At 34.7% G+C, this 72,089-nt stretch overlaps 5 protein-coding genes across 8 annotated transcripts; 3 read left to right on the forward strand and 2 right to left on the reverse strand.

Moving 5' to 3' along the window:
* Positions 1 to 16,339: 16,339 nt before the first annotated feature.
* On the forward strand, positions 16,340 to 19,752 carry LOC109163993. Its single transcript, XM_019312728.1, has 3 exons — positions 16,340 to 17,884; positions 18,737 to 18,998; positions 19,303 to 19,752. The coding sequence occupies exons 1-3, from the start codon at positions 16,728 to 16,730 to the stop codon at positions 19,480 to 19,482; spliced, it is 1,599 nt and encodes a 532-aa protein (XP_019168273.1). The 5' UTR covers positions 16,340 to 16,727; the 3' UTR covers positions 19,483 to 19,752.
* Positions 19,753 to 19,842: 90 nt separating this feature from the next.
* On the reverse strand, positions 19,843 to 21,693 carry LOC109163995 (60S ribosomal protein L37a). Its single transcript, XM_019312733.1, has 5 exons — positions 21,596 to 21,693; positions 21,077 to 21,116; positions 20,316 to 20,404; positions 20,152 to 20,234; positions 19,843 to 20,058 (listed from the first exon to the last, which is right to left on the reverse strand). The coding sequence occupies exons 1-5, from the start codon at positions 21,596 to 21,598 to the stop codon at positions 19,995 to 19,997; spliced, it is 279 nt and encodes a 92-aa protein (XP_019168278.1). The 5' UTR covers positions 21,599 to 21,693; the 3' UTR covers positions 19,843 to 19,994.
* Positions 21,694 to 29,733: 8,040 nt separating this feature from the next.
* On the reverse strand, positions 29,734 to 38,147 carry LOC109163994 (actin-related protein 7-like). 4 transcript variants are annotated; one of them, XM_019312732.1, is made up of 9 exons: positions 37,959 to 38,147; positions 37,203 to 37,288; positions 35,732 to 35,890; positions 35,374 to 35,607; positions 34,472 to 34,613; positions 33,066 to 33,310; positions 31,097 to 31,280; positions 30,475 to 30,542; positions 29,734 to 30,131 (listed from the first exon to the last, which is right to left on the reverse strand). In XM_019312732.1, exons 3-9 carry the CDS (start codon positions 35,807 to 35,809, stop codon positions 29,979 to 29,981), a joined length of 1,104 nt encoding a protein of 367 aa, XP_019168277.1. In that variant the 5' UTR covers positions 35,810 to 35,890; positions 37,203 to 37,288; positions 37,959 to 38,147; the 3' UTR covers positions 29,734 to 29,978. The 4 variants fall into 4 exon arrangements, with proteins under 4 accessions (XP_019168277.1, XP_019168274.1, XP_019168275.1 ...); XM_019312729.1 differs by having other exon boundaries at positions 35,732 to 35,894; XM_019312730.1 differs by having other exon boundaries at positions 35,732 to 35,894; positions 37,203 to 37,268; positions 37,959 to 38,124.
* Positions 38,148 to 43,299: 5,152 nt separating this feature from the next.
* Positions 43,300 to 45,773, forward strand: LOC109163961. Its single transcript, XM_019312695.1, has 3 exons — positions 43,300 to 44,365; positions 44,518 to 44,567; positions 45,483 to 45,773. Exons 1-3 carry the CDS (start codon positions 43,300 to 43,302, stop codon positions 45,771 to 45,773), a joined length of 1,407 nt encoding a protein of 468 aa, XP_019168240.1.
* Positions 45,774 to 45,869: 96 nt separating this feature from the next.
* LOC109163962 (uncharacterized mitochondrial protein AtMg00820-like) lies at positions 45,870 to 46,310 on the forward strand. Its single transcript, XM_019312696.1, has one exon. It carries the CDS (start codon positions 45,870 to 45,872, stop codon positions 46,308 to 46,310), a length of 441 nt encoding a protein of 146 aa, XP_019168241.1.
* The last annotated feature ends 25,779 nt before the right edge of the window (positions 46,311 to 72,089 follow it).

Raw genomic sequence — 72,089 nt, forward strand, 5'->3', positions numbered from 1 at the left:
AATGCAATAAACAAATTTTTGTACAATAAAAATTCAAAATCATATATTGGTTTCTATATATTTTTGAAATAATATTATTTAAAACATTAAACGTGATTGCAACAAGTATGTTTTCTCTATGAGTCTTCAAACGAATCTGATTTAATTCTAGCGAAGATCTCTTGTCTTTTGCGACAATTTCAAATTTAGTCTCACACTATCATTTTTGTCATTTAACATCTCAAATTATCATTCTTTGGACACTTTTGGTCTTTACGGAGACTTTTATGACGAAACTCCATTTTAAGCAATTGTATTTTCATCTCATCACTTTTTAAAAAATAAATAAATAAATTTGGTTTTCCATGACGGTTTTATTCATTTCCTTCACCTGGTGGTTTTCTTAATCTATTTTCTTCTGCCCCAAATCCCTCATCTCAATGAATGAGAGCTTATCAAGTGTGAAATGTTAGGAAAACATTGAAAGGAAAGAAGGCTTTTTTTTTTAGCTTTACTTGTTGTCCCACATTGGTTTTAAAACCAATTTTTTCATTCCTTTTAAAGTCCAACACTTCCTACAAAGCTTGAAGCATTATGGAGGGGAAATAAAGGGGAACCACGCATGTTGCCGCCATCTGCCTGCCCGCTTGGTTCGTCACATTAATTTTAGCCCCTAAATTTTCGGATCCATTACCACCTTGTCCATAACCTTTTTGCGTGTCCACATTCAGAATTCTTACCGCTTCTTGCATGTAATTTTGTGGCTGAAACAGAGATGGCAGTTATGTGGAGCAGTATATAATTTGTCGTCTCCTCCCTCACAACACACACCAGAACTTCACGCTTATCTTCTTCTTCTCTGTCTGAGCATTCTAAAAGTCAGGTTCACATTCTGTGTTAACCCATCGAGAGCATGGAATATACAATCGCATAAATGCTTTTAAGGCAGTGTTTTCATTAACACGACACAAAAGTTCTTATCCTCATTTTCAAATCCTTTATATTTTAGCCTACAGTAAATACGTACGTTACAGCAAACTCGTACGTACGACATTTTTTTCACTCAGAGTTCTCAACAATTAAAAGCATTTAGTCGTGCACCATATGTCGTAGCCTGGAAAGAACATCGTCGACCTCTCCTCTGTCGAACCTCTCACTAGCCTGAACTTCCAAAGGTGGTTTATAAAAATATTAATGCACCTGGTGACACAAGACCTGGACTATGTGCTTACAGTACAAACGATCCTGCAAAAATACCAGGTACCTTTTGAAGTCACTCATGCACACCTACACAACCACAATCCCAGGTAACCATCCTAGAAGCTACACTTGATCCCAAAACTTGATAAGTGTCAAAGATGTTATCTTTTATGGGTCATTTAGGGGTTGTGTTGTGCATATTTGGAGCCCTTGTGGATGATTTATGTTGGTAATTCTTTGAAATGTGTTAATGTGTTGCAAATGCCCTATAATATGTCCACTTTAGTATTTGAAGGTTTTTGAGCTTAGAGGGAGGCATATGGGCTTGAAAGGGAACAACTGAGGAAAAATGCAATGGAGAAAAGCGCCAAAGACCTTGCCACGATCGTGGACCACTCGTGGATCGGGAACAGAAGGTTCCACGAGTGGATCCACGACTCGTGGCTGAGAAAAGCCGTAAATTGGGCTGTGTACGCACCCATGTACGTGCGTACGTGCGTCAGATTTCAGCTTTTAAAACTCAATGTTTGGCGGGATTAGGATAATTCTCTAATTCTCTCAATTTTTAGAGCTTTGTAGTTTAGATATTTCTCTCTCTAGGTTAGGTCATCTTCTAGATCAAGCTATCTTCAATTCTCCATTTCCTAGCAAGAAGATCTTCAAAGATTGTAGGAGGAATTGAGTCAGATCAATTGATAACTTCTCTTGTAATCTTGGATTGTCTTTTTCAATGATGATTGATTGCATTTGCTATTGAGTAGGTAACTTCATTGTATTCAATTCTTCTAATTTCCTCCATTGATTGCTCAATTGCTTTTGTATTTCAATCTAGATCAATGATGCTTGGCTAGAATCTTCATGTGAATTGGATCTTATTTCCTTGTGTTGTGTATGGATTGATCAAGGTTGTTGTGGCTATGTGTTACGTCTTGTTGTAAGAGGAATCTATATTGACTCTTGTGTTTGAAGTGCACCACGTGCATGAAGGTTTGAGTAGAATTATGCTTGCAAGAGATTGAGGCATAATCCTAGACTCTTTTCCCTTGCAATTCCCTCCCTAAGTCCGAGAGGAAAAGGGCCGGAATGAGATTACAACATGTTTGATGAAATGTTTCATAGGGAATGATCACTTAAAGGTGTTTCTATACCTTTGATAAACCTAGTAGACCGAGATATGAACGGCATTGGAAGTCATCTCACATAGACTCATTCACCACATAGTTTCACTCCTAGGTTGATTCATTTCACATACTCATAGGGTAGGTAATCCAATTCACCTCACGCCATCTTTGTTTACTTCATTTCTTTACTTGCTTTCATTTACTTTACCTTGCACTCTACTTCCTTGAAACAATGAACTCTCCTAGCTTTCTATTGCAAATGTGTTCTTGTGTTTGACCACACAATACTCAATTTCATGTGTCCATCCTTGAGAGATCGACATCCAGGAGAATCTTCATTCTCCTCCCACACTTTCCATCCACCGCTTACTACACCTTGTCAAAATGGCGTTGTTGCCGGGGATGACAATGGTCTTGGATGTTGTGTTGTTGGCATGAGTTGCACTTTTGCATAGAGAGTCTAGTTTTTACTTGTTCTTTCAATTACACTTGCTTATTCCATTGTATTCCATTATGCTATCTTGTGACTCTGCGAAATGTTCTTCATTTCACCATTCCATTGTGTTGACTTGTGATTCCATATTTGTTTTTAATCATTGCACATTGTGTTCCTTACTCCTCTTCTTGAACATTGAACTTGGAATTGCATTTGAGCTAACTTGCAACTACTTTTAGTTGCAAAATCTTTCTCTTGTCTTTGTGCTTGTGATTCTAGATTGATCTTTGAAGGATATATGTCAATGCTATGATTTCTATGATGAACCTTTCAATTTCCAACCTTCCCATTATCCCCACCAAAAACATACCCCACCACTACCCCAACCATATGCCTATTCCTACAATCCCCACAAGCAAAACCATCATTACACTCCACCACCACCTCAACAAAGATACACATACAATGAGCCCCCAAAGAACTAGCAAGAGCCTTCCTATGATCTTGATTTTGAGCATTCTTGTAATCGGGCCCAACCACTACAAAGAGAAATCCCTCATGATTATTCGGGTGGATACTAAGCATCAAGGTATTATCGGGATGATTGTGAGGAGATATATCATGATCAAGGAGGTTATCCTAATGTGTACCAAGGAGATAGAGGAAACCATTCTCATGAAGCCTACCATTATCAATCCTATCCTTCTAACCATTTTGAATAAGATGATGACTCCTTCCCACAAAGAGGCCCAAATAACTCTCAATCCTATACCTCTTACCCATACCAAGCCTACTCCCCACAATCTTACACTCAAAACACACCTTCCACCGAAAAGAAATCCATCGTGGAGCTTATGTGTGAAAATTGGTGGAACCCCAAGCCAAAAGATCCAAATGACTCCTTCAAAACCAGCATATGTGGGAGAAAATGAAGTGGCCACTTACTTGCTATGCTTGTGGAGAAGCTCACTTTCAATAGCAATGCCATGTTTTCCCCTATTGCAATACATGTGGGGGAGATTTTATTATGAGTGTGAGGATGAGCCACATGTGAATCATAGAAGCAAGCAAGGGGGAAATGTCAAGCCTCTAGGTAAGTATGGATTGAGTGGAGAAACTTGGGCCTTGGCTAAGCGTTATGGAGTTAACATTGCAGTTCCGGATGAAAACGTGGAAATGATACCAAAGGCCTTGAAGGAGGCGAATGAAGGAAAAGAGGAGAGTAGCCAAGAAACCCCCGTGCTAGAAGAAATCCCAACACATGAAGTAGAAATTCAAAAAGGGGTAGAAAAGGGAAGTGAAAGTAGTGAGGAAAACAAGGTGATATGTGAGGATGAGATACCAAGTGATGAACCCATTAAGTCCTGTGATAAGGATCCTCTTGATCCTTTTGATGATTTCTTTGATTGTGATGATTTTGATACTTCTACTCTTGGGGTTGGTGAGATTGTTGATTGTGTTGATGAGGGTACTATGAAAATTCTTAAGGTTGTCACTTTTGGCAACAATTTTTGTGTAGAGGGGTGGATGCTTGTGTTGAAGATGTTGTTGTTACCATGATTGGTAAGGAAGTTCTAAAAATGGTGGAGTTGAAAATGAATATGTTGAAATGAGAATGTTGTGGAAGAAAATATCCTTGAAAAAGAGAGTGTGAAAAAGAAAGTGAAAATAATGTGGTGCTTGTTGATGTCGGGAAGATGTTTGAGAAAAATGATGAGGGAGGAACAAAGAAGGAAATGCCTTGGTAGAACCCCGGATTCAGCCCATCTAGCCTTGAGGATTTATCCGGAAACATACCAAACAATGCCGCCTTTACTTCCTCCCTCGTAACCATCGCCATTAAGCTCTCATTTTGATCCCAAGTTACCCTCACACTAATAGTATCTAGAACCGGCTCACAACAGCCCCCCCTCGAATGAAACAACCCCTCAAAATACCTTATAGCCACATCTCCTATCCCCTGTTTATCCACCACTATTCCCCACAATCATTCCTAATCTGCTTAATAGCTATGCGGAAAAAAAAATCAGAAAAAGAATGGAAAATGAAAGAGTCACACTTGTGTGATTGGTGAGATGAGTCGAATCTATGATAGTTGTTTGTTACTTATTATGATAGAAATCATAATACTTATTACAAAAAATTTAATACCAATTTGAAATAAATAAACGGTTACTTATAATAGATATTGTAATATTTATATGTGAAATTGTGATACTACTTATGATAAAATGATCGTTACTAATGATAAATATTGTAATACTTATAACTGAAATTGTGATATTTACAAAGGGTAATTCTAATTTAAATATTGTAATACTTATATATGAAATGATACTTATGAAATAAATTGTAATACTTATTATAGAAAATTTAATGTCAATTTGAATTAAAAATAAATCATTATAATACTTTTTGGAAGTTACTGGCTCTATTACATTGTAATATCTATTCATATACTTTCTCAACCTACTGAAACACAAAGAACCAATAACGCCTCCACTAAGGCTCGAACTCATAATCTTCTAAATCTTCTAAATGAAAATCCAACCCGGGTACCATTAGACCACATAGTCCTGGTAGATATTATAATACTTATATGTGAAATTATGATACTATTTAGAGTATAGTTGATTGTTACTAGTGATAAATATTCTAATACTTATAATTGAAATTGTGATACTTACAAACCCAATTCTACAACCAAACCCGTCTCACAGATAAAGATCTGTGAGACACTGAGACGGTGTCAAGTTTTGGTTGAAATGAAAAACCTATTAAGATAGAAAATTTATAATAATAATAATAATAATAATAATAATAATAATAATAATAATAATAATAATAATAATAATAATAATAATTTTGAGTAAAGAAAATTGAAAAACTTATGAAAATTTTTATCTCTAGAAGTGGGAAAACGTAGATGGTACTGTTCACAAATGGAACCCATGCCTTTTTGGAAATAGAAATTTTAAAAAAAAAAAAAAATTAATGATGGAAAAAGTGAAAAAAAAAAATGGAGTTTTTCTTCCCAAACAAGTTAAGATAAAATATTACATTAATGAAAAACTAACCAATTTAATCATACATTTAAAATGAATTAATCAAGTACACAAATTTGATGAAATACCATTGTCCTTTTAATTATTGTTACAACAAATTAGAAGCAATCAGTTTGGGTTGGCTCTCCATTTGTTGATTCTAAAAAAAAAAAAAAAAAAAAAAAAGGTTTCTCGCAATGATAAAACACTATTTATATATTTATTTATTATTTGGTATACTAGTGCTCCCTTTTTCTTTGTTTTTTAACAATAAAACATAAAAACAATTAAAAAGGACAAACTAATAAAATAATTTATAACTTTGATTTACATAAAAGCTCGCAGATGTTACTCAAATATACGTTTTATGTGAAGTCAATATGTTATGATCACAATGAAATAAATTAATTTAAGATCATGTCAATGAAACTAATAGACAACTATCCCTATGACTCTATGAGTCAAACTGGATCACAAGGAGGTAAACAAACATAGGCTCAAACCAAGAAGGGTAATAGCTAGTCCCCCCTAGAGTCGAATTTGAGAAGTCCACCAAAGTTCAATTCAACAATGATTGAGAGTTTTACTGGAAAAAAAAAAGTCAATTTTATAATTATTGAAAATTTTAAAAGCGGGACTCATTTTATAATAATTGCAAACTTGAAAGTTTAATCATGGTAAGATCCTACTCTTTAATTTCTTAAGATGGAGTGTGTGGATGTATCTACACTTTTTCTTAGAGAAAGGTATTCTGACATGAATCTTCCTTATATACATACTAGTTTTTTTTACGCGCTTTGCGCGAATGGGATAATGCCCAATAATTATTTTTAAATAAGTATTTCAAAGTATATCAATGTAATATTATATAGGAGATGTTCATGCATAGGTAAATAAATGTTGTCAATAGAGGATGCTAATAAATAATTCAAAATATATGGTTACAATAGATATTGATATAATGATATAGTAAAAAATATTAATACCATAATGGCCTAAATCATTTCAATAATGCAAAAGCATAATTGAAATATTATGTTTTGTTCTAAATAATCATATGAAGATTAATTAAACCAAAAAAAAAAAAAAAAAAAAAAAAAAAAAAAAAAAAAACTTAACCTAAATTTGATTTTTTTTTAAATAAAAAATTCATGAAAATCAAATAATAATTTTAAAGTAGTTCCTGATTTATAATCTTTGATGCTCAACTTTGAATGTTATGTATTTAGTCGAGCTAATTATTTTATCAAAGTTTATTTTAAATTTTATATTATATTTTTTAATACATTTTAACATATTCATAATATATGTTTAACAATTATGCCAACTATACTTGGGATGAGGTTCGAACCTAAGACCTTATATAAATTAAGAGTATGTTAATAATAATAAATAGTTAACGGAATATTCCGTTACTAAAGTTTAAACTAACGGAATTTAGGGTTATTTAAGGGAAGAAAATAATATAATAGAGGGTAAAAAGGCAAATCATTAAAAGATACTAAAATCAAAATAATATGAATTTTAAGAAACAATTAGTACCGACATTTTTTTTTGTTCCAGTTAAGGGTCTAACATTATTCGCTCTTATTAGATTTGTTAGATTGTAGATATTGTATTAAATATTTATATGATCTTTTTTTTTCTTACAATAGTTATAAGATCGTGTAGTTTTATATTATTTTAATATTACTTTTGTTTATTCGACATTTTTTATCGTGCATTGCGCTTACTTAGAAGTAGTACTTTTTTTCTTTTTTTTTTTTGAATGCTACTAGCTCTATTACATTGTAGTATCTGTTCATATACTTTCTCAACCTACTAAAACACAAAGAGCTAATAACGCCTCCACGAAGGCTCAAACTCACAACCTTCCAAGTGGAAGTCCAACCCGAGTACCATTGGACCACATAGTCCTGGTTAGAAGTAGTACTTAAATACTAAAGTATCTGTAGTTTTTAACAAATGTAAATTTTGATAGGAGTGTTTTATCATTAATATATATATATATATATATATATATATATATATATATATATATATATATATAAAAGTTTGCTCAAATGCGGTCGCGCCCTCCCGTGCTGCCGTTTGAAGAATACACTAATAGTGTAGGGAAATACACAACAATGAAATGTAAAAATAAATCAAAAAATACATAACACATCTAAAAAATACACGATATAACTCTCCACCCTTAATGGCGCATTTCGGAACACTGTGTGGTGCTTTTATTCCTACCTAATGGTGTGTTTTTGGTGATGTGTACATAATTTGTGCACTTTTTGTTGTGCATTTCTTAACGTTGATGGTGTATATTTGCATAACTATTGGTGCGACCGCACTGACCGCACAGGAAGGCGCAACCACACCTGAATTCAACTTTATATATATATCAAATTGATCAGATTTTAATTTTTCTTTAAGATTTTCTAATTTATCCTTAATGAATATGATTATCCGTTAACTTTTTCGTTAAACATTATCTTTTTCGTTAATTTCTGTTAGTTCATGATTTCAATAAGAAAGGTCTTAGGTTCGAATCTCATCCCAATCAAAGTTGGCATAATTAGTACTCTATTTTACTCTTATTAAATTATAAATAATAATAATTTTGTAGTTACAACAAAAAATAATACAAATGCATTTCTTTAATTTAGAATTATGTGTCTACAATGTCTTTATTCAAAAAAAAAATTATTCATTATCAATAAATTAAATAAGAGAAATAATTTCATTAGTTATATTGTGTTTATCTACCTCACAATGTCCTTGTTTGACAATGAGCGGATTATATTAGCGAATTTGACCAGCGAATTATATCAACGGTTGGTAAAAAGATATTTTAAAAAATTAGCTTTTTAGATCAGATTAACATGTAAAATGACCTAAGGGTATACATATATTCAATAATAATAATAATAATAATAATAATAATAATAATAATAATAATAATAATAATAATAATAATAATAATAATAATAATAATAATAATAATAATTGTTTTAAAAATAATAAAAAAAATAAAAAAATATAATTAAACTAATCATATTAACTACTTGGGGAATTTATTGACAAAAGAGTATTCAAATCACACAACAAATTGAAGTGGAAAACTATCACGCAATGTCCTTGTTTGACAATCAGCAGTTAGCTCTTCAATATTAGTATATATTTAATATTTTATTTCCTAATTTTTATTTGCTCTCCCTTATGTCCCGTATTTGGTTTCAATCATACCTATACAATTATTTTATTGACAAAAATCAATCTTGAATATATTATCTTGCATTTGTAAACTTAGAATTGCCTATTTAAATACGCAAATTTAACATTCAATTATCTATGCATGAACAATGCCAATATAATTTTGCCTTGATATACTTTTAAAGTACTTATTTATATAAAAAAAAACTAATATATACATATATACATACATACATACATATACATATACTAGTTTTTTACGTGCATTGCGCGATTGGGATAATGCCCAATGTTTTATTTTTTTTTAAATACGTATTTCAAAGTATATCAAGACAAGATTATATTGGAATTGTTCATGCATAGATAATTGAATGTTAAATTTGCGTATTTAAATAGGCAATTTTAAGTTTACAAATGCAAGATAATATAGTCAAGATTGATTATAATTGTCAATAAAATAATTGTATAGGTATGGTTGAAACCAAATACGGGACATAAGGGAGGGCAAATAAAAATTAGGGCATAAATATTAAATATATACTAATATTGAAGAGCTAACTGCTGATTGCCAAACAAGGACATTGCGAGATCCTTTCCCACTTCAATTTGTTGTGTGATTTGAATACTCTTTTTTTGTCAATAAATCTCTCAAGTAGTTAATATGATTGATTTAATTATATTTTTTATTTTTTTAAAACAATTATTATTATTACTATTATTATTATTATTATTATTATTATTATTATTATTATTATTATTATTATTATTATTATTATTATTATTATTATTATTATATGTATACCCTTAGGTCATTTTACATGTTAATCTAAACATCTAATTTTTTTCAAATATCTTTTTACCAATCATTGATATAATTCGCTGGTCAAATTCGCTAATATAATCCGCTAACGCTAACCGCTAACAGCTGATTGTCAAACAAGGACATTGCGAGGTAGTTTTCATTTCAATTTGTTGTGTGATTTGAATACTTTCTTTGTCAACAAATTTCTCGAGTAGTCAATATGATTGGCTTTATTAATTATATATTTTTTTAATTTTTTCATGGTATTAATAAAATACTTGGTAAATTAATATATAGCATTATTTTGTATTATAACTTTAATATTTAATTAAAAAATAGTGCACAAAAAAGATAATAGACAATGTAGTGAATATAATCAATTAATGAATTTGTACATTGGAGAAATATAAAGACAATATAACTAATAAAATTATTTCTCTTAACTAAATTATTGATAATGAATAATTTTTTTTAATAAAGACATTGTAGGGACAATGTAGCGACTATAATCAATTGATAAATTTGAATGTAAAGAATTTTTATATTGGAGAAAAATAAATACAATATAACTAATGAAACTATTTTCTCTTATTTAATTTATTGATAATGAATAATTTTTTTGAATAAAGACATTGTAGACACATAATTATAAATTAAAGAAATGCATATGTATTATTTTTTGTCGTAGCTACTAAATTATTATTTAATTTAATAAGAGTAAAATAGAGTACTAATTATCCCAACTTTGATTGGGATGATGTTCGAACCTAAGACTGAATAAGTTAACGGTGAACTAACAGAAATTAACGGAAAATGACATTGGGAGGTAGTTCTCACTTCAATTTGTTGTGTGATTTGAATACTATCTTTGTCAACAAATCCCTCAAGTAGTTAATATGATTGACTTTATTAATTATATTTTTTTCATGGTATTAATAAAATACTTGGTAAATAAATATATAACATTATTTTGTATTATAACTTTGATATTTAATTAAAAAATATTGCACAAAAAAAATAATAAACAATGTAGTGAATATAATCAATTGATGAATTTGTACATTGGAGAAATATAAAGACAATATAACTAATAAAATTATTTCTCTTAACTAATTTATTGATAATGAATAAATTTTTTTAATAAAGACATTGTAGGGACAATGTAACAGATATAATCAATTGATGAATTTGAATTTAAATAATTTTTATATTGGAGAAAAATAAATAAAATATAACTAATGAAATTATTTCTCTTATTTAATTTATTGATAATGAATAATGTTTTTTTGAATAAAGACATTGTAGACACATAATTCTAAATTAAAGACATGCATATGTATTATTTTTTGTTGGGATGTGGTTCGAACCTAAGACCTTTCTTATAGAGTACTAATTATGTCAACTTTGATTGGGATGAGGTTCGAACCTAAGACCTTTCTTATTGAAATCAATGAGTAAGTTAACGGTGAACTAACAGAAATTAACGGAAAAGATAATATTTAACAGAAAAGTTAACGGAAAATCATATTCATTAAGGATAAATTAGGAAATCTTAAAGGAAAAATTAAAATCTGATCAATCAGAGCCATTTATTTGATTAAAAAATTTGACCGCTATTTTTTCTACCCATTATAGGCCTAACTCTCTTGGGCTCTTATTAGTATACTAGTTTTTTACGCGCATTGCGCGATTGGGATAATGCCCAATGTTTTTTTTTTTTTTTAAATAAGCACTTTAAAGTATATTAAGGCAAGATTATATTGAAATTGTTCATGCATAGATAATTGAAGGTTGAATTTGTGTATTTAAATAGGTAATCCTTCTCCCAAAGGTTGAGTCCCCAACCCCAAGGCCCCCCCACACTCTGACCCGACAGAGCATTGTGGGAAGTTGTAAATCACGGTGACTCAATGGTTCAGCAGACAGGACCAAATGTCGGTGCGAACAAGGAATCTGCCCGCTTTGGACATAATTCCCGCATTGCCGCCGCCGAGGTTCAAACCTTGGTCTCTTCTCCCAAATACTGCCCACTAAACCATTGAGTTAAGCTCGTGCGGGTTAAATAGGTAATTCTAAGTTTACAAATGCAAGATAATATAGTCAAGATTGATTATAATTGTCAATAAAATAATTGTATAGGTATGGTTGAAACCAAATACGGGACATAAGGGAGAACAAATAAAAATTAGGGCATAAAATATTAAATATATACTAATATTGTTTGAGGAGATTTCGACATTAGGATTTGTGGTTAAGTTCTATTAAGACTTTAATATTAGAATTAGATTAATGGTGTAACTATAATTCTATATTAGACGTTAATATTAGAATTAGACTAACGGTGAATTAACGGTATTTAACGGAAAAGTTAAATGGATAATCATATAATTAAGGATAAATTAGAAAAACTTTAAAAAAAATTAAAACTTGAACAATTTGAATCATTCATTGGTATTTAACGGAAAAGTTAAATGGATAATCATATAATTAAGGATAAATTAGAAAAACTTTAAAAAAAATTAAAACCTGAACAATTTGAATCATTCATTTGATTTAATAATTTGGCGTCATTTTTTCTACCCAATGTTAATAATTAAATAAATTCGTTGGTGAAATCCGCTAACTGCTGATTGTCAAACAAGGACATTGCAAGGTAGTTCTCACTTCAATTTGTTGTGTGATTTGAATACTCTCTTTGTCACAAAATCTCTCAAGTAGTTAATATGGTTGACTTTATTAATTATATTTTTTTTTATTTTTTTCATGGTATTAATAAAATACTTGGTAAATAAATATATAGCATTATTTTGTATTATAACTTTGATATTTAATTAGAAAAATAGTGCACAAAAAAGATAATAGACAATGTAGTGAATATAATCAATTGATGAATTTGAATGTAAAAATTTTTACATTTGAGAAAAATAAAGACAATATAACTAATGAAAATATTTCTATTAATTAATTTATTGATAATGAATAATTTTTTTTTTACTAAATTAAGACATTGTAAGGACAATGTAGCGAATATAATCAATTAATAAATTTGAATATAAAGAATTTTTATATTGTAGAAAAATAAAGACAATATAACTAATACAATTATTTCTCTTATTTAATTTATTGATAATGAATAATTTTTTTTTGAATAAAGGCATTATGGACATATAACTAATTTTTTGTTGTAGCTACTAAATTATTATTTATATAATTTAATAAGAGTAAAATAGAGTACTAATTATGCCAACTTTGATTGGGATGAGGTTTGAACCTAAGACATTTTTTTATTTATTGAAATCAATGAGTAAGTTAACGGTGAACTAACGGTAATTCTTAAAATTTTAACGGAATTAGTAACGGTGTGTGGGTATTTTAGAAAATTTTAGTGTAAAATTTAAATCTTATCAATCTTTTAATCAATCTGAGCCATTCATTTGATTAAAATCTGTGACCGCCATTTTTTCTACCCATTATAGGCCTAACTCTCTTGGGCTCTTATTAGTATATATATAGTAGAAGTAGATATATATATATATATATATATATATATATATATATATATATATATATATATATATATATATATATATATATATATATATATAAAATTAGGTTCTGGTGTGGTTGGTGCGTCCAGGTGCGGTTGTGCGGTTAAATCTGCGCCATTGATCTTGCTTAAATCAACATCCAAGATTACCCAAAAAACAAAAAAAAAAAACAAAAAAAAAAACAGTGGCAATTTGGTAATTTTTGAATCTAGGTTAAATTTAAGATGCGTGGTTTTTGTGCTTAAGGTGTGTGGGGTTTGTGCTTAAGGTGCGTGGATTTTGTACTTAAGGTGTGTGAGTTATGTCATTAATGTTTTGTGCTTAAAGTGCGTGGGTTATGTGCTTAAGGTGCGTCGATTTTGTACTTAATGTGAGTAGTTGTTGAAACTTAAGGTGCGTGATTTTTCTTCTTAAGGTGCGTTATTTTTTTCTTAAGGTGCGTGATTTGTGTCAGTTGTGTGAAACTTATGGAGAGTCATTTTAAAACTTTAGGTGCGTGGTTTGTGTACTTAAGGTGAGTGGTTTGGGTTTTTAAAATGCTTTGTTTGTGTGCTTAAGGTGCGTGTGTTGCATGTGTACTTAAGGTGCGCCATGTTAATACTTAAGGTACGTATAACCGTACAACCGCACGGAAAGCATTATCTGCACCTGAACCCTTCCCTATATACGGAGTGGCCATCTTGGGTCATTTAGTGGCTGGGATTTATCCCATATTTTGTGGTTAGTTTCCTTATTTAATTATTTAGGGGCAGTTTAGTAATTTTTCATGTTTTCAAAGTTTGGAGTTTTATTTTTAAGGCTTTTTGCAAGTTTTTAAGATTTAATTGCATGGGTATTTACGTTTCTTTCCAAGGTTCTTTCTCCATTCCACTTTTGATGTTTTCTTATTCTATGTTTCCTTTCTTCAGCCATTACCTTAGGTTTATTTTCGTGTTTTTAAATTGTATATCATTTGAGTGTAATAATGTCTATTTTTATGATTGGCCTATGCGCATTTTTTGTAAGTGGCGTGCTAGGTACTAATGTGCACTATGGCCTCCTTAGTTTGTGCATTTACATGGCCGAGGGTGTGTGTTTCGGGTTTCTATTGTGGATTAGTTTTGTGACATTTGGGATTAATCCTCTTGGGACTGTACATTGTAGTTGCGACTGTTGTGCAATTGTGGGTTAACCTTTGTACATTTATTGCAGGTGGCAAGCAATGTACTATTATGCATTGTGACCTCCGTAGTTGTGCATTTGCACATCCGATCCAGTGGGTGCATTTTGGGCTTTTAGTGTGGATTAGTTTAGAGACACTTGGAGTTGTGCATTGTAGTTGTAGATGTTGTGCAATTGTGAGTTAACCTCTGTGCACTTTTCGCGGATAGTGTGCAACATATTGTTATGCATTATGGTCTCCGTAGTTATGCATTCTTTCGACAGTAAGTTGTGTATTTTCATGGTCGATGGTATACATTTTGGGCTATAGCGGGAGATGGGATGCTGGATATCCGCCATTCCGACGAGTAGCCAAGAAAATTGGATGAAAAGTCAGGTTCTCTCCTTATTTTGCTGATGTGTTGGATTTTATGACAAACTAATTTACCCTTTATGTCTAAATATGAATTGTTTAACATCCTTAATTTTATATATGTCTCGTTCGGTTAACTATGATTGACTAAAGTTATTTTTAATTCAAATTTTTCATAATATTATGTTTAGTATTAGTATACAAATTTATATATTTAAAAACTATATTAAAAGTAACTATTAAACACACACACACAAAAAGTACAAAACAAATTTGGTGATTCACTTTGGCAATATAATAACCAAATTTTGATACGAGAGACATACCTACAACTTGTGCTTTTGTTGTACTGTCTTAATAAGTATTCTAATAAAAACCAGAATTTCAATGTTTTAAGACAATAAGACCCCAACACAGCTAAACTATATAATTCTAAAGGGTTTGGTATTTTAAATTGTCACAATATTTACCTTTAAAAATTGAAATAATAATGCAAGTTTGAGCTTATTATTTGGAAACACATGTTTTTGCCCTATTTAAAATTCATAGGATACAATAAAAATTCTTGAGAAATTATGTGTAGTATGTGCGAGACCCTCCATATTATTTAGTGAAATTATAGTGTCATTATTTTTAGTTATTAACCAAGCATAAACTATAATTGCACAAAATACAAAACATGATATTATATTATAAGATATAAGATATTACTTTTAAATACCTTTCATGTATTCTTACTCATCTATATGATTTGTAAATAAATTTTTTTTTTCTACCCCAAGATGTAATTGGCCAATTCAAGATAACCAATAAATAAAAAGAGTTTTATCGTGATTAAATGATAAAAAAAATTAAGGTAAAAAATTATAATTCCTGTATTAATGTTGTTATTGAAAATACTATCATATTAACAATAAAAATGTCAATAACTAAAAATAAAAATGTTACACATTCAATCATCTTGGCGGCAATAATTCCAACCAAATTAGTCAGACAATTACTTGGTAACTACAATATTTCAAGTTTAACTTTCAATGGGGGTTGTATATTAGCCTTTTAGGTTTAAGTCGGTCGGGTATGGACAACTTAGATTCGTTTGTCTTTGGCTGGCTAGTGTTACAAAGGGGACTTCACCCAATGTACACTTTCGAGTAGTGGCTACGGGGTTTTTTCGTAAATAAAAAATATTAAAATGCGATGCTAAAATGTCATATATTAATTTTTGAATACTACTAACTCAATTACAATATAGTATCTGTTCATAACTACTTTCTCAACCTACTAAAGATTGAGGCTCAAACTCATAACCTCTCATATGAGAGACCAACCTTGTGCCATTAGACCACAAGGTCTTGGCTGAAAATATATTAATTTTAAAAATAATTTTCATAAATGCAAAAAAAAAAAAAAAATGAGAAAATTATAGTGGTAGTATCGCAAATAAATAGAATGGTGAGGGGGAATGGGCAAAATGGGGGGGTTTTGTAGGCTAGGCAGGGGTTGGCTTTTGTTTGAAATCCATCCTTCTTCTACAGACTCGGTGTAAAACACACCATTAAAATACCTTAATCTTCTTGCTCTCTCCGCTCTCTTCTCCATAACACAAAATCTCTTTTACACTCACAACTATATATATATATATATATTGTTGTGCACAGATTCCGTTTGTAGAATTCCATCCATACAGGTTGAGAAAGGGAAGAAGAGCGAATTGAGAATCATTCCATTTCAAGAAAAGTGGGAAATTTCCACCCAATTTCGTGTTTCCCCGGTGAGATAAGCTCTGGAATTGGCAGGGGAAAGCGATATATTGTTGTTGGTGAAGGGAGAGAGAGAACGAGTGAGCGTGGATGTATCTTTATCCGCATGTATAGGTAATGCATCAGAAGAAATCTGAAGTTCAGATCGGAAAAGAAAGCAGCGGCGTCTCTTCCGATTTCAACCCTACCCTGCTTTCTTCGTCTTCTTCGCTTTACCAGAAACACAATAATCCCCATCTCGCCCCCAACGCTTTCTTCTTTGCGGCGCCTCCTTCTCCGCCTCCGCCTTCTCCCTCTGCTGCTTCCCCGCACAATACAACCCTTCAAATCTTCATCAACGATGGCTATGACTCGATTCCGCCTTCTCCCACCGCTGCCCCGCCGATGGTGGTGCCAAATAGCAAGACCACCCCTCATAAGAGACCCCTTTTGGGGGTCTCCTCCAATAACCCTTCCAATTCTTCTTCCAGCTCCATCGTCAAATCCCCCACTTTGAGCAATTCTCTTCACAAATATTCATTTTCTTCCGCTCCTCCTCCGCCGGTGGCCAAGGGTCAACATTCTTTTAGAATTATGGGTGTCCATGTTTACCATCAGCTTCGTCACCTTCGCCGTGTTGTCCGGGTTCACCTCCGCCTCATCCTCCTCCTCTCCTTGCCATTTTTCTATTTTCTGGTTTCTCATCCCACTAACTCCTTTTTTCTTGATTTCCTCTCGGCTTTTGCCTTCTCGGCAGCTCTGTTGTTTTCTTTGAATTTGGCCCTTCCCAGGCTGCCCTCCATTCGGTTGTTCCTTGCTAGGTCTTTACCAATTAAGCTGTCCTTGTCAAACCAAGTGTCCAGAAGGCCTTTGCCCGTATTTTGGTCTATCGGGTCTCGGCCTAAGTTTGAGAAAAAGGTGAATTCTGGGAATTTTGTGCAGGCATATAGAAATGGGGATGTGTATGAGGGTGAGTTTCACAAGGGGAAATGCAGTGGGAGTGGTGTTTACTATTATTACATGAGTGGAAGGTATGAAGGTGATTGGGTTGATGGGAAGTATGATGGCTATGGAGTTGAGACGTGGGCGAGGGGGAGCCGGTATAGAGGCCAATATAGGCAAGGACTTAGGCATGGTTTTGGAGTTTATAGGTTTTATACAGGGGATGTTTATGCAGGAGAATGGTCAAATGGGCAGAGTCATGGGTGTGGGGTGCATACCTGTGATGACGGTAGCCGATATGTTGGTGAATTCAAATGGGGTGTCAAGCATGGCCTTGGCCACTACCATTTTAGGTATTCTTTAGACATTCATTTTTCCTTCTTTTTTAGTTGCTTTTTGTTTGTTATTGTAGACTGTCATGTTCATCTTATTCTTGTTGGCTTTAATATGTCTCTTAATCATAATTTGATTTGCTGCACATTGGAGTTCAGGTGTTATGACTTACTATAGTTGTGAATATGATTTATATGCTCACTAACATATCATGCTGCAAAGATGATTCATAATTTCATATCCATAGGTAAAGCATTAAGCAAGTATGTTCACCAACTCACTCACCTTTCCCGTTAGTATCTTTTAGGATGCATTATTTTGAACAAGCAGTAGACTATACTAAAAATAGCATAGTATATATAAATGTACTACATAGAAGAGGTTTGATCCAGTGCATTAAGCTACTCATGTCCTACCTTCCCCGTGGCTTTGGAAAATATTTGTCGTTACTTACTCTTTACATAAATAAATGAACATGATAAAACGATTTTAACACTTGCAGCCTTTTATGGGAATTAGCAACTGTAAAGTTACCAACCTTGCAATATTATTAACTCCTTTGATAGGAAAAATTACAGCCTTTGCATACAGCAGTAGACTTTTACATGTGAAAAGGAATAAAATTCATGATGGCATCATGCATCTCATCCATCCCCTCTTCTTTTCTTTGATTCACGCAGACCATGTTATAAAGTAACACCTTTATTTTGTCATTTTGTGTTGGAAATATCAAGGCTGAGGTAATAGACATTGTTAATTTGGAGCTCTTGCAACATATTGTATCTAGAAGAAATAAATTAGAATGGCTAATTTTGTTCTCAGTCAATAGCCTGCCTTATTGAGTATTGATTCCGCATTTTTTCACATCTTAGGAATGGTGACACTTATGCTGGAGAATATTTTGCTGATAAGATGCATGGATTTGGGGTTTATTGCTTTGCAAACGGGCATCGTTATGAAGGAGCTTGGCACGAAGGCAGGAGACAAGGATTGGGAATGTATACTTTTAGAAATGGAGAAACTCAGTCAGGTCACTGGCAAAATGGGGTTCTTGACATTCCAAGCACACAAAGTGTGTCCTATCCTGTATCTCCTGTTGCTGTTTACCACTCAAAAGTGCTTAATGCAGTCCAGGTAAATTCATAACGATAACTAGCTTTTATCATCATAACCTATTTAGTGTGTGGAATTGTAAGGTTAATTCTCAATCTGATTTGGGTATAATTAATTTGGGCTACGTGAATAATCTGTGGCAGAGTATAAAACAGTTAGTTGTGAGATATTTGATGATTTTATAAAGGTCTCTTTTCTGCATATTTCTGTTCTCATGCTATGAATACTGCATGCAAATTGCCTTACTACTTGGGGAATACACATAGCAGAGGGCAACAACACAAACACTGAATGGTATTTTTTTTTTTTTCGGTTATTTTCTCAGGAAGCACGACGAGCAGCTGAGAAAGCATATGATGTTGCTAAGGTGGATGAAAGGGTGAACAAGGCAGTAGCAGCAGCGAACCGGGCAGCTAATGGAGCAAGAGTAGCAGCCGTGAAAGCTGTGCAAAAGCAAATGCATCATCGGAGAAACAGTGACGAGCTTCCTATTCCCATCGTGTAAAAGCAAATGCATCATCAAAGTTGGGCTTAGAACCGGCTCTCGCCTTTTAAAGCTGCACGTGGGGAGCGGATAAAGAGCCAGCCATATGGTATCACTTCTACACAGTACAGTACCTATCTACTACTTGGTCATTTGTTAACTTCTAAAGTAGCCCAGTATAATTAGAGCGCTGGAGCCAAGGGAAAACCTGACCCAGCCGGCTTTGTGTACGTATAATATTAATGACTTCTGAAAATTGAGTTCTTTTTAAGAAATCCTTATTCTTGATCACCCTTCTTGTCTTTGGCCCATTTTACTTGATCTGATCTGAAAGCCATATTTATTTAGGTTAGGTTCTATCTTATAACTAAAACTAAAAGCAAGCAGCATCTCACATTAATTCCAACATGCAAAAAGATTCAGATGTTTCAAAAATCAAAACACCCTCTAACATTACACAAAGGTCTAGATTTTGATAGCTACAAAACAACCAAAGTATAAAAGTCTCAAGCTTGACTACTAGCTTCGCGTTTCTAGCTCTCGGTTTGCTCCCTAAGCCTTCGGATGGTGCTCCTTACTGTAACAGCACTAGCAGTGCTGCCAAGGAAAGTGAGAACCAATTAGTACTTGAGAAACAAGAGTGGTAAAAAGTAAAAACTCGGAAGAGTGAATTTGGCAAGAGCCACTTACTTCAGTGTGTAAGCACCACCAGCTTTGACTTTCCCGCAGTCTTTGCAACCCCAAATACCCACAGCTTTCCTCTTCACCGCGTACTGCAAAAATATATACACTAGAGTAATTAACAACAAAAATCCGGGAAATTTATAAAATGCACCAAACATGACATGGCTTACCTTCCCACAGAACTCACAGAAGTACTTGCTATGCTGACTGACCTCCATCTTCTTTATTTGTTTTCTCAAACTGGCACCATAGCGGGTACCTGATATGTTGTTGCTTATACATAAGTATACCAAACAATGCCAACATGATACAACAGCCAGGCCTAAGCTTATTACACGTTAACCAGTCAGAATGAGCAAAAAATTGGTGCAGACTACATTTTAGAGGATAACTAAAAGAGTTCTGGCTAGCTAAAGTTGAAGAAATTAAGGGGTTTACTCTTTAAATATGCATTCAGAATGAGCAAAAAATTGGTGCAGACTACATTTTAGAGGATAACTAAAAGAGTCCTGGCTAGCTAAAGTTGAAGAAATTAAGGGGGCATTTGGTTCAAGTTATATAAGATAACCAAGGTTATATTTGCTTGGTAATATAAGATTCTCATATTTGGTTCAGGTTATGTAACTTTCACAGAGAATGTCAAGATAACCACCGCATTAAATTTTTAGCTATTGGAAGGGAATGTGAGATCCCCTCCAATTTCTAAACCAAACACAGGAATCTAACATTCCCTAAGGGAATCTAAATATGCATAGGCTTGATTACTAGATTGGCCTATGAGCCTATCAGTTAAATCCACAAATACATCATTCTGCATCATCCCAAGTCCTATCATTTATTGTAGCAAAACTAACTCCATAAAAACATTGACTTCATATCACATAATAACTCAATAAAATAAGTGAATATATTAACCATGCTAGATACATACCGTACTTCCCAACAATACCAGCCTTCTTGGTTCTCTTGGTCTGGGTACATAGTTAACATAAATCAAGTTTAGAATGTTAACCAAAAACATAAAGAAACATGATTCAGTTATAGAATACAGAAAGCAGACCAAAACTCACAGAGCAATAACTGAATCAAACAAATACTCTTATCATGAAACCTTCAGGTGCAAAAATATGCAAAGTAAAACCTTTGGTCCTCTTTGAAAGCCTTATAGTTTCAGGGACGGACAATATGCTTTAATTAAACTACAATACACGTTTACTACTTGAGGATCTCTGCTCCTTTCTTTTTAGGGATTTTTACTAACTCCATTCTTCTAAATTGAAAAAGAAATCTTTAAAGAATAACTTTTTTCTCTGTTTGCATCAAATATTGAATATACATTACCCTTTTTCATTTTCTAATCTTGTAAATACCAGTAAAAATCAGTCCGATTGAAACGTGTTGATAAGATGAAATTGGACTTAGATTCTACAAAGAGAGAGAAAAGAAGTACCATCTTGGGGAGCTAGGATAACAGCGCTGAGACGGCCGAGTCTGTACGAAGATGAAGACGAACAAACTGAGATAAACCCTTAAGATGGGTCTATATAGGAATAGGATTCGTGGATCATGGATCTATCATTTAATCCTAAAGCCCAGCGGGCCTACCTAAGAAACCCGTTTGTATATTCTACAATCAAAAAATTTATCCATGAGTCGTGTGATCGCAAATTATGCTGTGTAACCGAATGCACCATGCGCATGGTGCATTCGATGCAAAACGACGTTGTTTTGGTTAAAAAACGCGCGTCCCACTTAAAGAAGAAATCAAGTTCGATTCCCGGCAATAGCATTTTTATATATCCATAAATTCATAACTATATATCCACAGTGAATGAATGAAGTAAAAATCCACAATGAATGAACTAAATATTCACAATGAATGAATGCAGTAAATATCTGCAATGAATGAACTAAATATCCATAATGAATGAACTAAATATCCATAAATTCATAACTATATATCCAGAAATTCATAACTATATATCCACAGTGAATGAATGAAGTAAATATCTACAATGAATGAACTAAATATCCACAATGAATGAACTAAATATTCATAAATTCATAACTATATATCCACAAATTCATAACTATATATCCAAAAATTAGTAACTATATATCCACAATAATGCTATTGCCGAGAATCGAACCTGATTTTTTTTTTAAGTGGGACGCGCGTTTTTAGTCAAAACGACGTCGTTTTGCATCATATGCACCATGCGCATGGTGCATTCGGTTGCACAGCATAACTATTTTTCTATCCAAGCTAGAGCAACTTGGTGCCACTAGACTATAAAGTCCTTAGCTTATCCATGAGTCGTTAAAGTTGAGGGAAGGTATATAAATTCACCGCAAATTATATCGTGCACCGCGATGCATAATCGATTATGCACCGCGCATCAAAACGACGTCGTTTTGTTAAATGAAAAGAAATGGCATTTGTTTTCCGTCGTTCCGCACCCTTCCGCAAAAAGTGACTCTGTTATTCAGTTTCATTTTGTATACACTGTAGTTTCAGTTCAACACAACTACAGTTTCATTTTGATATAACTACAGTTTCATTCGATATTTATAGACTCAAATATGTGAAAATGTTATCAAGTGGCTTGTGGTTCACTGGTATTAGATTGCTCCCTTAAGTGGGAGGTGATAGGTTTGAACCTCACTTGAGGCAAGTAGTGTGTATATGTAAGGTATCCCCTTCTTTATAATATGTGAAAATGTTATTTAATTTTATTTTATATACACTATAGTTTTATTAAAACACAACTACATGATCATTTTGATATAATTACAGCTTCATTGTACAATATACACTCAAATATGTGAAATGTTATTCAGTTTCATTTTATATACACTGCAGTTTCATTTCACCACAACTACAGTATCATTTTGATATAACTGCAGTTTCATTTGTCGTGAGGCAGTGTCGGTTAAGATATACTGTAGTGCCAGTTGGTGTTTAATACACCAAACATGCGGATTCCGTTAACGGTAACGACAGGCCGTTTCTTTACTTAAAGAAATGGTGCCGTTCTTTTACCGCGGTGCATGTGCACCGCGGTCTATGATATAACGACGGTAAATTCACTCATTTTACACCTTATAGCTCCATCTTTGTTTCTATACTCAATTGCCGCAATTGTAGTAACAATTACTGATGAATTCAAACATTAATGGGAATCGGGGTAATCCCTGTTAAGTTGGTTGGGATGTTGGCTTGATAGTCACAATATTCCAAGTTTAATTCCCAATGGAACGACCTATTGGTTTTCTTGGTTTGAGTCGGTCAGTTATGAGTAACTTAGATTGGTTGGTTTATCAAGTGCACATCCTCGGATAGTGATTGAGAAGTAAGATGTTATGATTTACCAAGTGCACGCCATTAAATAGTGGATGATGTTACATGTGGCTCATACTTTCTATGTTATAGAGCTGGAGACATGAGGTGGTTTGTCCAATTGTCTGTCACCACAAGGTCCTTGGATTATCCATGAGTCGTTAAAGTTAAGGGAAGGTATATAAATTCACTTATTTTACACATTATAGCTCTAGCTTTGTTTCTATACTCAATTGCCGCCATTGTAGTAACAATTACTGATGAATTCAAACATTAATGGGAATCGGAGTAATCCACGTTAAGTTGGTCGGGATGTTGGTTTGGTAATCACAATATTCCAAGTTTAATTTCCAATGGAGCGACCTATTGGTCTTCTTGATTTGAGTCGGTCAGTTATAACTTATGAGTAACTTAGACTGGTTGGTTTATCAAGTGCACATCCTCGGATAGTGATTGAGAAGTAAGATGTTATGATTTACCAAGTGCACACCATTGAATAGTGGATGATGTTATATGTGGCTCATACTTTCTATGTTATAGAGTTGGAGACATGAGGTAGTTTGTCCAATTGTCTGTCACCCTAAATTGAGAAGCTAAATTTTCACCTTGCCCTAGCTCACTGTTGCAAGGCCATACATAGCCCACAGTCACCCACGAAGCAATTGTGCCGAACGGTAGGGCGCTGCTTGGCTAAGCAAGGCACCAAGTTGCCTAGCCACCCGCTCATCCCTCTTTTTTTGCCTTTGGACCTTGGACCCTAGATTTTGTCTTCCTACTCCATGGATGTTAAATCTTTACTTCTTTGCAGTTTGACCCCAAACTCCCTATTACCCTGCCCAAAATTGCCTCCCTTCTTTAACCCATTAGAAATCTTTCTAGGGATCATGGGCCGATCACAACTCCCCTGTTTCTTTTGATTATCTAGAAAACTAGAGCAATTAGTAGGGGTCGAACATGCAATCTTGCAGATTGCCCATATTTCCCTATTTGAATATCAAATTTAACTACAACAAGGTGCATAGAACCATCATTTTGAAAGAATTTAAATCCCTGCAATTACATAACCTCTCTCAACTTCTTTCCCCAATTCAAGCATTCTCAACCTCGCTCAAAGTGCCTATAAAATCTTATTTTCTCTTGAAAAATTATTTTCCTTACTTGATGGTAAATTTTTGGCTCGCAAAATTTTTAGCACTTCTTTTTCCACCGTAAAAAAAACAACAAACTAGATGCCCCCCATCCCTCGCCCCAAAAAACAACACCCATGACGTCAACACACCATCGCTCCAAATTATTGTCACCATTGACATTCTCACCACTGGTTCACCAAAAACTACCACTGTCCACCTACTTGGGACGCTAACATGCTGCCTACCTATGAATGTCATCACTAGCCTACTTAGAGCATATGAGTATCTATCATTGGCTAGCTTGTCTCTCCCACCATCAAGCTACTTGCAGCTCATTTCGTTAACCTAATGACCCAAGCTACCACCCCGTTTGGTACTAACCTAGGCATCTCGCTATGCTCTTCCACCATCGGGCATCTAACTAATCCCTTCGCGGTTGGTGAGCCCTATTTGTCCCCGGCTCCTATGAGCCTTACACTAGCCACCCCTAACCCTCCCCCAAAACAGGTTATGGCCTTAAGTTCTTTTTAGCATCACTAGTAATATGAAAAAATTCAGGTTTTGCACATCCTAACGTACTTAATGCAATTGACTACTATTCAGGGCCAATAATACCCTTGTAACAAAACATTTTTTGCCAAAGGGCATTGCCCCCTAATGGGTGGCATAAATCGTTTCATGAATTTCCTCTATGACTTGGTCCATTTCCCCTTGGGTGAGGTACTTTTGTAATGATCCCATGAAGGATTGTTTGTATAATTTTTCATATCATTTGATAAGATAGTGGCATGGTCATAACTGAGGAACGTGAAACCATATGTTACAAAAGTCTAGTGTATTGAGTAGTCAAGATTAAAATATAAATAGAGTGTATTGAGTAGTCAAGATTAAAATATAAATAGAATAACAATCAAACAATCATAGACTTATACCGTGAAATAAGCTAGGAGCAGTGGACTAAGACTTGGACTAACTACGAGTAGATACGAGCTAGGCAAAAATGCGAATCAAACTAAAAAACCGAGTAAGTAAATGAACCCATGCAGTTTGATAACCCAGTTCGGAGAATAACACTCCTACGTCTAGGGGCATTCCAAGATCTAAGTGAACTTTCATTCATCAATCAACCAATCAATGAACATTACAACAATGTAAGGACAAAGTATAGATGCGACATACACAACACGATTACTTAGCTTAAACTCACAAGCACTTCATTGAAGAGTTGTTTTTATTGATTTCTCGATCAAAGCACATTGAGGCTTCCCCTCAATAGCACCATGTTCCTAACTTCTTGTTAGGTGATCTTGGAATTCTTCTGCCTAATAATCCTTGAATAACAAGAATTTATATAAGCCTACTTGGTCAAACGCTGATGATTAATTCATTGTTGAATATGTGAATTAAGTCTTCAATTTAGAGCATTCATGATTTTCTTCTCTTTCTAGAAAATCTGGATTATTTGAAGAAGTCTCTCTCCTTTACTCGTACAATAGTTAATCTCTCTTTTATATTTGGCTTCTGCATTTGACATTTGGAGTTGAACTGATCAACATCCAAGTTTCTTTTTCTTTCATGAGAGGTTTGTCCACTATTGTCTGCCATCTGCCAGCAAATCTTGGATACAAGAAGATTAGAGCATATACCTGCTATGCTGGTTCTATAGGTTGTTTAATGGAAGGGTAAACTATTTGCTTCTTCCTTTTTCACTTTGATTTTTTAGCTTGAGTCTCTGGAGACTCAAGTTCATTGGTCAAAATTTTCTTTCTCTTTAGACCTTTATTCTTTTCAGGTGTAGAAGTGGCATGTGCAATGATTGTTAGAGGAGACCGTTTCATAGTATGAGATTTGGTGACTTTTCTTTTTGTTTCAGGGCTATTTGGAAACACTTGAATATGATGTAGTGATGGGTTTGTTCATTATGATCCCTGGAACTTTCTCTAATCTTGGTCTTTCCTTTTGCTTTGGCTTTGTGTTCAGCTTGTTTTCTCTCAATTTCACCAAGTTATTTCTTGTATTCATCAGGAAAATATCTAGTTCTTGTAACAAGAAAGTCTCAAAGTCTCCACCAAAGGATCATAATGTATGATGGGTTCAGGAAATTGTTTAGCATATATAAACTTTGTTGTGGGGAACTCAATCTCAACATTTTGCTCACAAGATAAAGGGTTTTGGATAGACAAATGAGGAAGTAAGATACAAATGGGTGTGAGCTTAGTTTTCCAATAAGCAAGAATTCATCAATGATATGTTACAATGTGTTTCATAGGGGTGCAAGGAATGTGGGTTATGTTTAGGATATTCAAACATAATCATTTGATTGTTCAAAGTGATTGCTTCAATTTCAACTAAGACAAATTTTTCACAAGAGTCAGGAGGTACATTTAACATCTAAACATCATAGGGTTTAGATTTTATTGGAACAAGGGTTGACAAACTTAAATCTCTCATGGGAGAGTCACAGTCAAAATTAGATAGCACAATGATATTCTCAAAAGTAATGCGAGGAGGACTTTCTTTTACGAGATTTTGACATAAACTGTGAATAAATGGACTAAGGGTTACCTAATTCCACTGATTGACTGTTAGAAACCTGAGTAGTTGAAGCTGCAATGGTCGCTATTTGATGAGTGCCAAATATGCCTTATTTTGTGGGGTGTTTTAGTGATATTTATTGCCTTGCGTAAGTCCTTTTGGGTTAAATTGTGTGCTTAATTACTTTATTTGCATAAAGGTTGCATTTGATGACTAACATTGGAACACTTGTATGGCATTTGAGTGGTTTTAAGACATTTGGAAGCAAGAAAAGGACAAAGTGAAGAAAAGCATGAAGACTGGGAGTTGCATGAGTCGTGCACGATCGTACAACCCTCGTATAGGAGAAGGCCAACAGTTGCACGACACGGGCACGATCGTGGTTGCTGAGGATTAAATGAAGATGTGCACGAAGCCACGAACCCGTGCATGATCGTGGAAGGGCTCGTGGCGGCTCTAGATTGCGGCAATAAAAGAGAGATTAGGGGGGATTGTGTAGGGTGTTGGTCCCAAAAGAAGTAAGGTAAAAGTTTAGAGGGGGGTGAATAGACTTTTACACCGTTTTCGCCAAATGCAACAATTGCTAAGGCAACAGAGAAATCAACTCTTAACAGATTGTTAGAGTCTTGTGGACAGCGGAATAATAAAATGAGTATGTGGTGATTGTGTCAAATATATCCACGTGAGGAGCAAGCAAGTAGTAGTAAGTAAATAAAGCAGTAAAGAACACAGGAAAATTAGAGTGGTTCGGATGTGGCGTAATCATCCTACTCCACTTGCTCTTATCTCCAAAGCAATTCACTATATCCATCACTTCTTGGTTCCAAGATACAATGAGTTCCGTGGTCTAGTGCTTTGATCACCAAGCCCGCACTAATCATGCCCAACCCAGTGTCTACAACATTGCTACAAGATTTCACAACTCTGTGCTACTTTCCTCCACTTTCTACACTCCGGTAGAACTACAATTCGGATTTCACAACTCCGTGCTACTTTCCTCCCTTTCTACACTCGGTAGAACTGCAACCAAGATTTCACAACTCCTTGTGACAATCTTCTTCCTACACTCCGTAGGGACTTCACTTGTTTGTAGAAAAAACAAGTTTCTCTTACTTCCAACTTGAGACTTTGTTGATAGATCTTCAATGTGCAGCAAGTCTCTGTTGTGATGAAGATTTTAACACTCTTGAATATTTTCTTGTAAGCTCTGTATCTCTTGAGTGTTTTTCTTACTTTTGAATTTTGCACTCTGTTCGTATGTACTGCTCTTATTTTCAATTGTTGGAACTCTGCTTCAAGTCTTCAAATCTCCATCCTTTTATATTGAGAATTTGTCCGTTGGAAAAAGACAATCTCAAATTTGTAATCTTTCAGAAATCCTTATCTTATCTTCTGGCATTGTGTTAGAAAATATTCCAGCCATTGTTGAGCTCCAAGTTCACGCGAAGAGACTCCCAAAAATTCATCTGGTGTTGTTCACGCCTTCTGGGAATTCTTGAGCTCCAGGTTCACGCAAAAATGTCTTCTCCAATTTTCCTGATGTAGATCATGCCTCTTTGGAATTTTAATCTTCAAAAATATTCTTCAATTTAATCCCTTACTAGTTTGGACTAGTAATTTTTCTCTGTGGTTTCTGCTTGTAATTCTTCTTCAAATTCACGCTTACTGTCTTCAAAATTCATCTTCAATTTAATCTGACTTCAAACTTCATCCATTGATGGAAACTGCATCCCAATTCTGAAATTGCTTCCCAAATTCAATTTTGAAATTGCTTCTCATACTTTAGCTCTTTGACTGATCTCCTTTTGACTTGTAATTGATGCCCAATACTCCATCCCATCTGAAATTGCTTCTCATTTGAAATTGCATCTCATACTAAATTGCATCCTAATTTTCTCTTTCAATTGGCACCCAACTGAAATTACATCCCATACTTCTTCTCATAGCAATTGCCACCCAACGGGCAAACCAACAATATTAATGAATAATGTGTAAAATGATAAAATGCAATTTAACGTCATATTAATGAACCCACAGTATTACTATAATGGCCCATGATCAACCATGATCAATAGTACTTTTTAATTAACCTATAATATATTATTATTATTATAATAAATTATAAACTATAATCTATAATGCACATTAAAACAAAATCCATGATACAATTTGCCACAATGTTACAAAAGAGTACAAGACCGGCCATAAAATATATTATATCAAGGCGTTTTGGTTTCAAAGTTTTTGCTACTCAAGCAAAGCTTTGATATTTTAGGTCTCCTAAATATTGCAACATTTTATGTATGTATCAAAAAATTAATATCATTCCATATATTTCATTAGTCTAAGTTTAACATGCTCATCCACATGAGAACAATGCTTTCAAATCATTCTCACAAAATTTTGATTTGACTTATCACAAATTATTAATCAAATAAAATCATATTATATTTTTAAAAATTATGCCAAAAGTTTGAGGAAAGCAACAAGCACAAATTTTTATTGTACATCAGTACACAGAAATGTACTAAACATTACTTGCAAATTGCAATTATGGTGAAGCCAATTCAGAACTGCAATGACATTTGCAATATAATTGATGCAGAAGCATAAAATCATGCAAAAAGTTTCAGTATCGGCTGTTAGCTTCCATACCAACTAGTACTACGTAACATTTAGATATTAGTATTGCTGCAACCTAGGAACATAACAAGATCGAAAACAAATTATCTGTTCTAGCGACAATACAACAACCAACTATATAATACATGTTAGATTATAATATACGAATGAAGCGATCGAACAAGCAGATGCTAATGTGATATTCCCTAAAAACATTTTTTGTGAACAATGGAAGGTCCGCTTTCATCATAGTCTGCCTTGGTTATGTGTTGGTTTTGAGGGAACACAACTTTTGCAAGTATGGCGCCACCAACCCATGCCGAATACATAACCAAGTTCTCTGGCATGTACTCCGGAGGCTGTAATAATATGGAGAAGATAGAGGAAATCTTAAACCAACGACAAAGAAAAAATCTTTTTAAATAAAGAGACCAAGAACCCTGAACCTATATGACTGCTTAAAAGTAGAGGAATGAACTATTAGCACAACCACGATATTGATATAGATGTAAATTATTCAACATGAGATTAGGACTTAAGCAAATTCCACCATCCCCACATTATCATAGTTTCAAATGAATTCCCAAAATCTCCGCTTCACTAGTTAAAAAATCCAGATTGAACCGTTGTGCAAAATGAAAGTAGGGCAGCAATGGAAATATTGTCAAACTACAACTGGACATTTTAAGATCACCAGCCTACCTTCACTAGAGCAGGGCTGATAGCAGATGAGCAGAGGCTAGCTTCTTTCTGGAATCGATCTTCAAACCCTGCAATATAAGCACCAAAAAAAAAAAAAAAAAAAAAGGAATAAGCACATAATAATGTCTTTGCAGAAGAAGTGAGGTTACAGAAACAGTTTCAGTCAATTAAATTCACAGTGAAGTTAAAAGAATGATATTCTCTAACAATATATAGTGCCCAACCAATCATTGGGTGTTTTCCCCCTTTTCTTTTCACAGCTAAGAGAGGAATATTTCCAACTTCAGAATCTTAAAAACAGCTAGAAGACCATAACCAACTTCATGAGAAATTTGAGGAAGAAAATGAGGAAATTAGATTCCGAGAAAGTGCCTTCCAAGAAAGTGAGTCATGCACAGGAATGCCACAACAGCTTCTTTACACTGAATACATTTTGGATGCAATATTACAGAAATGCATGAAGCATTCTTGCAATGTAGGTTGGTACCCAAAATAAAATGCTTCTAGTTGCACTAATTAAGTTAAAGATATGATGAAAAGGCCCAGATCAAGTGAAAGTACAGGAAAAGAAAATATCATTCCTCTTAAAGTAAGCCATCTGAAGAATAAAATTGGAACCCACCAGTCATTGAAGTAGTGCCACCACAAAGCACAGTGTTTTCTAGCAGTTGGCGGTGATTTTCAGATGATACAGTTGAAATACTATGAACAAGTTGCTCCACAATTCCATGTGTTTCTAAACCCAGAATAGAGGATTGGAACAAGGCCTCCCCTATAGTATATCTTTCTTTTCCAATTTTGATAACCTGAAATAAAATATAAAGAACTTTATTCAGAAACTTAAACAAAAGATAAGGAATAGGACAACACATAGCTAAAAAGGCAAGTAGAAAAAGGAAACCCATGGGTATACAACCAAGTGTATATTTATTAATTATATTAATTATAAAGATACAAACAAGTTTTAATGAAAGCATCTTATGATGGTAACAAACTAAAAGGAACTACATCCATTGAGGCAATATGTAGACTGATGAGGGCATGTTTACTTCAGGAAACTGTTCTATTTTTCTGTTTTCTAATTTTTTAGTTTTCATTCTCTATTTTCTCTTCTTTGTTTTCAGTTTAGAAAACTTGTTTACTAACAATCATTTTTTCCAAATTTACTTTTTTTAGACTAACGTTATAATTAATTTCGAGTGATTTTTATACCTTATATTTAAAATAAATTTTGGATATGTTTGGTTTGAATGGAATAAATATAATTTTTACTTTTAAGTCTAATATATGTGAGATTTTTACATTTGATGTTCAAACCAAATTTATATCCGAATATAACATAACTAAAAATATATCCGAGCCAATAACCTTTTAAGGTCACCTAAAATTTAGTTTAAATAATATTAATATTTTTTGAGCTAATATTTGAAATTTTTTTGGATATATTCATTGGAATGACTTGTGTGTGTGTGTGTGTGTGTGTGTGTGTATATATATATATATATATATATATATATATATATAGAGAGAGAGAGAGAGAGAGAGGGAGAGAGAGAGAGAGAACCAACCTCCCCATGAGTCCATGAAAACCAAACAAATAAGCTATTGAGATCAATCAAAATCTAAAACTTGGGGTAGAGTTCAAATTTTAATTTTGATAATGTGAATAATGTCTAATTTTTATGTGTAAGCAAATAAATTATGTTTATATAAGTAAATGCGAGTAGAAAATATAGAAGATGATTATAGTGATATGTAACCAAATAGATGAAAACAGTTTTTAAAAGTTCACTAATTCTTTAGAAAATTGGAAAATGTTTTCAGTTTTCAAAATGGAAAACTGTGCTAGTAAATATGTTTTCTGTTCAATTTCTAGAAAACGGGAGAAAATTTCCAGTTAATAAACATGCCCCAAAGCTCCATTGAATTCAATATAGTAAGCCACTTATTGCTCCACCCCTGCCACTCCACACACACATGCAAAGAAAAAATGCTATCTATTTTCTTAAACCAACAATTTTGGATAACCAATTTGGTCTTTATGAAGACAATTTATGTTATTAGAGAGTGGAGAAGTGTTGAGAAAAGAAGAGAGATGACACCATAGTTTTTGTAGAGATTGTAAAAGCATATTAAGAGAGCTGGTTCAGGGCAAAAAACTACAACTTATATTAGGATTACAAATGATATGTGTATGAAATGACAGTTACCATTCCAAGCACAATTGTAAAACATCATTAAACTGATGATTGATGAAATGGATTGCGATATCCTGGTTTCTTTACAAGGATTCTTCAAAAGAAAGGAAAGGTGCATGGCCATGCAAATTATAAAATAAAAATTTATAACTATTCTGGTCCATGTAACTTAGCACAGTCATGGATATGGTGGATAGCAATGTACACAGAAATAATTTCTTTACAACATCTACAAATTACATTTTATGTTATGCAATTAAAACAAGAAAGGATTAAATTTAACTATAATTTCGGTTTTCAACTAGAGGGATTATCAAAAGCAAAATTTCCTGGGCAGTTGGGCTCTATGAAGAAATGAAGTCATTTGCATCTAAAAGCCAAAATAAAGAAAACCTGGCCATCAGGAAGTGTGTGCTCCTCTTCTAGGCAAGTTTGTTGCATCTTCTCATAAGCAATATCATCCTCAGCACAGCATGCATATTGCTCTTTTATCTTCTCAACATCTGACATCTTGAGTTTCACCATTGGATTTGATTTACTGAGCTTTTCTGCCAGCAGCTTTGTCAGATCTACACCGCCAAGTTCCAACCTTCTGGAAGCTATGTGCTGAACAGCACCCTCAATTACTGGTGCAATATCTGAAAAATGTCAAATCACAGAAAAACTGAGTATATATGGAGTAAGTTCAAGAGGACTAGGAGGCACACACAACTATCCTCAGCCTAACTAAACTTTAATCCCAATTAAGTTGGGTTCGGCTACATGTATTATGTATACAGAAAAAACAAAGGGGATGTTTGGAAAATGGCTGACAGTTGGTTTGACCAACTTTAGCAGATTGATTTGGTCAATAAGCTAAAATGGGTGTTTGCTAAATGGATATTTGCCTTAGCTGATTGGCACCAATCAGCTGAAATTTGAAATGCTACTCCAAGCGGGGCACTTTGAATCTGCTTATTGGACTTAAAATTTTAAAAGACTAATATAACCCTTAAAACCTTATCTCTAACCTCTCACAAAAGACTCCCTTTACTCACAAAAGACTCCCTCAGCTCAACATTTATTGAACCTGAGCTTCATAGGCTCATCTTCTGATATGCCCAAACTCTCAAAGCCATTTTTGAATGCAGAACAATAATCCATTAAAAGGGACTTCAAGTATATTATTAGCCTAAATCATTTTATATCCAATGCTGCGGTTTAGATCTAAATGATACTAGCACTTTATACTACAAATACTGCAAAAACAGAAAAATTTTCATTTCTCCCATCATTCCATGGGTGCAGGTGAAGTTTCTTGAAAGTTGAGGTGCTCCATAGTATGTTCATTTTTTCTTTGTTGGAATTGGGACCTCTACATTGAGTTTAACTGTACGCCCTAGGCAACACTAACATAGAAGCTTCAACTCCGAGAGAAAAAGAAATAAAATAAAATAAAAATAAAAAAAGAAATCCAGGGTCATATGTTTTGCTCTTAATATTATCATTAACTTCAAAAAGTCTCAACTCTGTGTCTCTATAAACATGTTAAAGGCCTAGATACTGATAACTAGTTAACTACACATGATATCCAAATAATGAAAGGGTATTCTACTTTAAACAAGTATTACCATATGAGCCTCATTGAACATTTAGGTTATTTATAAGAAATGCAAAGAAAGATAATAGGAAAAGCAAACTCATTTATCAGAAAATGATGTGTTGATGTATCCACATAGAAAAAAAAATGATTAAGCTATAGACAAGACTGAACTCCTTCAGTTATTGAAAATTTTGAGGAATACTAAGCAAATACATACCTATTTTTCCATGACCAATGTCAACTGTGCATCCTGATATGCGCCCAACAGCATAGAGTGACAGCACTGCTTGCTCAGAGGCATAAAACCCTGAGATGTTAAATGTCTCAAACATCAGCTGTACTAATTGTTCCCTGATAGCCTGTGTCGATCAAGAAAAAAAGAATTTAATATTCCATACTATTAAAAGATAAAAGGTTAAAAACTTTAAATTATTAAGTTGAAATTATTTGGTGTTTCAAGTTTTGAACCAATTTATTACTCCATCTGTCCCATTTTGTCTGTCCTACTTACTATTCATTGGTCAAACCAACATTTTCTTCTTTGTTTATTTTCTTTTAGTATTTTTTACTTATTTTTAAATTAATTTTTTTGTGTTAAATAGTACTTTTAGGGTAGTTTCTAAATTTCTAAATATATAAATTTTGTATACTCATACTAAACTTAATATTATAAAAAATTGAATTAAAAATAACTTCAGTCAAGCCTCGTTAATCGAACCAGACACATAAAATGGGACGGAGGGAGTATTTACTAAGGTTCAACAACTTTATTTGTATCCTAACATATAACTATATAAGAAAAGTTTACAAGATCATTTTTTTTCCTTAATATCGCTTCCACTATCCAAGTGTTTAAGTTCTCCAAATATTTCTCAACACTGGTTGTGTAAATAGTTATCAACAGAAAATAGTTGAACTTGTTTGCAATCTATAAAAAAAATTCTTTTCTTAATTATAAGGCAATTAATTAACAACTAACTTAAACCAAACTAATTCTACTTGACCATAATCCATCACTCACTAATAATATCTTCAAAACTAAATCGTAGGTAGCAAAGAAAAAGAAAAAAAAGTGTACATTTTTCTAGAGTTGAGGATGGTGAGTGGGGGGTAGTTTACCTTGGGAGTGCAAAGTGGATCAGTGAACAAGATTTGGCCCTCATTCCCCATTTCCCAACCAAGGCCGGTGTAAAGCACATGGTGCAATAGGTCTTCCATTGCATCCCAATCCTTCACAAAGCCACGGACAACTGGGTCCACCGCGTCTTCCTCCGCCGTTGCCGTCGCCTCCTCAGCCTCCCCATCCGCGGCACTATCGTCCTCAGGAACGCGTTTCATTTGAGTTGGAATTATCTTTAAAAGAAAACCCATAATAATTAATTTTCATAGGCATGCGAGGTTGTTCTAACCGTGGAGCTAAGCAATTAATTAAAAGATAATAATTTTGCAGGCGAGAAAAAGTGAGTGAGTAGTGTACCATGGACGGAGCTTGGTCAGGGACGGCGAAGCCGGCTTTGAGAAATTTAGAACCAGCATCCACCACCACCGCCTCCATCACGGGAGATTTGAGTAATAGATGGATAAATATTCCGCTGATGGGGAAGAATGTGCAATATGTTGTTTGAAGAAGTGGAGACTACCTTCAAATAGAATTTCAATTTGAATGAAAAGCCCAGTTTAGCAAAGAATTCAGCTGAGACCATAGTTTGAATTGATTAGCCCATGATATAAGGACATGTATCCCCCCGCTCACTTTGGGCCCTCAAATTGGGATCATCCCACTTCCCACTATCATCCACATACAAACGAAATTAATAATCTTGTATGTTATAAATAATATTAAAATGTAGACATTATGATTAGAGAATGTAACGGTTGTAACGATCAGCGTCATTATTGTCATTATTATTGTTGTATTATATATATAGTTGTATTATATATATATATATATATATATATATATATATATATATATATATATATATGTTGTACCCCTCATCTTTGTAGAGTAAATGATGTTATTGGAATGAAATAATTAACTTGTCTCTACAATGCTGCTATTCTCTTTTCTTTTCTTTTGTACTGATTTCCATTAAGAATACGGTTCCGGGGATGGCTTTGAGCTAAAGGCTACAATTACCACACATTATCAGCACGCTCCTAATTTACTTCTCCGGTGAACGGTATGTTTTTTTTTTCCATAGTCGCTACAAAAAAAGCCTATACTTGCACAATCGTGTTCTATTGATCTGTGGATATGATATTTGGATTATATACCTTTGAATATATTATTTGGTATGATTTTTTTTCTGCAAATCTATTGATACATATTCCTACCATTTTGTGTATACATTTTTTTTTGAAATTAAAATGTTAGTATAATTCCTACCTATCAGAATATGAACTTCATCATCTGCCACTATCTTGAAATTAAAATGTTAGTATACATTTCTAAAGTTAGAAATTATAAGTACTCTTTTTTTTTAAGTACAAAAATCTGTTCATTTATTGTCATAATAAGTAGCTGTCCTTTTTTATTTAAAAAAAAAAAAAAAAAAAACTCATGTCCAGTACCCAGTAATCATTACAATCTAAAGTTGTGTACGTTAAATAAATCGAAGCTATTTTGACAGTATTCAATCGAATTTTATAATCTCTGAAGAAAATCTAAACATGTAATTTTATACAATTATGAATAAATCTAAAAAGCTCTCTGTAACTATAAACAAGTTAAATAAATTTTGGTTCATTATACAATTCAAAACGGAATATGGTAAATGAGATCACAGTTTAAATATTAGATTCAGTTTCAATATGTATTGATTCTTTGAGGCAGAACTGTGTATGAAAAAAATATGATTTACATATAAAGATTTGACCAAATATTGATCTATATCATATATTCAACATGACAACATTATAACATAAAAATGGAGAAACAAACTTACCTTTGTAGATCGGTAATTTTTTACTGGTGTCCTTTAGTTGTGTAGGTAACGCCGAGGAAATCAGATCTGGTAATAAAAACGCCGATCTGTGACATAGACACATAGTGATAGTACTTTCACCGGCGTTAGCAACAGAAAACAAGACTCCGGTATACTAAACAAACGTATATACGGTAAACGATCATGGACTTCTTTCGTAATCAGCTTTCAAAACTGGATCAACTAATCACAAATGAACGAAAAAACTAACAAAACAAGGGGAAAAATCACTAAGAATTGCGTATGAGAGCTTTAAGTCTTGGTGTGTTCAGGGACGGAGTCAGGATTTCTACTGAGGGGGGAAAAAGCAAAGGTAAAATGAGTTCAAAAATATTCATACATTAACCAAACTCATACAGCCAGTAATAATGTATAGAGTTGCTCATACAGTAAAATACAATTGCCCTAATTTGAGTAATTTCCCTAAACAAATTCATGTATTAAACTAATTCAAGTATTCAAAAAAGCACATACATTAAATTGATTAAATTAAAATTAGAGAAATTAGGGAGACGGGAGACCAGGGGCCAGAGACAAATTAAGATTTTCTAAAGAAAGAGGTCAGATTATTTTACTGCCATTGAGTAGAAATTAGGGAGACCAGAGACCAGAGACCAGAGGCCAGAGGCATTTCCCAGACTTCAACTAATCCATGTATTCAATTAGAGAAATTAGGGAAATTAGAGAAATTACAGAAATTAGTGCAAAAAAACAAACCTGAATACTGAGAGGAGAGTAGAGGCGCTGCCACGCTGAGGGCTGAGACGGTGTTGCCGGTGTTCCTGCTGACCGGCGGGCGGCGGCTGAGGGCTGAGGGGGTTACGGCGGTAAGGCGGCGAGCCGGACACGGTGAAGTAGCGACTCCAGAGGCCCTGCGTGAACTGCTATCTAAATGTAAAATAATACGGAGTAATAATGCGTGAACTGCTATTTTAGGGTTAGTTAGAAAAGCAGGAAATGACTTTTGAAAAATAAATCATTTTTCAGAAAATATTTTTTTTTTTAGTGTTTGGTTACATTTTGAAAAACTTACCGCATGTTCAGCACGTTTGGTTCACGGAATGAATTTTGAGGTAATAGGAATGCTATTCCATAAGGAATGGAATAGGCAGGAATAGAATAAGAATTGTATTCTATTGTTTGGTTCGTGGAAGGAATAGACTTTAGGAATTATATTACTGTGTTTGGTTGGTTTAAGGAATAGAAATAAAATATGTTTTAAAAGGCATAAATACCCTTATAAAAATATGTGGTGGTGTCGATGGCGGCGGCGGTGGCGGTAGCAGTGGTGGTGGTGGTGGTGGTGGTGGCGGCGGCGGCTGTGGTGTCGGTGTCGGTGGTGGTGGCGGCGGCGGCGGTGGTGGTGGTGGTAGCAGCGCTGGTGGTGGTAGTTGCGGTGGTGGTGATGGTGGTAGTGACGGTGGTGGTGGTGCTGCTGGTGGTGCTGGCGGTGCTGGTGGTGCTGGTGGCGGCGGCGGTGCTGGTGGTGCTCGTGGTGGCGACGGTGCTGGTAGCGATGATGGTGGTGGTGGTGGCAGTGGTGGTGCTGGTGGTGTTGGTGGCGGTGGGGGTGGTGGTGACGGAGGGTAAAATAGGAAGTAGAAATTTTAAGCTATTCCTAATAACTCAGTAATAACCTAATACCAGGGGGGCCCCTGGTATTAGCTATTACCTTATCTGGGGGAATGGGGTATTACCGGGAGTAATATTCCCGGTAATAGAAACTGTTACCAAACAAAGGAATAGGCCTATTACTGGGAATGCTATGCCATTCCCGGCCGTTTAGTTTGCGGAATAGGTCTGGAATGGAGTAGTATTCCTGGGAATAGACTTATTCCTTTGTTTGGTAATGCTTTTTATTCCAGGAACATTGTTCTTTGGAATGAGCTATTACCCTTGCAAGGGGAATAGCTATTACTAAGGGCCCCCTGATATTAACCTAACCTATTCCTGAGTTCTCAGGAATATACTAATTTTCTTATTTACTACTTTACCCTTAATTAAATTTAAAATATACTACTTTACCCTTAATTAAACTTAAAATATGTTTAGATTACAACACTCTCAATCAATTGTACACACAACATCATTGTTGAATCAAGAAATCCATGTTCCTGGGCAAATTAAATTAGCAATGCATCAAAGAAATTTGTAGCATTCGATTCACACAATATCATTTTTCAAAGAATTATGATACAATAAATTGATCAACAATAAAGAATACTCATAAATTGTTAAATCGTGCAGGTCTTCACTTTTCTGGTCGGAGCATACGATCTCGTCTTGCTCGTTACTGCCCTCCTTGAACCCACAGTCTCCGTCCCTCTTCTCCAAGGCATTCAGCTTCGTCCCTCGTTTCAGTGCTTCTGCGGATGTCCCTAACTTCCTCTTAGCTGATTGACTTGAATCACATCAAAAAGGGCCTTTTGGACCGAGACTAAGTTTTAGTGCAGAAGATGTTGTCATGTACCAACTTGGACGCTTCTTTGATATGCGACAATTTGAACGATTCAGGCGGATTTTTCACCATTCAACCTATAGGATTCTGCTTGGGCATCGAGTGAGTAAAATAGTTTGCAGTGATGAGATGTCTGCTGAAGATATGTTTGTTGTTAATGAATATGAATATAATAATTGAGTCTGTAAATATGTTGAACAAACAATACTTGGATAAAAATAATTATCTGACAAGGTGTTGTAGAAAGACTCCTTGAATCAAGGATAATCTCTTAATTTGAACAAGACTCATGAGGCCTTCAAATTTAGTTGCTCTTTCAGACCTAATGAGCTTAAAACTCACTCAGTCACGCCTAAATGCCTAATGCAGCATAAATTAATTAAACAAACTAATTAGGTTACTTCCAAAGTGATGTGGAATATATTTATTATTATTATAATTTAAAAACATATGTAATAATAATAATGATAATAATAATAATAATAATAATAATTAAAAACATATATATAATAATAATAATAATACTAATAATACATTTTTGTATAGGGGTATTTATGTCTTTTAAACACATATTCTATTATATTCCTTAAATCAACCTAACACTGAAATAATATTTCTAAACTCTATTCCTTCAACGAACCAAACAAAAGAATACAATTCCTAATCTCCCTGGCTTATTCCATTCCCTATGGAATACTATTCCTATTCCATTAAATATCATTCCGTGAACAAAACGTGCTATTAGTGTTTTTAGTTTATTTTCTAGAAAAATGAGTAGAATTGTATGTTTAAACATTTTGGCGGAAAATGACTTCCCCAAATTTTGGCGGAAGTCTTTTCCACCAAAATAGCTTCATTTTCTCCAGACAACGGAAAATGTTTTCCATTGACTGAATTTTCCTATTACATCAAAACATTGAAAACTCAAAAAATATTTTTCAGAAGTCATTTCCGGGGTTTCTAAACGCACCCTAAGGGGATGTTTGGTTCATGGAAAATGTTTTCCAAAGGAAAACATTTTCCTTAAAGTGAAGAAAAATGTTGTTTTCTAGTGTTTGGTTCATGGAATTCATTTTCCATTGAAAATTGAATTCCTTAAATTTGAGGAAAACAAAATCCTTGGTTGGACCAATGATTTTGTTTTTCATGGAAGATGGGAAGAAAAAGTAAATAGATTGCCTATTTTACCCTTACTTTCTTTTTTAATTATATTACTTTTATTAATTTTATTAATTTATAGGGGCATATAGGTCTTTATACTCATTATTCCTTCCAATTTCAAATCTAACCAAACAATAGAATTAGTATTCCCAGTAATTCTTTTTCCACCAACCAAACAACGAAATTCATCTTTCTAGTAATTGTTTTTCCATGGAATTCCAATTCCACTTTCCTTAAAATATTTTCCACGAACCAAACGAGCCCTAAGTGAAAAATGCTCTATTCAAGTCCTCTAAATCCATAAAATTATTCAATTAAGGTTAAATTGATATGGTATTGACACGTGTACTTCTTATTTTATTTTTTAAAACAAATGTTTTTTATTTATTAAAAACTTTAAAAACTAAAAATATTATTTATTACAAATTAATTAATTAATTTAAAAAAAAAACAGTCATTGGCTGTCCGCGCTGGACAACTGGTGGATGTCTTCCTTCTTCACGGACAGCCATGGCCAACGAAGGAAGGTGGACATGGCCGTCTTCTAGATCTACAATAATTCATAACTATATATCCACAATAATGATGTTGAGGAGAATCAAAACTGAATTTTTTTTTTTTAAATGGGACGCGCGTTTTTAGTCAAAACGACGTCATTTTGCAACCGTATGCACCATGCATGGTGCACATGGTTGCACCAGCATAACTATTTGTGTTCGAGGGAGAAGACATAGGCAGAAGACCAATTCCAAAGGTCGACAATAAAATGCATTAGGGTTCGGGAATGGTGTTTATATATGGGTTTGATGGGTTTATCCGGTTTGGGCTGTCAGATTATATGTTACATTTGTTGGGCCAATACAAATAAAAATTATACCGTGCACCGGAGCGCACATGGCTCAAAACGACGTTTTGTACATTTTCGCGTGTTTGTTGTTAACTACTTTAAAAAAAATTCATGTTTCGAATGTACAGAATTGTATAATAGAATACACAGAATTTTATACCTGAAAACACAGCATTTTATAACTAAATACGCATAATCTTTTTTTGAAATGATAATACACATAATTTAACATAATACATAATATACATAAACTCTTAACATAATACACATAAACTCTTAACTCTTTAAAAAAAAATCCATGTTTCGAATGTATAGAATTTTATACCTGAAAACATAGAATTTTATACCAGAAAATACTAAATTTTATAACTGAAAATTCTCATGTTTCGAATGTACAGAATTATATAATAGAATGCACAGAATTTTATACCTGAAATTAACAAAACGACGTCGTTTTGGGAGGCATGGGGTGCACATTACTATGTGCGTCTTGGTGTTGGGGGGAATACAAGAACAAAGGACCCAAAATTACGTTTATTTTGTTGTATATACGTTTGTATATTATATAGAGTAAGATTAGTTATTAAATTGGCTGATTGTGAAAATTGAAAATTGTGTGGAATTTGTGAATTTTGGACGGGTGGAAAATATTGAAAATTTGGTGTGTAAAGATGTTGCACAAAATATGGCCGTTGCCATTGGCAACGATCGAAAAAATGGTCGTTGCCAATGGCAACAGCCAATTAAAAATATAATTTCAGAGTGGCCGCCAACTGAAACGCCCTAGCGGGCGCGTGAACTGGCAGCCACTCTTAAACGCCCTAGCGGGCGCGCGTGTTAGAAGGGTGAGACGCACCTGCGCGTCTCACCCTTTATTTTTTATTTTTTTTTTAAGTTGACATGATTTTTTTTTGCTTGCAGGAGGAAGAAATTGTCAAAAGTTACCATTCTCATTTGTCAAAAGCTGAGCCAAGAAAATTTTACTGTTCTAAAAGTTGATGATGAACCCCTATTGGGGTTGCTCTAATGCCCGTGCATCACACGGGTACAAATGCTAGTTATCTTTAAAAGAAAACCCATAATAATTAATTTTCATAGGTATGCGAGGTTGTCCTAACCGTGCAGCTAAGTAATTAATTAAAAGATAATAATTTTGCATGAGTGAGTAGGGTACCATGGACGGAACTTGGTTAGGGACGACGAAGTCGGCTTTGAGAAATTTAGAACCAGCATCCACCATCACTGCCTCCATCACGAGAGATTTGAGTAATATATGGATAAATATCCCGCTGATGGGGAAAAATGTGCAATATATTGTTTGAAGAAGTGGAGACTGTAAAGGAGTAGTATATTAGTTCAGTTTATTTTACTTTATTTTATGTGGTTAGACTTTGTCTGGCTCTGTTAGAGTTAGTCTCCATATTATTAGCGTTAGACTTATTCTCCATATTATTAGCTTAAGAGCTGGTGTGCTCAGGCTATTTAAAGCCCTCTTCCTTTTCATAATATCATGTTCGCTTACTCTCTCTATATGGTATCCAGAGCCACACTCTAACGAGCAAATTAATTTTTTTTCCCCTGCCTTCCTCTAAATGGCCACAACTACAGAGAAACAAGTCATTCAACTCACTGCCCCAGCCAATTTCCCTATTAAATTAATGTCTTCCAACTTTCAAGTTTGGAGAAAGCAGATTCAAGCCTCTCTTATTGGACTTGATTTACTCGACTTCATTGACGGTACCTCCCCAGCTCCTGCTCAACTCCGTGATACAGCACAAAAGGACCCTAATCCAGAGTACACCACATGGTTTAGACAAGATCAAACCATTCTCAACGCCATTTTAGGGAGCTGCTCCGACCCTATCCAACCGTTAATCTCTTCCGCGGCATCCTCCGTTATCGCCTGGGAACGATTGACTACAACTTTTGCAAGCTCGTCGCCATCTTGCATTGTCTCACTAAAAACCAAACTGGCTTCTAATCCTCAAAATGGTCGTCCAGTTGAAGAATATATTGATGAAATGTTCAATATTGTTGAAGCTCTTGCACTTGCTCAAAACCCAATTACTGAGGAAGACCTGGTAATCTACATTCTTACTCAACTCAATGATGACTATGATCACATAGTCCCTGCCCCACGTATACGACCAATCCCTATTACATTCTCAGAACTCAAGGACGTGCTCACAGAATTTGAAAGGCAACAGAAGAAGAAAGATGCTGCTAGACAATCGCTGGTTGCTACGGTCAATACCACCCAACGCCAGTCTAGTTTTTCACAAAATAGTCGAAATGCTTACAAGTCCAACCGGAATAATAATGGTCAGCAGTCTTATCAATACCCACGGTCCAACAACTCCAATCAACGGCGCCGAAATGTGGTATGCAAATTCTATAATTTCAATGGCCATGAAGCTCGGGAATTCCGTAAGCTGCAACGCTTTTTGAGAGACAATAATGTCTCTACAGATGATAGGTTCGGGAAAAATCCCGCAGTGAACACTACAACCGTGAACTCTCAGTCGCCATGGTTGTTTGACTCAGGTGCGTCCCGTCATGCCACCTCGGACCCTTCTATGCTACAGTCTTTCTCTAAGTACGGTGGACCGGATGAGATCCATTTGGGTGACGGTAATTCTCTGTCTATATCTCACACTGGTAAAACTTCTCTCCCAACTAAAACCCGTCATCTTACTCTATCTAATGTCCTGTGTGTTCCACAACTACAACGCAACTTAGTCTTTATTTCAAAACTCTGTAAATCTAATCATGTATATGTTGAGTTTTTTTACACTCATTTTGTTGTGAAGGATCGGCTCACGGGGGCGCCACTTCTACACAGGAGGAACGTCCAGGATGTGTATAGTGTTCCACTGTCATCTCCACCTCAAATAAATACAACCAATAAGTCTAGTCTTGCTAGTTGGCATCATACCCTCGGTCACCCGTCCAGTAGAACACTGACTCAAATGCTAAGAAGTGCCAATCTTTCGTTTCGGTCTATTTTGGGTTTTCAATGTAAGTCTTGTCTCAGTAATAAAAGTCATAAATTACCGTTCCATGCAACCACAATGTCAAGTTCGAGACCTCTCGAATTGTTGTACTCAGATGTTTGGAGTACAAAACAACAGTCTGTTGATGGGTTCCGGTACTATGTGATTTTTGTGGATCATTTTACCAGATATATATGGCTTTTTCCTCTAGTTAAAAAATCTGATGTGTATGATGTCTTCTCTCAATTCAAAAAACTAGTTAAGAATACATTTAATCACAGGATACACACCTTGTTTTCAGATAATGGTGGTGAATTTCAAAAATTAAAACCTTTGTTAAGCTCATGTGGTAGATCTCACTTCACTAGCCCACCGCACACACCTGAACATAGTGGGATGTTTGAACGTCGACATAGACATATTGTTGAACTGGGTTATCATTGCTCCATCATGCATCTATGCCCCTAGCATACTGGTCGTATGCTTTTCAGACAACAGTATACCTCATCAATCGAATGCCCACTCCAGTCCTTAAAAATGAATCTCCCTTTCTCGCGTTGTTTGGCACTACACCGAACTATTCTAAACTACAGCCGTTTGGGTGTTTGTGTTATCCCTGGCTCAGACCTTACACGAACTCCAAAATCCAACCCCGGTCAAAGCCGTGTGTATTCATAGGTTATTCTACGTCGCAATCTGCATGCAAGTGTCTCGATCGTATGACAGGACGTGTCTATTTATCCCATCATGTTCGTTTTGTCCCGTTTGATTTTCCTTTTCAGGCACTATCACAGACGCGGAGTTCCCCGATAGATGTGGCGAGCACCAAAGGTGACAAGCTTATTCCTTATCTCATTTTCTCTCCTACACCAGCTGTACCCATAACAATGTATCCACCGTCCCAAACTCATGCTGATTCACCTGCTGCCTCACATAATCACAATACTCACCCTGATGCCACGCAGTCCCATAACTCTACAAACTCTCAACCGTCATCTGAACACACTCCCATAATGCCGCAACCCCCTCTCGCCCATCACCATTCTGCTACCAGTATGCCTTGTTCCAGTTAGCAGCGAAGTCACTCAGTCGACACTCCACAGAATTCGACTGAGTCTTCATCGTCTAGCGCTCAAAATGTGGTGTGTAGCAGTTTGGCCGAGTCAGATATGTCGCCACCTGTGGATGAGATAACTGCAGGAGGTGTCGCACATATGCAAGCTCCTCAAAGTCAGCCTCTACGGCGGTCAGGACGTGTGAGACTACAGAATCCCAAGTACTTTAATTCTCACTTTGTTAATTTCACAACAAAGCATGACTTGCCTACGTTACTAGAGCCGACCTCTGTAACTCAAGCCCGCAAGTCTCCAGAATGGTGTAATGCTATGAACGACGAATATCAGGCGTTGCTACGAAATAACACGTGGGAGTTAGTACCACCCTCGTCTCATACTCCAATTGGGTGTAAATGGGTTTTCCGAATCAAGCGAAAACCTGATGGGTCTGTTGAACGGTATAAAGCCCGGCTGGTTGCTAAGGGGTATTTACAAGAAGCAGGCAAGGACTACTTTGATACGTTCAGCCCGATTACAAAGCCGGCAACGATATGAATTGTTATGACGCTAGCGTTAGCCTCTAACTGGCCGTTGCGACAGTTGGATGTCAACAACGCGTTCTTGCACGGGACCCTGTCAGAAGAGGTATACATGAAACAGCCACCGGGATTTTATGATCCTGAACGTCCAAAACATGTGTGCCGTATGAAAAAGGTGTTGTATGGTTTAAAGCAGGCTCCTCGAGCATGGTATATGGAGTTGTCATCCTTTCTTATTTCTTTTAGTTTTCGAAAATCTCAGGCGGATTGCTCTTTATTTATCTATCAAAGTGATGATGTTGTTGCATATTTTATGGTGTATGTGGATGATGTGGTTCTAACAGGGAATTCACAGAGTTTCTTGGATCAGTTTGTTACTTCTCTGGCAGCACGGTTTGCACTCAAGGACTTAGGGTTGTTGCATCACTTCCTTGGTGTGGAGGTGATATCGACTAAGACTGATATTTTCCTTTCTCAGGCTCAATACGTTACAAACATCCTTAAAGAGTTTAATATGGAAGATGTCAAGCCCATTTGTACACCGGGGTCTGCGATTGAACTGCATGGTGCTGACGGTGCATCTCCTGCTGATAGCACCTTGTACCGTCGCGCGGTTGGACGTTTACAATATTTGGCCATTACTCGACCAGATGTGAGTTTTGTTGTTAATCGGTTGTCCCAGTTTTTGAATTCTCCTTCACTACTACACTGGCAAGGGGTGAAACGGGTGTTGCGTTATCTTAAAGGTACGTTGTGTCATGGTTTATTTTTACGTCGTGGTGTGCAGCTCCATCTCACTGCTTTTTTGGATGGGAGCTGGGGTGGTGTCCATGACGGTGGGCGGTCAACTACGGGCTATGTTGTATACTTGGGCTCAGATGTTATCTCTTGGCAGTCTGTTCGACAGAAGGTGGTGGCTCGTTCATCCACTAAAGCAGAATATAGAGCCCTGGCGAATGTTGCGGCAGAAGTTGTGTGGTTACAGAATTTACTACTCGATCTTGGGGTACGGCTCACCAGGCCACCAGTGTTGCGTTGTGACAATGTTGGTGCCACTTATGTTTGCAAAAACCCGGTGTATCACTCTAGAATGAAGCATCTAGCCTTAGATTATTTTTTTGTGCGTGATCTTGTTAGTAATGGTACATTGTCAGTTAGCTATATCCGTACACAAGATCAGATTGCCGATGTGCTTACCAAATTGCTACCGCGTCGGTCATTTGAAGGCTTCCGTTCCAAGCTGGGTGTCTCCGATGGATCCACCATCTTGCGGGGGCGTGTAAAGGAGTAGTATATTAGTTCAGTTTATTTTACTTGATTTTAAGTGGTTAGACTTTGTCTGGCTCTGTTAGAGTTAGTCTCCATATTATTAGCGTTGACTTATTCTCCATATTATTAGCTTAAGAGCTGGTGTACTCAGGCTATTTAAAGCCCTCTTCCTTTTCATAATATCATGTTCGCTTATTCTCTCTATAGAGACTACCTTCAAATAGAATTTCAATTTGAATGAAAAGCCCAGTTTAACAAAGAATTCAGCTAAGACCATAGTTTGAATTTATTAGCCCATGATATAAAGACATGTATCTCCCTGCTCACTTTGGGCCCTCAAATTGGGATCATCCCACTTCCCACTCTCAATAAAATAAAAGCAAAGCTGCTATCATCCACATACAAACGAAATTAATAATCTTGTATGTTATAAATAATATTAAAATCTAGACATTATGATTAGAGAATGTAACGGTCAGCATCATTATTGACATTATTATTGTTGTATTATATATACTAGATATTGTCACGTGCGATGCACGGGGTTAATACAATTTTTTTTCTTAAATAAAGTATTGTTTCAAAATGAAAAAAAAAAATAAAGCGTTGTTGTACCCAAAAGAAACAGGGAAAATAACATATTAAATTATTGAAAGAAAGATTAAATTACAAATTATTAAAAACCCATTTGTAAACTACATTAGTGGTAGAAGTACCACTATTTTGTACTTCACCATAAATTAATATTTTGAGGCCATCTAGGTTGCTTATTCTTGATGCAACAACATATAAGCATATTTTGGCACTTGTACTTGCGAAACTAACCAACTGGAATATTAGGTGTGGTTTGCTCATGTTCAATTGCTTCGTTGAACTCAATGTGTAGGTTTCGACATTCAGTTGAATAATCACTCCTAATATGTGTTAACTTGCTTGTAATCTTATGGTTGATCGGTTCGGTAGTGAGTTGGCTCCCTATTTATAATAATCATATAAAAACAAATAAGTCATAACTTTCAAGAATTTTGTTACTTGAATGGTTAAATAAAATATATGATTCGTAAATGACGTACTTGATACTCTATTCGTATTATAAGTATCATGTGTATTCAGTGAGTCAGATACTGAATGTTTTTGCGCTCCGCCTGTTTTGGATAGAAGAATATTAGATTGAATATATAGTTAGATACTCATTCTCTTGTACTTTTATGTTCCAAAAGAACACACAATTACAATAATTATAAACATGATTCATTATGTGAAGTTGTGAACTAAACTAACCGGAATTCAATATAGTACTTGGAGTAGCAATTGATGGTTGTACAAATGTCACCATTTTTTTCGTGAAGTCTATTTTCACTAATCACTTTTGACTTTATTGAACTAATTGACTGCCGCATCTCCCGAGTAGAATTCTCTACAAAATAAGAAAAGATAATAATTAACAAATGTCCATAAAGTACACATATTGCTTGACACAAATTCACAACTAAAAAAAAAAAAAAAAAAAAAAAACTTAATATGCAATCCAAAGTTTTTTTATTAAAGTAAGCAAAATTGAAATATACTAACCATTACTAAGGGAACTAATTTGTCTGCGTGTCGGATTGTTGATATATCCATGTTGTTTAGCTGATTTTGAGGAGAAGATAAGTAGTACCATGTACTATTTCGTTGCTATGACATATATATGATTTTTTTAAAAAATCGACATAAGATTTAAATTTACCAAAAATATGAAAAAAAAAGTTATTATTAATGATCATATTTGAATTTAAATTATTATTATACCTGTAGAATGACACATTATAGGTGTAATTGGCAACTCAGTCAATGGAGTACGATTACCATTGTCAATGACAAAATTGGTGATAGAAGTTTCTCCTACAAAGTTATACTTATTGTTAGAAATACACAAGTATATGATGTAGAAAAATTAAATACTAACCGTTACAGACTACACTCAAGGGAGTGGATAGTGATGCTTGAAAAACTCCAAACACATGACGTTTATTTTGATTGAATGGTAATCCGTTGAGATTTGTTGGCAACTTAAATTTTCTTGAAACGCGCTATTTTCATTCTCTACAAACACAATTAAATAGAATTTTAAAAAATAAAAGCAGTACAAAATACCCATTATATCAAAATCTGTAATATAAACGCTCTATATATTAATTAATCTCTATACTTTTTTTTAATCTATTTCTTTATACAAATAGATATATATAAACCTCTCTCTCTCTCTCTCTCTCTCTATATATATATATATATATATATATATATATATATATATATATATATATATATATATATATATAGAATCCGGATCAGGTGAGGACCTAATCTTAGGTGAGGACGTGAGGACTAATCTTGTGCGTTTATTTTTTTATTTGGATGGTCCAAATTTGAGTTCTTGAGATGACATGGATTGATCTTTTTTGTTAAAGTGAGATAATAGTGTCTTTTTCTATTTTTTTAAGTGTGAACGCATGTATAGTCCTTGGCCAAATTGGTTTCCTATTTTCTTGGATCATCACCGTTGCAATTTGGAGCCGCGATTTCTTCACCATTGATTGAGTGTTCGCCCATGCAAACTAATCAGTATTTTTTATTTTTTTTTCGCTTGTTCTTTTGAGTATAATATTGTCTATATTTGGATTGTCGTGTATATGTATAAATGCCTGGGTAGTACGATTGTGCATTCGTGTGTGCTGATTATGCAACCTAGTGTTGTAATTTGTGCACTATAGGCTAGGGAGTTGTGCATTATAGCACATAGTTCAATGCATCGTAGAACATTGGATGTTCACTGTATGATTTTTTGGCGGGGTTTGAATGCACAACAATCAAGTTATTGATACACAACACTCAGTATAGGAATGCACAACATTTTGTATAGGAATGCACATCTTTTAATAAGACTGATTTACCCTAAATTTATATATTTTAATATTTTAAAGGGATTTGTTTTCTTAATCCGTGTAATTTGTTTCTTTTAATCTCAATCATACATCATTCTGATTTAATGGTCTAGATTAGTCCTCACGTCCTCACCTAAGATTAGGTCCTCACCTGATCCGGATATATATATATATATATATATATATATATATATATATATATATAATAAAGCCAAATCCCACACATAAAAGACAGATCTGGATCATCCTCACATCTATCCTTCTCACCGTCACTATCTCTCTGCATATATCTATTCATTTCCAGATGATCTCACCCACACATAATCCCTTCCTCACCGTCGCTATCTCTCTGCATCTATCTATCTCTCTATTACATCTCTGTCTCTATCTTAGTTCCTTTACCAAATTTGTGAAGCAACCACTGTCCAAGCATCCTAAATCTAGCAAGCCTACTAACGTAAACCTAAGCCGTGGTAAGTATGATTCATCTATCAAATCTATCTAATTTGTTTAATTTACTGAAGTATTTGTAGATTATCTTGCTTATTTTTTTCAATTTAAAGTCTAAGAACACAAAATCTATTGTAGATCTGAGCATTAGGATGTTCGTTTTTCTACATTTTTTTCTTTAAATTTATAAATGCATGCTATGGTAGTTTAATTTATTTGAACTCCAAGTACTTGGATGGAGATTATTTTTCTTGATTATTGTAGATCTATGTTTTTTTTGAAGCTCTCGTCTGTGTACTGTCCTAGGATTCTAACTGTTTATACAATTTCTGTTTTGAATTTTTGTCGAATGAGTACCTTTTGAAATAGGCATATGAAGAAAGCTAAGTATTTTGTGTTTCATTTGTTCAATAAGTAGTTTTCATATACTGATGATGTGAACTGATAACAAAAAAATCAAAATGAAGTTGTATTTACCTTTGTTTTCATCCTGAGATTTCCGCTTACTTCCTATAACACACAATCTTGTCAATTTATTCATTTCATGAACAGTTGAAGCATAGCAGGATTTTAGATGTATATTACTGATTACTGATGTTTGATTATAACTGTTTGGGTAATGGTTTGTTTTATAGCTCTGTGTCTGACAATTGCTATTATTAAAAAGCTGTTGTTAGTTAATGCTTCATGGGAAACTTAACAGGCATGGGACTACTTACTCCACCATCCTAAAAGTAAAAGATTCTTATTATTTGTGTGTTGTTTACTGTAATCTTTATACATGCATTGGGAGTTTGTATTTTTATTTATAGATTTTTGTAGGTTGTTAATATACCCCATGGCTCAAATCATAGTTGATGTGATTATTAAGCTCAAAAAAATTGTATTGAAGTTGTCTATATATTTATTATCTAGATTACTCAATTAATTCATTTTTTATAGTATAGCTCTGCAATAGGTATCTATGTGTATGATTTTTTTACACAAATCATTTGAGTCTTAGTGATTAATTTAGAATGTTTTCGTTGTAGATTTTTGGGTGGCTTATTTTAAGGAGGCTCAAAGGGATTGGCACTTGAAATGTCAAGTAAGTGTTCTTAAACTTTAAATTAATTAATACTTATTTCTAAAATTATGCTTTTTTTTTTTTTAAATCATCGTTGGACTTATATTAAGCTCTCTTGCCCCTTCTACTTATATTAAGCTCTGTTGTTCAGACATCGTTTTATGTAACTCTGGTTTTGGTGTAGGGGATGCATTGTTTGGGTGTGAGGATGACATGAGTGCTGATAGTCCAAATTAGAAATATAGCCCTCATATTTTGAACAACAGAATGAGATATGGTCAAAATATTGGAGAAAGCATCTCATTTGCATGCTTTGGTATCCCAGGGCAAAAAAAGCTAGTCAGTGGTTCACCTCAAGAGGATAACATTCTCTCCTATTCCACTCAAGAGAATAACATTACCTATTTACCACTGATGGAGAGAGGTAAATGCTCATTTTCTAATCTAGGACATTACTAATGCTATCATATTCCTTTAAGAGTAGCATGCTCATTTTCTAATCCGATGTGTGCATTAGGTTGACTTGTGTGTCTCTATTTAAAGGGTCTCATTTTTACACAAATCTGTTGAGTCTTAGTGATTAATTTTGACTATTTAAGTTGTACCTTTTTGTGTGGCTTAATTTTAAGACCTAGGATAGTATGTAACTGGTATAATTCTCAATACATGATTAGTTGTGCTACACTATTTCTTGTATTAGGCTTAAAATAGACTCTGATTGTGTGTAATGAACAAAATAGTCTTTATTTCTTTAAATTAAAAAAAATTACAGCATGCTAATTACATCAATCAAATACATTCCTAAATACAACCTAAACTGGATGATATATACATCATTATTTGAAAAAAAAAAAAAAAAACTTCTATCTTGACTTCTGCTTGTCTACTACCTGTCAATAATTTCAAACCAAACAAAATAGAAAAGATAATATATTAAGCAATTCAAGCATCAAATTAATCAGGTAAAAAAAAATTAAAATTAAAAGATAAAAAATTTAAAATTAAAAGATAATATTAAAACACTCCAAACATGTAGGTCTTAAAGTAGTCCCAATCAGGTAGAAGCAAACTAAAAGTCCCAAACAGTCCAAAACAATGTAGAAACACTGTCTTTAGAAAACACAATTTAAACAGTTAATGGAGAACATAATCAAATTGTTCATTCATCTGCAGGAACTTTATCTTCATCAATATTCTTTTCCTTCATTGACAGTAAGTTTCTTCTTTTTTGAACTCTATGTCCTGGAAAATTCATCCAGTAGGCATCTTTTAACTGCATCACTTTTCAGTTCCTATGGTAGTCCTTTCTTGACCAGAATTCAGCATGGGGCTCTCTGCATCATGGTCTGAAAAAAATCCCTAAATAGATAACATAAAATGAGTCAGAAAATGCAAATTTTAAAGATAGATAGATATCACATTTCATATGAAGATGAATACTTAACATACCTCATCATCATCCGAGTCTTCAGCCGTCATTCCTAAAAGCTCAACACATTCACGGTCCCAAAGTAACAAAGGTGCATTACCATTAACATCAACGACACGAACTCTGACCTTATATCTTAAAACACCCCCATTCGAATTTCTACCACATTTTGTGCAAAAATACATTCCGTCTTTGAAATCCAGTTTTTTGAAACATCCTTGAGACTTGCAGGACACATAGTACCAGTCATATATGCTATAATCAATACAATTAATTTTACAGGCCACCCAGTACTCTCCGAACTGCAAGCAAAATATAAAAAGATGAAAAGTTATATATATAGATAGTTAAAAGGTATATTTATCTAAAAAAAAAAGTATAGAATATATCTCTCTCCGTTCATAGATATCAGAAATAGTACTCATAACCATCTTCCCAGTACTATAACCTGAGTTTGCTAGTGTTCCATTGCTAAAGCTCGAATTGGATGTAATGCTCCTAAGGGGAGTTTGTTCATGACTTAGGCTGAAATATAATTTGTTAGTAATTTATTTAGCACAGGACAATATTAGAAAATTATTAACTAATTCATTGAGTATATGTATATCAAATTCACATACCTTTCTCAGAACTGAATGAATTCTATAGACTCTTTGTTGAAAATAAGTTGTGTAGCATCGTATGAACTACATATTTTGACTTCACCAGCTACATAAATAATAACTCAAACTTTATACTTATCTACATTTTTTGTGCAGTAAACTAAATGTTTTGTGAGATTAAGAGATTTTCAAAACAGAGAAGGGCAATATGTTTTCCCATATGTAAATGAAGTAAGTACATCCTTCTACATTTATATTTACTTTATACGAAATGAATTCTAACTAAATAAATAAAAGAATACTTGCTAGAAGTATTCTTCAACTTTAAAGAAATGGTAGCTGTATAAAACAATTAAATCCTTACTATTTTCTACAACTTTGACCCTACAAAGTTGTATTAGAACAATTAAATGTTCATGTAGATCTGAGTTCCAATAAGGCAACAGTTTGTCAACATGCTGGTCCCACACAATACATCTCATTTGATTACCACTGTACAGAGAAAATTAATAAATTATTATTTATGTAATTAGTAAATTATTAGTTAGACAATACCATGTTATTAGTATGAATATGAAGAATAATAATATGCTCACTTTGAGTCCTCAATTAGAAAATCAATTAGACACAAAGGCCTCCCTGCTATCTTTACATCCAACGGTGAGTAAATTTCCACGACACGATCAATGACATCTAAAAATAAAAATAAGACAGGTTTTAGTCAATCTTGCGAAAAAGAATATAATAAAAAAATAGATATTAGGATGAATAAAACAACATATCAAATAGGTGCTTTGGATCAATTCCTTCAAGGGACTTCAAAGATGCAAAAGATTTTAACCTATACATGAATCTAGGGAAGTCTGTACCCTTGTACTCTTTCACCAGAGTCTTATGATAGAATTTAAGCATGTAAGGATAATTGCTTGTTTTGTAGGTGTAGAAATAAGTTACTGGTACAAAATTTTTGATACAGTAGACTTTTCCTTCGACAAAAATACTAGGACTACAAAGATGATCCTTTGGGATATGGAAATGAACATATTCTCCCTGTATAACATTAACACAGTGCGGGTATATTAGACTGATATTCAACAAATGAATAATGCAAGAAAACACATGAATCAATAAAACGAAATGTTTACATGTATGTTTAATTTAATGCCAGAAAACGAATGAATAAATAAAATGAAAGTAACAAAATTTACCTGTTCATCGTTAAACACGCATTCTCTGCATTTTATAACATCACTATCTCTACTTTGATAAATATCATAGGTGCGAACCAATCGCAACTTTATCGCCACTTCAGTCTTCATAGGAGTGATATCTCTTGCAAAGATGTACATTGGAGCCATGGTTTTAACAGAATGCAGCTCTGGAAGTATAGTATTTGATATGCAGTAGAATTGATTCTGATTCTGTACGATGTATTTATAATTAAAGATAATCATTATTGTAATTAATTGAATGCCGTATTTTGAGAAACGAAGCGTCGTGAATTTGAATTCACGCATGCGAAAAAGGTTTTGGTACTTAATATAGAACCTTTCTCAAATATAAGCCACAAAATATAAACCCTAAAATAATGCATCTGACATATTACCTTGGAAATTGTGTGGCCGAAAGTAATTCAAATGCCTAAACCGACGTCGTTTACCATGGGCGGGAAACTGAAATTTTTTTTAATTACCAAAAGTCGTGGCTTTATTATATATATATATATATATATATATATATATATATATATATATATATATACACACACACACACTAGTATTTGTCCCATGCGATGCACGGTCATATATATATATATATATATATATATATATATATATATATATATATATATATATATAGCAAATAGAATATAAAATATAATATATATACTAAGAGAAAAAAATATAAAATATGAAAATCTAAAAATTTTGAAATGATAACCCAAATATATAATTGTAATTTTGTACATATAACCTAAATATCCTTCTATATGCTAAGACCAAAATAAATCATTATATAGATCCATATAACCCATTTGCATTTCAGCCCAATACCCGAGCCCATTAGCCCAAGTATAAAAGCATAATACCAAACCCTAACCCCAAATACTTGACGATTGAGTTTCCTTCGGCGTAGAAACTGATAGGTTTCTCCGAAGATTTAGGTGGCTTTAGTTGTCTTCGGCGTCTCTCTAGTGGACCTAGCGCAGAAACCCTAGACAAACAATTGGTAGATTCGTCTCACTTTCGCCTGATTTTGAGTTTCTTCGGTGGATTTGAAGGGCCATCCGAGTTTCCGCTCTCTCAGCTTCGATTTTTCTTTTTCAGAACCATAAATGGTTCTGTCACTTCCTCTGCGGATATGGGGTAATAGGAGACTCTATAAGCCTCAGTAACCGACCTTTTGATATCGTGTGCTCTTTCTTAACCAGTAAGTTAGATTAATGTTTCATGAGATTTATATTATTGTTAATTTTTCTTCTAATTGATTATTCTGTAAGGACTTGCACATCTGATTTCCCCAAAATTTTGGGTTCTTTCCCCTTCATTATTTTTAAAATGATTTTCATTGTTTAAGTGTTTTTTTTTTTTTAGTTTTTAATTTGATTTTTAAGATTTCTTTTTAGTTTTTAAAATGATTTTCAAGTGTCCATTCTAGTCTTAAAAATGATTTCAAGGATTTTTAGTGTTAGAAAATGATTTTCAATTGTTAACATTTACTTATCTGTTTTTTCATTCATTTTTGGGTTCTTTTTCCTTTGATATTTCATAAATGGTTTTCAGGAGTAGTTTTTTTTTTTTTTTTTTTTTTTTTTTTTTTTTAATGATTTTTTTTTTTTTTTGTGTTTTTAGGTAAAAATAGTTTATATTAAATAAGAATAATAATATTAATATTTTGTACTGTACATACTAATGAATCTCCTCTATAATGAATCTGTATTTTTATTTTATTTTATTTACTGGTTCTGTTTATCCAGACTTATCTATATTTATAGTATATACACCAACATTCTGACTTAGGTTTTTTCAGTAATGAATGTATATTTCTATCTAGAAATTTAGTTCTCACATTCTGTTTTAGTTACTTAATATTTATTTCTGTAAACAACATATGTGCTGCTTCATGGAAAAGTGAAAGGGTTCAGAGGTTTACCAAATTTGTAGCCCCAATTTGTAGGAGAGGTCATTGTCACAGATCAACACAGCTCCCTGTAAAAGTGCTATCTGGTGTTTTCAATTCTAAGCCTCTTCCCACTTTAATTTTCAACTCCAGGCAGGCAGGCACGACTGCCCTCCACATCCTAGTTCGGCACATCATTTTAGTCTTTCTCCTTTATTTCAGCCTTTCTCCTCCGTATACATGAACTTGTTTCATGAATTGTGAAGAGTGAAGGCTTATTTATAGTGTTAGGTTTATAGAAGCATTCATTTTAAAATTAATGTTTAGTCTTCAACATTCATCTACTCATCTTCCATTCCATGTATCTACTCATCTTCCATTCCGTGTGTGTGTGTGTGTGCGCGCGCGCGTGTGTGCGCGCGCGCGTGTGTGCGCGCGTGCGTGTGTGCGCGCGCGCGTGTGTGCGTGCGTGCATGTGTGTGTGTGCGCGTGCGTGCGTGCGTGTGTTGTACCCCTCATCCTTGTAGAGTAGATGATGTTATTGGAATGAAATAACGCTACAATTACCACACGTTATCAGCACACTCCTAATTTACTTCTCTAGTGAACGGTATTTTTTTTTTTCCATAGTCGCTACAAAAACAAAACCTATACTTGCACATTCGTGTTTATTGATCTGTGGATATGATATTTGGATTATATATACCTTTGAATATATTATTTGATATGATTTTTTTTCCTGCAAATCTATTGATACATATTCCTACCATTTTGTGTATACATTTTTTTTTGTATAGATTAATATATATATATATATATATATATATATATATATATATATATATATATAAGGTTGCATTCACATGCAAACCCCCTTAAAATACAAACGTGTGGGCAAATATGGGTCATTAGATTTCAGTAGATTAACGGATTAGATCTAAGCAAAAAAGATTATTATACAATCCTAATTAATGGTAAAAAGGGCAATGAAGGCAATTCAATAGTAGGTTAATTACGTAATATAATCAATATTGATATTAAACCATAATTGAAGAGGTCTAATCATGGAAGGATTAAAATACATAAAATAAACTGCACAACCCCCCACCCCTAGCAACAATGGCAATCCAGACGAAGACACCAAACACCCTCCACCGACGGCTTTCAGTGATCTATGATGCGAGAACTCATGGATGCAAATTTGGAGCAGAGGTCGCCTTCACTACCAGGTAAAGAAACCCAATTGAGTATGATAGTTAAACGACTCCGTGTGTATGGTAGCGAAACAAAGTGTGCATGATTCATATAATTTAGAATTAATAATGGGATTGCGATAGTTTTGATGTGGTGAACATGTCTTTTACGAATTAAATTAGTTGGAAACCCTAAGTTTGGGGAACAGATTAACGAGGATTATGCAAAGGAAAAGCATGCGAGTATGAATCTTTAATAGACATTTATATAGCATGATGCACACAGTAATATGGTACCATGCACACATGGATGTCCTAAGTATTGCTTATTACGCAAACGGCTAATTCAGTGCACTACACCACTGCAGAAATATGGTGATGCACAACCCCATGCACACACGAGAAAACCTTAATTAGATTATAAATTTATATGTCCATTTTTACTGCTTATTTGGCCAAACGTGCACGTTAAACGTCCATGAAGTATCCAACACTAGTTGACTAATTTATACGTATATTACAATTTATTTATATGGTCACGTGTGCACTTATGATTTTCATATGGTCAACTAGTTTCAGGTGAAGATCACTATGGAAGCAGTGTAGAAGAATGTGTAATGGAAATAGGCGAGGACGGAACGAAATACTAGAGACCTACAATCCAAGATGACAAGACACCATATGAAGGACAAAGATTTGAGATTATTAAAAGATGGAAACCGTACCCTAATTTTGGGGAATGACTATTAGGTAAAGAAATCCAATTGAGTATGATAGTTAAACGACTCCGTGTGTATGGTAGTGAAAAGAAGTGTGCATGATTCATATAATTTAGAATAAATAATGAGATTGCGATAGTTTTGACGTAGTGAACATGTCTTTTACGAATTAAATTAGTTGGAAACCCTAATTCTAGGGAACAGATTAACGAGGATTATGCAAAGGAAGTGCATGCGAGTATGAATCTGTAATAGACATTTATATAGCATGATGCACACAGTAATATGGTACCGTGCACACATGGTTGTCCCAAGTATTGCTTATTACGCAAACGGCTAACTCAGTGCACTACACCACTGCAAAAATATGGTGATGCACAACCCCATGCACACACGATACAGACGCACCCGCCGGCACGTGAATTACAACATCCTAGGCACAAAAGCCACACGCACACGCCTACATGCGTCTGTGCGCACAAGAATTGAAAAAACTAATACACGACTAAGATATAATAAACACAACAAGCACACTAAACATTTAACCCACGAACATAGGTTCAAAAGTAATAAATACTAACAACAGTATTCGGACAAAAAATAGCCAATGCCAAAAAAAATACTATAAGCACAGTATGAAATAGTCGTGTGCACATTACAAGGACCACCCAAAAAGACCATAGTAGATAAAACACACATCTACACCGACGAAAGAGGAGCAGAGATAGACTAGTGATTAGTAGGCACGAGACAAGTTTCGTAGTCTGTGCACTTTGAACTCAGACACTTATAAATCCTTCATGGAACGTAGTCTTAGATTATGCAACGTCGTAATGTCCCCCTTAACAAGGATACAATCCTAATTCGAGACCCGCTGCCTACATAAGACTCCATGTGACGCAGTACCTTGGACCTTTGGCCTGGAAAGAAAACATGCAAACATGTCTGTAACATTTTACGAAATAATAAATTCATGTAAAAATACCACATCACAATAATCTCATTAGTGAAATCTTTTTATTTGTACAACAATGAGGTTCAACCAAATTACACTATAAAGGCATAAAATGAAGTCAAAACAAAATGCACACAACCAAATTAACCAAACGAAAGGCATGCGGGGCGAGCACGCACCAAGGGCAACAAACGCACACACTTATTTCTGTTCAAAAACCAATACGCAAAATTAATGCCCATAAAATCAGCAAAAAAAATAGGCAACTCCTGACTACAAATTCATGCCCACAATTCATCACCCCAAGCAAAACCCCCCACGGCAGGTTAAACAATTAAAAAAACAAACAAAACAAAACACGTCAATGATCAGAAAACCGACACCAAATCCGCACCCACCAGAGCAGAAAACTGGCATGCAAATCCGGCAACCCCCATAAAATACAGAAAAAAAAAACGCAACCCTACCTATAAATTCCAGCAACCACCACACCCCCACCCTAAGAAACGACTAAGATTCCTTGAAACAAGCAAACCCCCAACCAAGACGACAAAAAAGGCACAAAACAGAAGAACCCCCCCCCCCCCCCCCCCCCCAAAAAAAAATCACGGATAATAAAAGAAGAACAAACCTCGACCGGCAATTCCAACCGGTGGTCCTCGCCTCTTCGCTGTAACGCGGTCCCCACCGGCAACCATCGCTACGTGGGAGTGAAGAACGAAGCAGGAAAGCAGCCAAGTCGACGCGATTTGCCGAGATAGTCTCAACACCTCCTGGGAACGGGGAGAGAACGAAAGAATGAATATAGAAAGAAACAGCGTGCTTATGGAATTGAAAGACTAATCTGACTAGATTTCTACTATTGTAAAATACCATAACTACCCCCCTAAACATAAAAACTTAATAAAATAAGTCTAAAGCCGCAAAGATAGAACACGAGAATCACAACCATCCAAACTTAAAATCCAACGGCTCCATTTAATCCACATGTTTGTATTTTAAGGTGTGTTTTTACCTGAATGTAATTCTCTCTCTCTCTCTCTCTCTCTCTCTCTCTCTCTCTCTCTATATATATATATATATATATATATATATATATATATATATATATATATATATATATATATATATATATATATATGGTCAAGTTCCTGTGAGGTTAAGTCTTCCCGTGCGGTCAGTGCGGCATACACCATTAGGTATGCATAAATGCACCACACAGTGTTCGTAAATACACCATTACGTGTGGTGTATTTTTTTTTTTTTTTGTGTGGTGTATTTTTTGGCATTTCATTCTGGTGTATTTTCGAACACTGTATGGTGCATTTATGCATAACTAATGGTGTATGCCGCACTGACCGCACGGGAAGACATGACCTCACAGGAAACAATATATATATATATATATATATATATATATATATATATATATATATATATATATATATATGACAACATATAGTTTAAAAAATTATGTGTTTCAGTATTTTGAAATAATTTTGAGTATTCCCATTATATGAAAAGTAGCCTACTATTTGCAGTAAGTACAATGAAATCTACAGTCTGACTATATATGCATCTAAAAGTTTCGAATATATATCAATCTGTGTGTTCCAGTTTGTTTATATATATATTTTCAAAATCTTAGTTTTCTTATAACAAAAAAAAAATTAAAAAAAAAAATCAATAAGCATTATGGACCCATCAAACTACATTGTTTGTGTTCAATAATTTTGGAGAATATGTTTACTGTCAATGTTCTGTTGTTCTATGTATGAATGTATCTAAGAAACGAAAATCATCGCAACCTACAGTTTTTTTACTGATCTGCCGTCGGTATTTTGATCAGCGTCATTGTCGCCGACCGGCGTCCTAATCGACGCCTCGATCCTCGTTGTTCTCTCGCTGGCTGCGATCCGGGAGAGGGTTGTAGCATTACACCATGGATAATAGGAAAAACAAACTCATTTATCAGATACTGATAACTAGTTAACTACACATGATATCCAAATAATGAAAGGTAGAGTCGTCAAAATGGGCTTAGCCCGCCGGATTTTCCCACCGCCCCGCCCTGGGCTCATGTTTTAAAAGCCCATTTTAAAAAACGGGCTTTTTTGCCCGCCCCGTCTAGCCCGCGGGCTAGCATTTTTTTTTTAATTTTTTTTTATTTTTAAGTCTTAAATCCTAAATTCCTAATACTAAAATAAAATAAAACTGAAACTAAAAACTAAAAGTCTAAAATCCCTAACTCCCTAGATCAGTAATTCCTAATTTTCTGTCTCTCATAGTCCAGTGGCGATTTTGTTTCTCCATCGCCACTTGCTTAGTCACCTACTGCCGTCTGCGGTTTGTCGTTCTCCCAGCGACGATGCCGCATCCGGCATCACAGCCGGCCATGAGTCACCACGACCAGCCGTACAACAGCGAGCCAGCGAGCAGCGACGACTCCGATTCAATTCTCCGAAGTCCGAACACTACAGTCCAGGTAATTTATTTTCCTTTTTTTCTTTCCCTTCCATTTAATTAATTTTATAGTGTACATATGAGTGATATGATTAGTAGTTTACATTATTACATATGAATATATTATATATGATTATAGTGTACTGATTTGTTTAAAAAAAACAGTGTACTGATTTAGTAATTTAGACATTTAGTGTATATAATTACTGATTTAGTGTATTGTGTCATTTGTACTGATTTAGTAATTTAGTGTATATAATTACTGATTTCATGCGTACTGTTTCGTCTGCTCAGATTGCTCGTGATGGATTCTGTGTCTTTGAACCAAACTACTAATACCATTGTCGATGATGTTGTTGATGGAATGCCAGGATTGGATAGTTCTACAAAGAAAGGTAAGTCTAAAGAACTTACCTCTAATGTGTGAACTTTTTTTACGAAGACTAGAGTTGGTGAAGATGGTATTGAAATAGCAAAATGCAATGGGTGTTTAAAAGAATTTAAAGCTAGGGGAAAACAATATGAAACTTCTGCATTAAAGAGACACAAAGACACATATAGGATGTTAAAGTATCATGATGTTAGGCAAATGTTTGTTAATAATGAATGCATACTTGCATCTAGGAAAGTAGATCCAAATGTTGCTAGGGAGTTGTTAGCTTCTGCAGTCATTGAACATGATTTACCATTTTCATTTGTTGAATATGATGGTATTAGAAAATGGCAGAAGTATTTGAATCCTGATGTGCCTTGTATCTCTAGAAAGTAGAAACACACTTGTGTCTGACATTACCAAACTCTACTTTCAAGTGTTGGCAAATGTCAAAAACATAACTTGTTTAACTTCTGATGTATGGACTGCATGCACTAGTGAGAGATATATTTGCTTAACTCGGCACTTTGTTAATGTGAATTGGAAATTGAATAGCAAGATACTTTGCTTTGCTAAGATGCCCCCACCACACACATGATGTGAATCAGCTGCAAAAATATTTGAATTTTTGAAGTATTGGGAATTGAAAGAAAGATGTTCTCTTTGACATTAGATAATTCATCTTGTAATGATAGTATGCAAAACATTTTAAATGAGCAATTAGCTTTGCATGACAGTTTGTTGTGTGATGGAGAGCTTTTTCACATTCGTTGTTCAGCCCATATATTAAATCTCATTGTTCAAGAGGGGTTGAAAGTGGTTAATTCAGCTTTGCATAAAATTAGAGAGTCTGTCAAATATGTGAAAGTTTCCGAGGGTAGGATAAAGAAGTTTAAAGAAGATAAGTGCAGTTGGTAACATTGATACTAGTATTGGTTTGAGATTGGATGTGGTTACTAGGTGGAACTCCACATATTTAATATTGGAAAGTGATATTAAGTACAAAAGGGCATTTGCTTATCTTCAATTGAATGATAGACATTATAAATTTTTCCATTCAAATGAAAATGGAAAAGATGTGAGAAAATATGTGAGTTTCTTGAGCCATTTTATGAGGTAACAAATTTGATTTCCGGTTCTTCTTATCCTACCTCAAATCTATATTTTATGCAAGTTTGGAAGATTGAAAGTATGTTGAAAGAAAATTTGGATAATGAAGATGTCTTGATAAGTGGAATGTGTAAAAAGATGTTTGACAAATTTGATAAATATTGGAGTGAATATAGCCTAGTGCTTGCATTTGGAGCTATTTTTGACCCAAAGATAAAGCTTGTAAAATTGGAGCATTTATATGAGGAGGTTCACGGTGATCCAACTAAACTTAAAGAAATGATTTCACTTTTGAAGACAAAGTTGAACAAGCTTTTTAGTGCTTATGCATATATTATTACTCCACCTCCTTCCCAACCACGATTTTCTCAAGTCACATCTTTAAATATGCAAAGTGAAAGTTTAGGTAAAAGTCAAAGAAAAAGAGCATTTGAATTTGTGATTGTGATAACATGTTTAATGTTTTAAATTTAGCTGAAGTGTCATCCCGCACCCTGAACCATACGTCATTCTTCATGCCGCACCCTGACCTTTTATGTGTTGATTCGCTACACAAACTAATTATTATTTTTTTCCGCCTAGACTTTTTTACAGGTTTCCCTGTAAAAGTGATGACATGGATCCGGTGGTAAGCTGATGTGGATTATATATTTTACATTTCCTTCTATATTCAGTCTTAATTTTACATTTCCTCCTAAACCTAACCCATTTTGCAATCACCCACGATGCACAGACACAGAGCTCCGAGAAATAGGACTTTTTCCGGCAACGCAATCAGCCACAACTTACTGGTTTGTCGTCGGACGACGAAGCAATCTGCGTATAAATGTTTTCTTCCTTGAATTCTTCACGTGTGAGAGTAAATATGGAGTACGAGCCTAGTGTTTATTGTAATTGTGGGTTGAAAGCTCCAACTTGCACAACTAGAGAGTCAGGAAAGCAATTCTTCGGGTGTCAAAGATGGAAGGAAGGGATATATTGAATTTTGGAAATGATTTTTGAGTTTTCTGCATTTTGCGAAGTCAGTTTAGTAATTCTAGATTTATTGATTTATTTAGCAATTCTGACAAAGTCAGTTTTGAAATTGAGTGGATTTATTGGATTGTTTACATACAAAATTCTGCATTTTGAATTTTCTACATACAAAATTGAATTTGTTTGATAAAGTCTGTTTTGAATTTATTGGATTGTTTACTGGATTTATTGGATTGTTTGATAAAGTCAGTTTTCAAATTGAGTTTACTAGGATGGAAATGGTTGTGGTTTCTTCCTATGGAAGGATGAAAGTGGAAGGAGGGGGGAAGGTGAGCATGAAGACGTAAAGAAACTCGTGGTGTCTTTGAGGTGTGAAATAGAAGGTGTAAAAGAACTCATTGCAAATGACTATAGTGCAATGAAAAAAGAGAACGAGGCGTTGAGGAAAAAGTGTTTTTTTTTCTTATAATTGTAATTGTGTTTCTTGTAGCAAAATTTTGTGTGTAGAAAATGTAATCGTTTGACATTGTAATCAATTGAAATTGTAATGAAAAATCTTTGATTTGTTATTTTCAATTGGTTTAGCAAGACTTGATATGGTATTCTGTAGTTTGACATTGGCATTATTGGCTTTGATATGGAATATGTAGACAAACTGCCATATGGAATTCCTGAGCAAGTAGACAAACTGCCATTGGCTTTGATATTGAATTTTTAGATTGGTTATGTTTCAAACTGCCATATGGATTTCAAAAAAAGTAGACAAAATGCCATTAAAAAAAAAACTTGACACATTGCAATTCCATAAAAGTAGCCAAAATGGCATTTCATTATAATGTGGCTAAAATACATTACTACCAGGGTACATTACAACCATTAATGTAGCCAAAATACATCAAATCTATCATTCATTTTAATAGCAAAACAGTAGGCATTCCTCCACTATAAATCAGTAGCAAAATAGTAGGCATTCCTCCACCATAAATCCGTATCAAACCAGTAGCCTTGCAGATCATAACGTGCTGTTCCATTCCATATTTAGCATCTCTAGTAGATCACCAGAACAGTAGAAAAGGACTCAAACAAAATAACTTGCTTTTGTACATTCCAAACAGTCAGTTCATCAGCACAAAACAATAGGCCAAAATGCATTTTATAAATCATTAGCAAAAGAGTAGCAGCAAACTGCCTAAACATTAGCAAATCAGTAGCCCAAACTGCCTTAATCAATAGCAAATCAGTACCTAAAAAACTATTTCAGTAGCAGCAAAACAGTAGCCTTTAGCCTTCAACCCTTCAGTTTTGTGTGCAATCTACAAATATAAACAATTTATTAGTATCATAATCCAATAGAACTAGACTTGATAAACATATAGGGTTTAGCTTAATGTAATTACCTGAAATTCCAATACTGCTTTCTTGAGATAACACAACCCCTCTCCCTCTTCCTCTAACACTTGCAGCCCTCCCTCTTCCTCTAACACTTGCAGCCCTTCCTCTAACAGCACTATAAGTTACACATTCTCCTTGTTGGCTTGGCAATGTAGGACAAAATCTTTTGTTGTGCCCCTTCCCCTTGCACAGTTGACAAGTCATTATTCTTCCTTTCCTTGACAGCTTTTTAACCTCTGAACTCAATTTGTTTTTGTCCTTGTTCTTTTCATCATCTGCAAGCTTTCTTTTTTTCTTGGGTCTGCCAATCATCTTCCTTGGAACTGGGGCATGTATCTCATCTCCTTCAGTTCTTGGCCAAAACATTTCTCCATTGACTGGCTCAATTACAGGCTCATAAGTCTTCAAGTACATATCCTTACTGTATCATTGATGGATGTATTGATCTGGCGGGTGCCCCTTGTGAAACATAGCACAAATTGAATGAGAACATGGTAAACCAGTCAACTGCCATAGTCTACAAGAACAGGTCATCAACTGCAAATTGACCTTGAATTGGAATCTTCCTTTTTTCACCTCATATCCATCAGCTCCATTGTAGACAACCTCCCAATTAGCACTGCCAAGTATGTTCTCATTTAATTTCTTCAGCACACCTGACCCATAATTCCCAGTCCATCTTTCAGCAAATGCTCTCTTCTTTGCAACCCTTTTCATCACAAAAACTCTTATATCTTCTAACATTAGAATAATGTACTTGGACCTTGCATTCAACAATGTCTTGTTGAATGCCTCACTAAGATTGTTGTCCACCAAGTCACATTTAATTTTTTCTTTAAAGAATGCTTTGCACCAGAACTGCATAGGATACTTGTTGAGATTATGAAGTGTTGTAGCATCTACCTTCTCCAAATCTTTCAACTTTTCTGGAAGTAGTGATTGAGTAGGTGTCTTTTCAATATGTTAGAAGTGAGCCTTGAATAACTTCCCTATGTGATTCTTACTCCAGTTGGCATGGACATGCCTAGCACAATTTTTGTGCTCAACTTCAGGAAATAGCTCTTGTATCACATTAGCTAACCCCCCCCCCCCCCCCCTCCCAAGATCAAATCAAAGTTAATTACCTACTGCTGTAAACTGTAAACTAACAAATTGCATAAAGGAAATAATAGAATTGGATTTACCTTCTGCTGATCACTCATTAAGGTCCGTTGAGTGTTGTCCACAATTCCCAAATCTCCCTTTAAAAGGTCTAGAAACCATCTCCATGATGAGCTATTCTCATTCTCTACTACAGCCCAAGCAATTGGGTACATTTGATTGTTCCCATCTCTACCCACAGCAGTCAGTATCTCACCCTTCAGTTTTCCTTTTAAAAAGCAGTCATCCAGTCCAATAAACCTCCTGCAACCCCCAAAAAAACCCATCTTCATTGCATTAAAACACACATATATCCTCTCAAACACCAATGGTGAGTTTTCCACTCTGCTGGTTGTTTTTATCTTAACTGTAGAACCTGGATTTGAATTCAAGCACTATTGAGCATAATCCCTAAGTCTTTTGAACTGACTCTCATACACAATATCCAACTTTTTCAGTATCCTTGTTATTTCCCTTCGACACATACTAACAGTTACATTCAAGTTCATTTAAGATTTTATGTCTCTGCTCAACTCTGAATATCCAATAGTTGGATTTTGCCTCACTTTCTCTTCAAATTTCCACTCCAACCATTTCTGACTAACTATCCCTAAGGTAAATTGGTTGTTGTATTGATGTTCCAACATAAGTGCCTTCACCTGAAAACACCTTGTTCTTTCTTCCCACCCTGCACTAACATGAAAACCACAACCCTTTCCTAAACACTCAACCCTAACATACTGTAATTGATTCTTTGTCCAAAACATATCCTTTTTTTTTTTTTTTTGTGCTCACAACATAACTAATCATAACAAGCTTGAATTGCACATTGTCATCAAAGTACATACCAATTTCAATAAATGGTGAATCTGATTTTGGGTTGAACTTAGGGTACTTATCGTTTGTACTTTGATTGCACCTCATTCCCTTCATCATTTTCTAACTCTTCTTCAACTATTGGGGGATCTTCTGAGTCATAATACACAGAATCTGCCTCATCTCCTAAGGGGTTTTCAGATGTTGGTACATAAGGTGGTATTGATGCATCATCTACTCTGGTTTTCCTTTTTCTCCTGTTAGTAATCTGCTCACAACCACTAGTAATATGCTCACTACAATCAGTCCCCTCCTCACTGTAGTAGTCACTCCCAATTCCTGAACCCCCAAATTCCTTACCTTCACTCAAATCTTCCTCACCCCCCAAATTCTGCCTCCCCACCCCCTAAATCTGCCTCCTCATCCTCAGCTTGAACTGCACTCCCCCCTTCAGGCCCAGGTAAACATAAATCAACCACATCAGGCTCATCTACCCTATGTTCAACATAAATCTCACACCTTTTATTCTCCCTAGCAATCTGAGCTAAGTGGAGAGTAGTAACATCATTATGAAGTAGCTTTAAAGCTGTAAAGAGTTCAGTGGTCAACTTATATGTCAGTGAGGCTATTTTTCCATATTTTTGGTCTGCTATATACTTCAGTACTAAGTGGGGATAAGAGATAAATTCAGGGTCCAGACACACTTGTCTCACTATTCACATATTTTAACTTAGGTTTTTTTTTTATGAAATTACCACCATGATGGATAATTAATTCCACCCTTTCATCCATCCTGACAAAAAAAAAAAAAAAATCAAGGCACATTTAAACACAAAACACAAAGCTATTGTCACACATTCAAGGCACAGTTTTACACAAACCAACTGTAAAAAAAAAAAAAAAAACTAAAGAAATGCTGGACCACACTAAAATACAAGCATATTCAAACACCAGGACCCCACTACATCATAATGAAAGCAAAATCACAGTGTATGAGGACCACACCACATCATATTCAAAGCATATTCACACCATATTCGCATATTAAGAAATACCTACACCATATTCTACATATACATATATTTAAATACCTTACTTGAAGTCCACTCTTCTTTCCTTCATCGCCCAGTGTTCTCTTCCACCAACAGTCGTCGTCTTTAATTGGGTCGTCGTCCACGGATGTTGTCTGGATTTAGGGATTTAGCGTTTGAGTCGTCGGGTGGAGCTATTCTTCGCGATTGAGGTTTCCGGGTAAGAGCAAAGTAAAATTACGGCTTAAAATTAGGGCTTAAAATTTAGGGGTTAGTTTGTGTATTTGAATGAAGAGATGAAAGGGATGCCAACACAACATATTTTAACACGTCAGCGACTAATCACCTTCACATCAGCAATTTCTACCGTCTACCTGAGGGAAACCTGTAAAAAAAGGCTAGGCGAAAAAAAAATTAGTTTCTGTAGCGAATCAGCACATATAAAAGGTCAGGGTGCGGCATGAAGAATGGTGTATGGTTCAGGGTGCGAGATGACACTTCAGCCTTTAAATTTTAATTTCTAAGTTCTAACTAATGTAGGTAATCAATAATAAAACGTTCTTATTATTGGATCAGTGAGTGTACATTTTTCTAGGGTTGAGGATGGTGAGTGAGGGGTAGTTTACCTTAGGAATGCAAAGTGGATCAGTGAACAAGAATTGGCCCTCATTCCCCATTTCCCAGCCAAGGCCCGTGTAAAGCACATGGTGTAATAGGTCTTCCATTGCATCCCAATCCTTCACAAAGCCACGGACAACTGGGTCCACCGCGTATTCCTCCGTCGTTGATGTCGCATACTCAACATCTCCATCCGCGGCACTGTCATCCTCAGGAATGCATTTCATTTGAGTTGGAATTATCTTTAAAAGAAAACCCATAATAATTAATTTTCATAGGCATTCGAGGTTATTCTAACCGTGGAGCTAAGCAATTAATTAAAAGATAATAATTTTGCAGGAGAGAAAAGTGATTAAGAGGAAAGGGCGCCGACAACCGTTAATGCACCGGGGAGGATGTCAACTGGCGCCGAGGAACCCAGGGGCGCCGGTCGCGCCCCCAAGTGCCCTGGTGGCATGGCCGGCCGCCTGGGGTGGCGGCTGTTCGTGCTGCTACCCGAGTGGCCTTAGCGTACTTGCCTCGCACGCGTACAGCGCGGTAGCGCGTGCCCGCCCAGCGCAACAGGCACGCCCGTCACTCCCTCGATGCGCATGTCTCGCGCCCCTAGTTGAGTTTGTCGTGTTCCTTGGGCGCTTAATGTATTGGTGGCTGGTTAAGGTGGTTGGGGCAGTTGCACGAAGAGAAGATGTGGGACGCGTGTCGGGTAGGAGTTGACACCACCTGAATGCCGTACGCGTGGAGGGATCTGGTCTATACAAGGCATCCCAAAAAAAAAAAAAAAAAAAAAACCAAAGCAGCTGGCCAATGGCCAGATTAAAAACAAAAAAAAAAATAAAAAATAAATTGCAATTGAGAGCTGCCGGCCACTCTCAATGTTGGTCGTTTTTTTTTTTTTTTTTAACTGACAAGAGTTTTGTTTCTTGCAGGAGGAAGAGCTCTTAAAAATCATCCCATTTGTCAAAAGTTGAGCTTCCAAGATTTTACTGTTCCCAGAGCCTTGAATGAACCCCCTATTTGGGTTGCTCTTATTATTTGTATCATTTTGCTGCTTCTTGGTAGCGGTGACCACGGTTCGGTTCAAACCGGAAGATCAAACCGTAACCAGAACTATGCTAATCGAACCGGAACCGAAATTGTCCGTACATTTCCGGTTAAGGTTCTCCTAATAAAGGAACCAGACGGTTCCGGTTCCAAACCGAAAAAATAAATAAATAAAGCATGGGCCTAGCGGCCTGCAGCATACTGCCGCACTGGGCAGTGCAACAGCTGACTGGCGCAAAGGCTAAAGTGCCAAACTTTGGCCTTTGCGCCAAGAGGCCCAAGACTCAACTTTGAGTCTTGGCGTGTTTATTTCTTCCGAAAAAAAAATTCACAGTTAGAACCGACAGTTCCAACTGGAATCGCCGGTTCAAAAACCAAAACCGGAACCTTAATATAAGGTTCTGATTCCGATTTTGCCATCCAAGGAACCGGAACCAGAACCTTGGTCACCCATACTTCTGGGCCGCCTTTCTTGGGCCGGTACCTTGAGTTTGTATATATTTGCTAGGCCTCATGCCCCAATAATAAAAATATTATTTTCCTGTCCTGTTCAATACTGTTATACCCGATTTATGGTGGACACGGTCCCGATAAAACTATCAAAAATATAAGTTATAATTATAGTAAATCATTATATGATTATTGACACGAGTCTTATGCATGGAGCAAATTCGAGAGTTTTAGAGTAAAGAAAATTTGGGTTGAAGGGAGCATGGCATTGGTCAATCATTATTCTATACATAATAGTCCACACATCTTTGTGACCATAAATAAAAAGTACATTATTTGTGTATATAAAATATATTATTTGATAGTACATTAATTGAATACTGAAATTATATTATTTTGTATATTATCAAATAATGTGCATATTATACAAATAATGTACTTTTAAATATTAAAAATATACCTTGTATTCATAGAAACTATATTATTTAAATACTTAAAGTACATTCTTTTGTATACTATCAAATAATGTACATTCAATACACAAATAATGTATATTTATTATATTAAAAATATATACATTTTTATGGTCTACAGAGCGCTTTGTGACCATGATACACAACAAAAATTTATCCACATTGGACTGCAACGAAGAGACTTGT

The sequence above is a fragment of the Ipomoea nil genome, unplaced genomic scaffold (genome assembly GCF_001879475.1).
Source record: "Ipomoea nil cultivar Tokyo-kokei standard unplaced genomic scaffold, Asagao_1.1 scaffold3054, whole genome shotgun sequence".
NCBI lineage: Eukaryota > Viridiplantae > Streptophyta > Magnoliopsida > Solanales > Convolvulaceae > Ipomoea > Ipomoea nil.

Excerpts from the sequence above, each read along its gene's own strand:
- LOC109163993 (XM_019312728.1), top strand. The coding sequence starts at position 16,728 with ATGCATCAGAAGAAATCTGAAGTTCAGATCGGAAAAGAAAGCAGCGGC. Across the intron at positions 17,885-18,736 it reads CTTGGCCACTACCATTTTAG|GAATGGTGACACTTATGCTG; the intron begins GTATTCTTTAGA and ends TTCACATCTTAG. Across the intron at positions 18,999-19,302 it reads AAGTGCTTAATGCAGTCCAG|GAAGCACGACGAGCAGCTGA; the intron begins GTAAATTCATAA and ends TTATTTTCTCAG.
- LOC109163962 (XM_019312696.1), top strand. The coding sequence starts at position 45,870 with ATGTCGCCACCTGTGGATGAGATAACTGCAGGAGGTGTCGCACATATG.
- LOC109163995 (XM_019312733.1), bottom strand. Across the intron at positions 20,405-21,076 it reads TGGTATTGTTGGGAAGTACG|GTACCCGCTATGGTGCCAGT; the intron begins GTATGTATCTAG and ends ACAACATATCAG. Across the intron at positions 20,059-20,151 it reads GGTGGTGCTTACACACTGAA|CACTGCTAGTGCTGTTACAG; the intron begins GTAAGTGGCTCT and ends TTTCCTTGGCAG.
- LOC109163961 (XM_019312695.1), top strand. The coding sequence starts at position 43,300 with ATGGCCACAACTACAGAGAAACAAGTCATTCAACTCACTGCCCCAGCC. Across the intron at positions 44,366-44,517 it reads TCTGTCTATATCTCACACTG|GATCGGCTCACGGGGGCGCC; the intron begins GTAAAACTTCTC and ends TTTGTTGTGAAG. Across the intron at positions 44,568-45,482 it reads AGGAGGAACGTCCAGGATGT|GCACTATCACAGACGCGGAG; the intron begins GTATAGTGTTCC and ends TTTCCTTTTCAG.
- LOC109163994 (XM_019312732.1), bottom strand. The coding sequence starts at position 35,809 with ATGGAGGCGGTGGTGGTGGATGCTGGTTCTAAATTTCTCAAAGCCGGC. Across the intron at positions 33,311-34,471 it reads CATTGGTCATGGAAAAATAG|ATATTGCACCAGTAATTGAG; the intron begins GTATGTATTTGC and ends GACATTTTTCAG. Across the intron at positions 30,132-30,474 it reads TCAGCCCTGCTCTAGTGAAG|CCTCCGGAGTACATGCCAGA; the intron begins GTAGGCTGGTGA and ends ATATTATTACAG.